The 72,089-nt window shown below is 37.8% G+C and overlaps 1 protein-coding gene, 1 long non-coding RNA gene and 1 pseudogene across 2 annotated transcripts; 2 read left to right on the top strand and 1 right to left on the bottom strand.

Annotated features, from left to right (window-relative positions):
* Positions 1-1,180: 1,180 nt before the first annotated feature.
* LOC127956962 (peroxisome proliferator-activated receptor alpha-like) lies at positions 1,181-24,238 on the top strand (annotated as a pseudogene).
* LOC127956967 (uncharacterized) lies at positions 7,116-8,671 on the bottom strand. Its single transcript, XR_008153677.1, has 2 exons — positions 7,638-8,671; positions 7,116-7,491 (listed from the first exon to the last, which is right to left on the bottom strand). It is a non-coding gene; the product is annotated as an uncharacterized LOC127956967 (long non-coding RNA).
* A 3,087-nt stretch (positions 24,239-27,325) lies between the features above and the next one.
* On the top strand, positions 27,326-30,268 carry cdkn1ba (cyclin-dependent kinase inhibitor 1Ba). Its single transcript, XM_052555298.1, has 3 exons — positions 27,326-28,047; positions 28,203-28,311; positions 28,830-30,268. Exons 1-2 carry the CDS (start codon positions 27,600-27,602, stop codon positions 28,304-28,306), a joined length of 552 nt encoding a protein of 183 aa, XP_052411258.1. The 5' UTR covers positions 27,326-27,599; the 3' UTR covers positions 28,307-28,311; positions 28,830-30,268.
* The last annotated feature ends 41,821 nt before the right edge of the window (positions 30,269-72,089 follow it).

Raw genomic sequence — 72,089 nt, forward strand, 5'->3', positions numbered from 1 at the left:
ATTTCTACACAGATGTGTTTGCTTTACATCTGTTGTCTGATGCAGTGAGTCCAAGGCTGGTTCTGAAGTAATGATGGGGAACACGTGATCAGTATGGCCTGTCTGTAAAACACTACTAAGTTTTTGGGATAGGATGAAGTGTGTTGACATTTATTGTCTTGTTGTGGGTCTAGACTACCCCCTGGGACTGCTGGATTGTTACTGCCCGGTCAAACCGGACAGTCAGGAAATATTAAACAGAAAGGAGGGGGTAAATCAGCCCGTATTAGTTTCCCAGTCCTGTCAGCTGTGACCCTCCACAACAGGCCTCCTCCTCTTCAGCACGTAGGCTATGAGCGTGTGTGTCCTTCTCTTGCCAGAATGAGAAACGCGCAAACCTCGCAAACCTTTGTTATTTTTAGAGCATATGCAGATTTATATTGTTTTAAGAATATTTTGATCTTTTTTCTTTACAGCTAAATTTTTGTACAGCTGTCTCATGACTCAGTCTTTTTCTGTTTATTTAATATTTCATTGAGGATTCCTCTTGTGCATTTGTTTTTGGGTTATTGTTCGGCTCTTGTTTTGTAATCTGCGCTCATCAGCGTGTATTACATCTGTTATGAACAAGGATGTGTTGAATCCTATGCGTCCGTCGAGATTTTATGGGTAGAACTGATTGTAGTTTGGAAGCGTCTGTGTGGTTAATGGCTCAGCCGGTCTCCATGGGGCACATTTCCATTTCAGCAGAAACTGGCATTTCTCCTACACTTCGCTTGGCTCTCGCTCACTGTCATGAGGCTCAAGTCATGCGTTTGTGTGCCCATGTGAGTGTCTGGGTTTACACTCAATAAATATAGTACTGTAGCTTCAGCTTATCGCTCTCCGTCTAGCTCCCTGATACACAGTTACTGTAGCCACACAAATGAAGTCCTACTTAAACGCATGGTACATGCGTAATCTCGTTTACTGTCAATGGCTGGCGTCTTACACTGCAAAAAGAAATAAATCAAGCAGTCAATAGCCTTGATTCTACTAAAAATAAGATAAAAATACATGAAAATTAAAAAAAATTAAATTTAAATATTTTAATAATTATGTATATATATTTAAAAAAGAATACAAATATCTTAAATGAAATTAAAAGTACTTTTAAGTAAATAAATTTACTTGAGACAGCTGCATATAAGATATGAAGATGTATCAGATCAGATTACGATGATTCTTTTGCTGTGTAGTAACTAATATGCAGTCATTATGGCAGTCTGTATGTTTCTCCAATAGGAACGTTTGTTGCTTCACTTGTCTGTGCACGCTGTGTCACAAGCCGAATCAAGCGTGAGTCAGAAATGATTGTCGTACAGTTCTGAGAGAGCGGACGGCTGTGTACATACACCAAAGGATCAAGCTCAGCTCAGGTTTCAGCTGCAACAGCTGGAGACAAACAGATGTGAACAGCCGGGTAAGTTTTTGCTGTTCTGCTTTGGCCAAATCAACAGAACAGAGAGATCAGGTATAACTTTAGAAAGCTGGACGGCTTCCCCTCGCAGACAGAGCTGGAAACTGAGATTCTCTGCCAGGAGCTGATTTATGACAGGATTCGGCAGAAACATCTTGTCTACCGTCAGTAGTCAATGTTAGTGTAGATTTTTCTCTGCCTTTTAGCACGGGCGATACTGCAACCGAGGGAAAGTGTTGTCTTTTCTTCTTTTAGATTGGCAGTATGTGTCCTTTTTGAAGGGAAAGTGTATTGTTGTTTCCTCCTAAAAACATTGATCTGTTGCAGAAGGGTCTGAATGCAGTCTGGCATTGGTTAGCCTTCTCCATGTGACTGCTGTAAGAAATTAAAGGGTTGAGTAGAATGGCATTTGAACCATTGTCCGCAAGACCCCTTGAGCTGCCATAAAAATTCCCTCAAGAGCGTCTGAATCCATTTGAGTGCTTAATTCTTTTGTAGAGGATTTTTATCTCCGGCTCGCACTCGGAGCGTCCGGCTGTAGTGTGTGAATGTGGATGTTACTGTGATATCAAGCAAATGAAGCACATCAAAATAACCCCCCTGCAACCCCTTGGAACTACGTAGCAGCCGCATAACAACACCACTCATGCTTTCTTTGAAACATGTATAAATAGAAACCAGTTTGATTTTACACTGACATATCTTTTACACCTTATCTTTATATCACCATAGAGCACTTGGGCTTTGGTCGGTCTCTGTAAGTTCACATGGCAGGACGAATGAGATCACATTCCTGTGATGAATCAGACCAAAGCCTTTGAAACGTTCACTTCATGTCTAAATAGAATGCTGCCATATCTGTGCCTAGGGTTTCCTTGGCAACCCCCCCCCCCCGGACATGTTACTTATGCCACTTGTTTAGCGTTGCTCTGAAGGGAACTTCATCTAGTCACTGTTTCACAGAGCACAGGCTGCAGTTTGCATACCAAGTAGATATTGAGTCTCCTTTTTTATCCTCACAATCAAACAGTGCTGTTTAAAAATGATACAATTAATAATAAAATAAAAGCTTTTATTTCTTTGTTTATGCATTGAATTTAGAGCATTAGTCTGAAATAAGAATTCTAAAGCTTTACTTATGCAAAAGGGTTTTGATGCCAATGGTATGTTTTGTGTTATTGTAGTAACTTCATTTTAGTGTGCAGTACATAAAAAGTCAATGCAAAACTATGAAAAATTATGAAATAATAATAATAATGTGAATAATGTTTTTTTTTCATGTTCACCTTTAAACCCAGTGTAATCTGTGTATTGTGTCTTGCAGCCTTTTAAAAGATAGGAAAAATTTCCTTCACTCGGTTTTCACTTTTCTTGCAATTGTTTGTCTTTGCAGACTGATGATTGATTCAAAGCTTGCCGTGGTCCAGCGCCATGGTAGACATGCCAAGCCTGTACAGTCCCTTGTCCCCGCTGGGGGATCCAATTCTGGACAGCCCTCTGTGTGGAGAGCTCATTGGTGACATGGAGGTGCTGGAGGACATATCACAGTCCCTCAGTGACGAAACCTTCAACTCCCTTCATGTGCTGGACTACCAGAGCAACAATACAGCAGCAGACAGCTCAACTGGCTTAGGTAGAGCATACAGACACACACACACACACACACACACAAACCATCCTAACCAATCAAAAAAAAAAAAAAAAGTCAATTTAAAGAATTAAACCTTTGCATTCATCTTATGGTTTAGTATATAAACAAGTTTGTACACACTTGTCAGCTTTAGCTTTAAATTAGTTCTTCAAATGATGTGTATTATTATATATTAAACAATTTGTAAAAAAAAAATTCGATTTTTTTACAAATATTTTTTTTTCATTTGTTAAAAATAAAAATTATGGTCACGCTTTATTTTAAGGTCCTATTCTCACCATTACAAACCATTAACTATGACTTTTGCCTCAATAAACTCCTAATTGGCTGCTTATTAATAGTTAGTAAGATAGCTGTTAAGTTTAGGTATTGGGTAGGATTAGGAATGTAGAGTATGTAGAATATGCTCATACAGAATATGTGCTTTATAATACTAATAAACAGCTAATATGTTAATAACAGGCATGCTAATAAACAACTAGTTTATAGCGAGAATTGGTCTCTATATTAAAGTGTTACCAAAATAATCATTAAAAAAATATGTTGGGTCAGTGTAAATGTATACATAGGCCCATGGGTGGGTTTGTCTTGCAGATGTCTTAACACCAGCATCTAGTCCATCCTCAGAAGTGTTTGCGTCCAGCACGGTTCAGGACGGGAACTCTTCTGGTTCTCTGGCCCTCGAGTGCCGCATCTGCACCGACCGGGCCTCTGGTTTCCACTATGGAGTGCACGCCTGCGAAGGGTGCAAGGTAAGCACACACGCAATGCACACAGCACAGTGGAAAATTCTCACACGAGTACCAAGAGTCCGTACCAGAACGCCCTCAACTTTTTCCTGCTTGGCATTAGTGCAGACGCTGTGTTATACTTTCGTAACCACAAACCTATCCGGGACTGAAAACACTTGAGCGCACACACCAGGGTCAACAGAAATCACATGAGTTTCTGCAGTATTTTCATAGCTGCTTTTGCAAAAACACTGAGAGTTCCCCCAAGGCTTGTTCTCTCTTCGTACATGTGAGGTGAAGCGTGTAGAAGAGCTGTTGCTGCATGCGGTGCATGTCAAATTCATCAGTAGGACTGCACACAACACACCCCAGCTGACATGAGCCCGGGTCACGACCGAAGTTAACTACTGCCAGCCCAGTTATTGGAATGTGACATGTGTTTTTCTCCGGCAAGAGCAGACTTTGACCGTTGGCACCCCTTAGGGTGCAATTAAGCCACAACAATTACAACGACGTTTATTGCTGATGCGGTTTACCACTCTTTCATGTTGTACTTTGGTGAGACCAATTAAAATATGCTTTATACATAATTTGTTTTAGTTAATGGTTATAGTTAAGCTTGTTTCAAAATTAAAGGCTAATTAAAAACGATTTATTTAATTATTTAGAATTTAAAGGAACACTGTCAGAATCGGTGTGGACTGACTTATTTCCTTATTCAGTTCAGGTCACTGGTTTTGAGCTTCATGCGCCTTAGTTAATTATATAGTATGACATTTACACAGTGTCCTGACTAGAAATTGTCACAAAGCAACAGGCACTAAAAGCCATACTTCCATGTAAATGTGGAATATGTGGTCAAACTGCGCATCCCCTCTGCTCAACACAGTATATGAAAGTGCTCAACCTGTTCGGCAGGTCCAACCATGTCAAGGATTATAGGGGGGTCAGTGAACAGCCCCTCCCCAAATGGCTTAACCTGTCGGCCTTTGATGTAAAAAGCCGCCAAACACCTCTTTTTTCCTAGCCACCTTTTGGAAGTCTAACGTCCGTGTGAGTGAGTTAAATGATGGAAAGAACGTGACCAGTAGCGGTGGCTTTCTTAATATATCTAAAATATCTATATGATGTTAGTAGTAGTATCTATTTTTTATTTATTTTTTAACACTGAGGGGCGGTGGTCTACGAAATTTTCTGGTAGATTTTTTGGTCCCACTCCGCCTCTGTCATAATTAATATAATTAATATTCGTAATAATAGTATTAATGCACTTAATTTCTTGTTTTAATAAAATAATACATTAATTAAATATAGTTAGTGTTAATACTATATTTTAATAAAAATATAGTAAATAAAAATTATTTTATAGTACACCTAAAAAAATACAAAGTGATATTTTCTTTTTATTTGTCTTTTAATTTTTTATATTAATTTTCATCATTTCAAACCTAAAATCAGAAAGGTTTTATTTTGGGGGGTTTCTGGCAAGTCAGTATGCGTGCTGCCACAGTTATAGTGCTGCCGAGTGAACCAAGTCAGTAAATGAAATGGCTCAGTTTAGCATTTTTTTCTGAAACCAGCAGTACATAGCTTAAGTTTTATGCTTTCAGCTCAACTGGAATTTTTTTTAAGTAATCAGTAATCCAAAGGTCTGTCATGGACACTAGATGGCACAGATGGTCTCAACTCAGTCTGACATAATGACATCATAATTCACATATTGCAGCTGATTGGTTTCTTTTCACATTAGCAGCCAATGAGCTCGCTGCTCAGCATTAAACTTCTGGACTAGTGCTTGCTGTAGTAGTTGCAGCACACTTAAAAATTCTCCACGTTCCCCAGCTCCACTTCAGCAGCATTTCTTACATGCTCACAGCAGCGTGTCTGTAGATGTACTGGCAGTAGCAAGTCTCCGTACTTACTATTTTGCCAAACACATAAACATTGCCATGTATATTACCATTCTAAACTCAAGTTGTCATGACAGAATTTCAGTTGATTATGAAGCTTTCAACCATTTAGGAACACAAATTAATGGTCAAAACTTATTAACCCAGCACATTTTGGTCACGTATGCACACCACTTATTAGCCTAACTTTAACTTGTTTCTTTTGGCAATTGTTTTTAAGTGTCAGATTTCATACAAGTAGTTTTTTTTTTTAAAAGATCTTTAAGAATCATAAACTTTTGTAAGTCACAGAGCCTTTTTTCTGCAATAATTCAAAAGCCAAGCTAACCAGAACAACCCTCTACATTGGGAGTAAATCACATGCATATGCGACTAAATCTTACCCTCTTGGTGAATGATGCCAAATATTAGCCAATGGCTAATAAATTCTCAGATTTAACTCACCAGTGCGTGAATTGGAGGCTAAGTACAAGTTTAGCACATATATATATTTTCACTCGCCGAACACTGACTGAGTTCTTAAGTGTTTCACACTCCATCAAACGATCTGTGCTGTTTTTCAGTTCATCTGAATCAATGTGCAGTGCGCCTGTATTTGACGTACCGTAAACTCTAGTGTAAAGGAGCATGACTCTCCTTCACCTTTTTCTCACACACACACACTGAGAGAGAGAATTCACACGCTACATGTAAACGATATTATTTTTCTTTTGGAATTCTTAAGCTTTTAAGAACTGCGGGGTTTTCCTGTAGTGGGCGGAGCTAACGCCCAAACTGCAATGTCATTGGCTGGCGCACACCTGTTAATGTCTCTGTTTTGATTTCAGCAAAGCAGTTTGAGCAAACTCACACAACCTGATTAATATTCAAGAATCCAGTAGCTCATTTAATCCTAAGTAGTCCTTAGTGACTTCATATAGTTCTTATTAGTAGAATTCGCATCATTATTGTTATTGTTTTTTTTTCCCCCTATTTTTTATTTTATTTTTTTACAGAAACTGAATAACCAAAAAAGCACCGCCACCAGTCCTGTTAGAATTTTCAATTAAAATTACTAATATGCATCCAAACATGGTTATCAAGTTTATTTCTAATTACTAAAGTTCTATTATTAAATAATACTTCATTATTATAATGCTTGACTGACTGATGTTAAGAGTGTACTTTCAGATATAAAAAAAAAAAACTGCCATTTTACATACGTTTATTATATATCTGTCTGGCGAGTAAAATAACTATTTTACTAGCCAACGCCAATTTAATTGCCAAGGTGTCTGTAGAGGGTTGTAGAATGATAGTAACTTATGGGTTGGGGAAGAATAAATGAGGCATTTTTAGCATGTAACAATTGTCATGGGGTGAAGAATCACTCGACAAGAGGTGCGTGAATTAAATGCCCCGGAGGGTGGGTTTATTGATAAGTGAAGGGTGCCTGGTGAAGTGTCCTGATCCGCTTTCTACTGGTTGGTGCTTCCCGTGTGCTCTCCGTGCTCTTCGGTGCCAAATCAAGGTGAAAGTGGGTGTCCTGATGTCCTCCAAAGTGTGTGGGCTGTCGGTCACTCGCTGCTTTCTGTGAAGACCAGCGTTGCATTCGGATCGAGACCGTCTTCTGAGTGCAGTGTGTGCTCCTTTTGAGTGTGCTGGCTGATGGGGAGCAGCTGTGACCGATCAGCCGGTGACGAGGACGTGCAGGTGTTCTGCTTTGGTTTCCAGGGCGACACTGATTCCTCTGGGAGTGCTCGTCACACAATGTAAAGTAACCTTCGTAGTTACGGGAAGAAGGCGGCGGGAATCAGTGAACATTTAAATAAAACTTTAATGATAAAAGAAACAAAAGACAGCGCAACAGCCCCTCACAGATGACTGCCGCGCACAAACAAAAGCAAAACACAAAATAAAATCCAGACCTGGTCCTCTCTCGTCCTTCACTGTCGTAACTCCTCTTTTGTGTCCTTCCGGAGACCGGTGAGTGGCGCAGGTGTCGCTCATTTCCACCAGCCTCCAATCATTCCCACGGCTCTTGGCCCCGCCCCACTCGTCACACAGCATACAAATATATTTTAAACTTCTTTCTAAAGCTTTTGAGAGCAGTAGGAAATAATGCATGGGCAGCATGGACGGTGTTTCTGTCCTTTTTGTTTTATCTCATGGTATGTTCGGAGCGTAGAGATGCGTCATTGCTTCTGTTTTTAGTGCTGGGAGCAATCCAAGACAGTCTGTCAAGAGACCAAGATTTTGTCTTATACCTGTTTTCATTGTCAGACACGTGTTCCGCTTTTCCCAGTTAAATAATTTGCCTGGAGGGACACTGAATGTCTGTGCTGTAACCGTGACCCTTACTACACATACCAGGACCCGTCCACAGTGTCTATTCTGATGGAGATGTGTGGGAAGACTCTTCAAAACTCTGAAAGCCCTTTATTCACTGCATCAACATTATTATTTTTGCATTTTTATTTGATTTTATCTCAATGGTAAACCGCAATAATCCCAGTACAATTTCCCCAAGCATCCCATGCAAGACCTCAGTAACTGATTTTTGACAAAGCATTTAGCATCAGGTTATGCATGATTCTCTTTTGCTTTGAAGACTGTAAGGACATTTCTCTGAAGAACATTTCTCAAAATGCATAATGTCTCTATTATTTATTGAAGCAAAGATAAGTTGTAACACATTTGTGCAAGCTACATTGAGTTTAGCTGTACATCTGTGTTTGTTCAAAGATATGCTGTGTTCTTGAAAAAATAAATGTTGTTATCTTGTGAATCAGCCTTCTTATCAAATGTGCAATAGCATTTGGTTTATCAAGGTCATTTTATTACGGTCTTGTGAGGTTCTGCGCTGTGTTGCAAAGTATGGGCTAAAGTTCTTATACAACCAATTCAGAATGTAAACATAAATATATTACAAAAATAGTGCAAGAACAAGTTGTCGTTCAATTTGGTATCATAAAATTCTGACCAAACAGTTTTAATTCACCCTTCCACAAATTAAAGTCTAAAAAGGTTTTAAAGTCTTAAATATAAAGTTATGGCATTAAATGTTGCATGCACTGCGAATAAAGAAATTAAACTAAATTAAGTTAGTTTTTACTTGAACAAATATTAGTCAGTGAGGTATGAAAACTAGTTTCCCCAGTGAATTAAGATATTTAATATTTGTTTTAATTATAAACTAACCTTCCTAAACTTTCGATTTCTCATAAAACTAGACTTCTAACTTTGAGTGGTTTTACTTCTTAAGAAAAAATTGATCTTGATTTAAGAATCTTTGGACAGTTGCACTGGAAAGCAAGAGTTATGTCCAAATGCCTGTGGGAGCAGAGCTATTCAAGTCTTAAGTTCTTATTTCAATTATTTATTTTTATTGGTATGTTTGGAAAATGAATTAAAAAGTAATAGAGATCTATTGGAAGATTTATTTTCAAACTACAGGGCATTGACATATTGCATTTCATTAAAAAAATGTCATTTATTTAGTCATGACAACTTGCATTACATGTGTTTTTTTTCATGAATTTTCCACAGGGGTTCTTCAGGAGAACCATTCGACTAAAACTGGAGTACGACAAGTGCGAACGCAACTGCAAAATCCAGAAAAAGAACCGCAACAAATGTCAATACTGCCGTTTCCGCAAGTGCCTTGCAGTGGGCATGTCCCACAATGGTAAAAGCTTCAGAAAGAACATATCTCTATGACTTAGATTATACAGAATCAGTTTATGGCTTGGTGATTTAAGATCTTTAATTGCTTTATCTGAAATCAAGATGGTGTTGCATTTTATGACAATAATAATTTGTAATACTTAGTTATTTAGTTCTCAAATTAAAGGTCAGGACAATTAGAGTAGAAACAAAACAGAGTACAACAACAACCTTTACAAACTCTTAGCTTCGACATTATGACTAAGCACAAATCCACACCTTCCAAGTCCTATAAGAAGCAGCATGACCGGAGATGAACCAGGCGACATGGAAGATACACCGTCCCGTTTTCTCACGAGACTTTGACCCAAACCGAGGATAGCTTCTTCTGTTAATGGGCTAATGTCATGAGCCGCTGTTAGCACAATCCCTTCAGAGGCAGATCTGTATCATATCACGCCACACACACACACACACACACACACACACACACACACACACATACACCCACCCCCAACCCTAATCGTCTGCCCTTTGTCCCGGTACTGATGAAGTGGCAAAAGTGTGTTGACCTAAAGTTCTACTACTGTTTGTGTCTAAACTGGGGCTGACGATTCAATACGTTAATGTACCATGATTAATTATTAAAAAAATTAACGCAACCAAATAAACGCAATCAGTGCCACCTGACCCAAATGTGAGTTTTGGGGATTTTCCTATAATCCAAGCAATTCGAGTGTCGGTCTGCACACAGGCCAGTAGTTAAAAAGTGTTTGTTTTTCACATTATTGTATTTTATCTGCAATATTCAGTTTTTCTCAGACAGATTGACGAATGCAATTGCAACACAGCAGACTGTAGACTTGTAAGTCAGTGATGTGGAAATAAAACAAAAATTGTATTAATTCAATTAAGTAACAAATCATTATTTATTTAATGTAACATTTCACATAACATTAATTAGATGCTTTTATCTAAAGCAACACAAAAAACAAACAAAAGCACTTTTTTTTTAAAAAGCCAACGATAATTATAATATACAATGTCAGCTTTATTAGAAAACTAGATTAGGAAAAAAACAGGAGAGGACAATGCAGAAAAAAAATGTTTGTTTATTTTTGATTCCTTTTTTTCTTTAATAAGCCCTATCATGAACAATTTAAGCATGTATGTGTACACTATGTGTTTTTGTTTTTATAAAATACTTTATCTGTGGCAGCATGCATGAACATGCATTTGGTTTCATTGGTGCTGTGTGTGTGTGTGTGTGTGCGTGCATGTCTTATAGCTATCCGTTTTGGGCGGATACCTCAATCTGAAAAGCAGAGGCTGAAAGCAGAGAAGGACGTCAGCGACAAAGAGCAGCACAAGTCCCAGCAGCTGGACACAAAGAGTTTGGCCAGACAGATGCATGAAGCCTACCTCAAACACTTCCACATGAACAAAGCCAAAGCACGCGTGTTTCTCACAGGCAAGACCAGCACTCCGGTGAGTAGTGCCTGTTTTAATTTTAGTTTTAGTCTAGTCTTTGTGTGAAACTGTCATTTTAGTTTTTATTAGTTTTAGTCATGTTCATACTCTTTTTAGTCTTGTTTCGTTTTAGTCGACGAAAACTGATAACATTTTGTCTAGTTTTATTCAATGAAAATTGTATTTTAGTTTTTTTTTAGTAATGCTATTCTATTTAACCCAGTAGTACAAGTACCTAGTAGTATAGACAAAACCAAAATTTTCTTTTAGCCAAACCCATTTCGAACAATGCTATTTTATTATATTATTGTTACCCTTTAGACTCAAGAATACATCCATTCCAGACACAGAGGACTCTCTGATTTTAATTTACTAAATTTATTTTTACCAACCAAACATGTTAGAAATACACATACATACATTTAAATAAAATAAATAAAAACTATAAATAAAATATAATAAATGTAAAAAAAAAAAAAATCTGCTAATTTTTCTCCCAAAGACAAACCCTGGCTGGCTAGCCGTCGGTCACTTTCTCTGTGTCAAGGCTGATATATACTCGACGTGTCGGCAAGTTCGGTGAGCGCGGAAAAAACATCATCGCGGTGTTGCCGGAAGTTCGCATTGAGTGCACAAATGAAATAGAATTAGAATTCATTTACATATTAATTATACACAATTTGCTTAAAAATGTCTTGTTTGATGTGAAATACAGCCAATAGTTTAAGATTGTTTTAAGTTTGTACATAAAGAAATTATTAATTCATCAACTCATTCATTACAAGACTTGTACTTGCCATACTGGCAAATGACTTCTCACAGGTGATTCCCTACGGTTTTAGAGGACAGTTACTCCTCGTCACTCCTCTGTCATTTAAAAAAATAGTGCAACGGCGAACTCGAAAAGTATAAAAGCCTCGTCCATTTGAGAAGGTGCGCTCGTGGATGCCAACCACCATTAAACATCAACGAAGAAGAAGGTGCGCTCACAGTCAGCAGAGGCTCGCAAAGCGGAGCCAGGTGAAAGTATAAATCCTGCTTCACTTTGTTTGTTGTCATCTTCTAAATAATGCTGCGAGTGGGACTTGAGGAAGTGATGTCGGTTCTGTCTTCACCTGATGCAGCCACTGAAGTGAGACACAGGAAACAGAAATACTGCAAAAAAAAAAAATAACACGACTAAATGAGACAAAATAATGTTATAACATTTTGTTTCGTCTCGGTCAATGAAAATTAGTAGTTTTTATTTTGTAAACCACATTTAGTCTTGTTTTTATTCATCAACAATATTGCATTATAAATTTAACTATAGTCATCGTCACATGACCAGCATTTACGTAAGGGCTGTGTATTGACAATAATCTAGCGATACGATACATATCAAGGTACCGGGTTACGATACGATATGTTGAGATACATTGTGATACTGTAAGCATTTCTTATTTTAGGAATAGTATACTATATATTGTAAGGAAAGCTGTCATTAAAGGGTCAGTTCATCGAAAAATCTAAATTATGTCATTAATAACTTACCCTCATGTTGTTCCAAACCCGTGAGATATCCGTTCATCTTTGGAACACAGTTTAAGATATTTTAGATTTAGTCCGAGAGCTCTCAGTCCCTCTACTGAAGCTGTGTGTACGGTATACGGTCCATGTCCAGATAGGTAAGAAAAACATCATCAAAGTAGTCCATGTGACATCAGAGGGTCCGTTAGAATTTAAACTGTGTTCCGAAGATAAACGGAGGTCTCACGGGTTTGGAACGACATGAGAGTGAGTTATTAATTACATAATTAAGATTTTTCGATGAACTAACCCTTTAAGAACACACCACCATATGCAAACCTTAGCAATTAATAAAAAATTTAACCAGAACACAGTGGGATTTGCATTTGCAGTAATCAGTCCCTGTAACATGCAACTTTATTGAACCACTTTTTGTGTAGTATGAGTAAAGGGGGGGAAATTTAAGTGCTTGCAGGATCCTTTAGTGAAATGTATAATAAATAAAGATTTTATATGCACCACGAACACCGGACCAACTGCACAAAACTTCCTCAAAATGAGAGAAAGCTGCAGCCGCTTTACATTTTTTAGAATATTTAGATTGTGGAAATTAAGTATACAAATATTACATACCTTAAAATCTTAATGAATTTCTTTTTTTTTTTTTTTTTTACAAAAAGTGCAAAGTAACATGCACAACAAACTTTTATGTAGATTTTTCCCGGACCTTCTTTTCTCTGTAAATTAAGGGTGCACACTAATGTTGAAAAACACTATCACTACTTAGCAATCAGATGTCTGTATGCACAAAGGCACAGATCCCTAGACAAGACCAAATCTGCAGATGAAACTTTTTTTTGTAGAAGCATGTTTTAAATTTGAACAAGCTCCTCACAACTACACCATGTTATGTACGAGAAGCTGCAAAAGATACAGGAACAAGTGTAATGTACAAAACATGGTGACTAAAATTCTTAAAATATATTTATATATTTAATATATTGTGTCACCAAAAATTATTGAGGTCATGTACATATATTGTGTGATAAGTCAGTATATTGATTATTACGACAGGCCTAAATGAAAGTATGTTTTGTTATTAGTTTAAGTATTTGCGGGTCGTGTGTGTGTGTGTGTGTGTGCACTTATGAATAATGAGCTTTAAAAATAATGATCACAAAATAATGATCATTAAAAAAGCATCATATGACCCCTTTAAAATATATTCATATAGAAATCAGTTCTAAAACATTAAAAATCTTAAAGTTCAGAATTTACTGGTTGTATACTAGTGTCAAAAATAATTAATTAATGACTGTATTTTAATGACTCAAAATGAAGTAACTTGGCAAGCTATGGTTTCAAAGTAGCTTCCCCAACACTGAGTTCCCCAACACTGTCAACTGCTAATTAAGAAAACATTGAGCACTAATTGCACAAACTATTCAGCACACTTTAAGTTGCACGGTCTGCACGCACACTTGTTCTCAGACTGTGCTCTCTCCATCCTTCATTGAAAGCCCTTCGTCATCCACGACATGGACACGCTCCATCACGCAGAGCGGAAACTACTCACCCAGCTGCTGGGCAACGTGGCATCCGGAGACTTCTGCACTCTGCGGGAGAGAGAAGTGGAGGCCCGGATCTTCCTGTTCTGCCAGTACGCCTCAGTGGCGACAGTCACGGAGCTGACGGAGTTCGCCAAGGCTGTGCCCGGCTTCGCCACCTTGGACCTCAACGACCAGGTGACTCTGCTGAAGTACGGCGTGTACGAGGCGCTCTTCGCCCTGCTGGCCTCCTGCATGAACAAAGATGGGCTGTTGGTGGCTCGCGGTGGGGGCTTCATCACCCGAGAATTTCTGAAGAGCCTGCGAAAGCCCTTCAGCGACATGATGGAGCCAAAATTTCAGTTTGCCACCAGGTTCAACGCCCTAGAGCTTGACGACAGCGACCTGGCACTGTTCGTGGCCGCCATCATCTGCTGCGGAGGTGAGATGCAGAGAAGTGAAATGTGGCTGTCTTGAAAACATTTGGAAAGCATTATCTAAATGAAACGCTACATTGACAGTGACTAGCAGCTTTTGAAAATTGGCTTTACTCAGGAATGAAATACTACACATGAAATTGATACAGTGGGGAAAATATTTATTTGGTCCCCTGCTAATTTGAAAGTTTATCCAATTACAAAGGAATGTAATTTTTATGGTAGGTACCATCCAAAAAATCCAGAAAAAGACACATTATTTAAGGTTAGAAATTGATTCACATTTCAGTGAGTGAAATAAGTATCTGATCGCAAAACAAAACATGAATTAGTGCTTGGTGCAGAAACCCTTGTTGGCAATTACAGAGGTCAGAAATTTTTTTTTGTAGTTGGTGACCAGGTTTGCACACATCTCAGGAGGGATTTTGATCCACTCCTCTTTACAGATCCTCTCTCCTTAAGGTTTCTTGGCTGTCCATTGACAACTCTGAAGTTTCAGCTCCCTCAACAGATTTTCTATAGGATTGAGGTCTGGAGAATGGCTAGGGCCCTCCATGACCTTAATGTGCTTCTTCTTGAGCCACTCTTTTGTTACCTTGGTGGTATGTTTTGGGTCATTGTCATGCTGAAAGTCTCATCCATGACCCATCTTCAGTGTTCTGGCTGAGTGAAGGAGGTTGCTATCCAAGATTTTACAGTACGTGGCCCTGTCCATTTCCTCCTCAAGTCGTCCTGTAACCTTAGCAGAAAAAAAGTCTCAAAGCATAATGTTTCCACCTCTGGCCTTGACTGTTGGGATGGTGCTCTTGGGATCACAGTCAGCATTTATCTCCCTCCAAACACGGCGAGTCGAGTTAATGCCAGAGAGCTTAATTTTGGTCTCATGTGACCACAGAACTTTCTTCCAAGCCTTCTCTGAATCATTCAGAAATTCTTTGGCAAACTTTAAACAGACCTGTCCATGTGACTTCTTGAGCAGGGGGACCATTGCGGTGTAGTGTGTTACCAATGTTTTGCTTGGTGACTGTGGTCCCAACTGCCTTAAGATCATTAACAAGCTCCTCCCGTGTAGTTCTGGGCTGATCCTTCACCTTTCTCATGATCATCCTTACCCCATGAGGCAAGATCTTGCACAGAGCTCAGTCGTGGTTTTGCTGTCCCAAGACTCAAACCCCCTAACCCTAAGGTTGTGGGTTCAAGTCTCGGGCCGACAATACCATGACTTAGGTGCCCTTAAGGCACCGAACCCCCAACTGCTCTCCGGGCGCCTCAACATAAAGAGCTGCCCACTGTGTTCACGTTATGTGTGTGCAATTTGAATGGATTTAAATGCAGAGCACGAATTCTGAGTATGGGTCACCATACTTGGCTGTATGTCACGTCAGTTTGACCTTTTTTTACTTTCATCAAGGCCAATTGATGGTTATTTTGTATTTCTTCCATTTCCGAATAATCGCACCAACAGTTGTCTCCTTCTCACCAGGCTTCTTGCTGATAGTCTTGTAGCCATTCAAGCCTCGTGCAGATCTACATTCTTGTCTCTGATATCCTTTGACAGCTCTTTGGTCTTGTCCATGGTGGTGTGAGAGGTTGGTACAGAAAATAAAGATTGTGTGGACAATTACCTTATAAGCCCAACCGTGCTGACATTAGAAGTAACTTCTTAAAGTGGAAGGACTAATCTGTATTCCACATGGGCACAAAACCAATACGTGGGAGTCAGAATTCCTGCTGGTTGGTTGGGGATCAAATACTTATTTCACTCACTAAAATGCTAATCAAAGTCTTAAAAAGTACAGTGAAAAAAATCTAATTCTATTTTTTGCAATTACTATTATTCTGACACAATATAAATGGGTATTTATACATGATAACTTATATATTTTTATTAGGGGTGTAACGGTTCACAAAATTCATGGTTCGGTTCGATACGATTCACTGGTGTCACGGTTCGGTACATTTTAGATACAGCAAAAAGAAAAAATTGGCAGATAAATTTCCTTGATTTTTTTAAAAATGTTTTATTTATTAAAACTAACAATGTATGTTGTTTTTTTTTACATTGAACAATGGAGCTATTCTTTACCCATCTTCTATGGTGTTTTCTTAGCAGCATACTGTATAAAACAAAAACAGCTCCTTATAAAAAAAAAAATGAAAATGTTATATTGTTGTAGTAGTTATGAACAAATACAAAGATGTAACTTTTTATATGGAACTCTGTAACTCTTTATATTGAGTGTGTTTTTACTCAATTGGTTCTCTACAGGGCTTATGTTTTTTGGAACAAAGCAGGAATTACGGTCTGGCTGAAATGGGCTCGTGAAGGAATATCGTAACGGGGCTCAATTATATTAAGCATGTTCTTAAAACCTGCGTTTTCCACTACAGAGTAATGCGCTCGCTCACTCAGTACGCGCTGAAGGCTCGTTGCAAAATGGCTAAAGGGTCTTTCACACAGGACGCGGTATGCCAGACCTGTTGGTTATTGGAGGATCTTCTATTTCTGGTCTGTTAAATGCATTGGCCATTTTGCAACGAGCCTTCAGCGCGTACTGAGTGAGCGAGCGCCTGACTGAGTAGCCTAACATAAACATATAAGTTGGTGTTTTTTTTTCTTCTTCGGGGGTGTCAGGGGCGTTGCCTGTTACGTCGTTTGGGTTATTGGGCTACCTTGTTGAATGCAAATCATTATATTCCACAATTTTTTATTTATTTTCCAAATATAATTAATTAGTCCAACGAACCGTTCGGTACATAATGCGTACCGCGTACCGAACCGAAAGCCTCGTACCGAACGGTTCAATACGAATACGCGTATCATTACACCCCTAATTTTTATATATATATTATTTATATTAAATGTATTTAGGGTTTCAAAAGTTTGGAGACCCCCTATTTTTTAATGCAAATGGACCATTAGACTACTACAGTAAATACATGCATACAAACATAAATATTTTATTTAACCTTAAATACTGTTGTGCTTTATGAACATCTTACTCAATACTGAAGGAATAGTTCACCCTAAAAATGTAAATTCTTTCTTAAATTACTCACCCACATGTCGTTGCAAACCTGCAAGAACGTTCATCTTCGGAACCCAAATTAAGATAATTTTGATGAAATTTGAAAGCTTTCTTGACCCTTCATAGACAGCAATGGAGTTAAATGTATTAAGAACATTGTTAAATGGGTGGTTGATTGTGATTTAAATTTTTTAACGTTAGTTAGTGTGTAATGTTGCTGTTTGCGCATAATATCTGCAAAGTTGCAGCACTGAAAGTTCAATGCAAACGGAGATATCGTCTTTTAAAAATCTGGCAGTTTAATGCCTACAAAAACAGCTGGTAAGAGACTACAACAATCTTCTTCCCGGGTCCGTTGCATCACAAACCCAGATAAACCCCACCCCCGGGAACAGGCAACAAAGAGGGCGAGGCCATGTTGTGCTGCTTGCTTTAGAGAAGAGGAAGAGAGAACTAGCGGTGCATGTAAAAATCTGTGCATATATGAATCATGATTCACAAGTTTCAAAACCAATGTTCTAAAGCAACGGTTCTCAATCCAGTTCCTCTCGTCGCCCTGCTCTGCATCTCTCCCTCTCATTCTCTCTCTCTCTCATTCAGATCATCAGATCAGCTCCAACAAACTCTTCCATTCATACACTTATTTTCACAAAGCAATGAGAAGCATTATACATGGACGTTATACACCCCTTTAAAATAGTCCATGTGATATCCATGTGACAACAAAGAAAGAAGAGAAATTGCTGAATAGTCATTATTCAATAGTCATTAAGTCGCACAAAAATTATTCACTTAGCTTCATAACATTAGGTTTAACCACCGATGTCACATGGACTATTTTAATGATGCCTTACTATCTTTTTGGGCCTTGAACGTCTCAGTTGTGTTGCTGTCTATGGAGAGTCAGAAAGCTCTCGGATTTCATCAAAAATATCTTAATTTGTGATCTGAAGGTGAACAAAGGTCTTACGGGTTTGGGACGACATGAGGGTGAGTAATTAATGACAGAATCTTCATTTTTGTGTGAACTATTACTTAAATATCATCTCCTTTGCTGAACTTTTAGTTGGTTAGTTGTGGTTCAGGCTGTTTTTATGTCACCTCTGGAGTCCCACAGCCAGTAACTTTTGAAAGGCATGACATAATAATGGTCAGAGTGAGATGGGGATTTTGTTCTCTTTGAGGGCTAGCGAAAATAACCACAGTTTCCTCTCCCGTCGGTTTCAGCAGCAGCCGAGGAACTGCTGTCGTGCAGCAGGGACACGAAAGCAGACGCTTCTGCAGGCCTCAGCTTCCTGGAGGCTGCTCTGTTTTCTTATAACCTATATACACTAAAGAGACACAGCGTTAGCAGAAACAAAAAATATGTAATTCATGGACACACTGTACAGTGACATCATGATGTTTAATACAAATTTTGACACCATAGCAATTGAACAGGAAAGGTTTTTATCTGAAAATCTGGTATTAATATCACAATGTGACCCTGGAACACAAAACCAGTCATAAATAACCAACAATACATCATATGGGTCAAAATTATTAATGTTTCTTTTATGCCAAAAATCATAAAGATCATGTTCCATGAAAATTTTTTGTAAATGTCCTACAGTAAATATATAAAAACTTTGCACTGTGCATCACTAAGGTCTTCATTTGGACAACTGTAATGGCGATTTTCTCTCTATTTCTTTTTTTTTTTTTTGCACCCTCAGATTCCAGTTTTTAAAATAGTTGTATCTCAGCCAAATATTTTTCTATCCTAACAAGATACATTTCCATACGTCAATGGAATGCTTATTTATTCAGCTTTCAGATGATGTATAAATCTCAATTTCCAAAAATCTACCCTTATGACTGGTTTTGTGGTCCAGGGTCACAAATGAATAATTGAAGTAAAAATAATGGCATAAATCAGTTGAGTAACTTTAAGTATTTATTAACTATTCTTACATGTCTCTCTCGTGTTTCTTCCTCTTTCTCTCTCTCTGGATCTCCTCTGACAGATCGTCCAGGACTGAGCGATGTGTCTCAGATCGAGCGCATCCAGGAGAGCATCATCCACGCCCTGCGGCTCCACCTGTTGTCCAACCACCCCGACGACACCTTACTTTTTCCCAAGCTGCTTCAGAAACTGGCCGACCTTCGGCAGCTGGTAACGGAGCACGCGGAGCTGGTCCAGGAGATCAACAAGACGGAGGACGCTTCACTCCACCCGCTCCTGCAGGAGATCTACAGGGACATGTACTGACTTTAAAGCATTGCCATTCTCAGCAAGCACCAAAACACAAGAGCTCCCTCTGCGTGTGGGACAGGAGGTAAAGGATGCTCAGCTCAGAGGGGGAAAGAAGCCCGGTGGAAACATCTCTATGGTGTGCACCTGCTTGGGAATCAAGCACTGCCGGGACTTGACAGGGTAAAGCCAGCTCGCTGAGAAATATAGCACTAACCTTAAATAGGGAACAGACCTTTATAAGGTTGATGCCTAATAGTGCAATAGATGCTTTTGTAAATTTGCCAAAAAGTGGATTACAGGCGCAGTAAATATATGCCTTGGCTCACTGTAAACTGGCAGTAGACCATTAAAGTGCCATATTTAGCTTCATAAGCATCTGTTTATAGTGCGAGAGCATAGTTGGCTTGTATTGTTTTAGACAAACGTGGCCACTCTGAGATGATGTGCTGCTGCTGATCTCCTGCTCCATCTGTGTAGTTTGAAGGGCGGGGCTTTGGAGATCACGGGGCGTGGCTAACAAAACTTAACTTCCAGAGCGGTTGATGTCACTCTGCACGTTTAAACTCAAGATTTAGGACCTGGAAAATATAGAGTTGACTAGCCTGAATAAGGGGTAATTTTTCATAAAATGGTTTGATGCTAGAATGAAATGTAGAGAGAGAGAGCCATATAAATCCAGTTGTTTGTTACATTTGAAACGCTTGTACATTGAACATAATTTGTTAAATCTTTTGTATAAAAATATTATTGTACACTTTATAGCACTCCAACTGTAATTTTATTGTACAAATGTGTTATGTGTTCTGACATGGTACCTGATTCAATTAGTAAATTGGTTGTAATTTTTATTTTTTAAGGAAAATTAATTTTCGCAGCATTTTAAGCTAAATCTACTAGAGTTGACAATCCATGAGACTTGATCAGAAAGTGCTTTGTAGACTGTTGCAGTTTTTAATAATTTCTTTAGTTGTAGTATTCGGGTGCGTAATTACTGACTGATCTCATCTGGTGTTTGTAATTTGAAATGAAATGTCATGTTAATGAAAAAACTGAAATCAGCGGCGTAGACGTGTTTATTTCTGGCGCCATCTTCTGTGTATTCTGATGTACTGCAAGCGAAAAGTGTAAAACGGAAACGCAGAGCCTGTCCTTCTTGACGCACCGTCGTGACGTCGCAGCAGTATCATGGGCGCGTGCTCACTCAAAACAAACAGTTAGGATGTTTTTGAATGGGACGCAGAGGTTGTGCAGCACGAGAATCGCACGGTAACCGTAACCTATTGAATGTGCACGAAGGGCCGCGCTCGTCGTCTTCACCTGCGAGCTGTGTGAACTGTCCAGTACCTTCAGCTCCAAGGACCAGAAGCCGCCAAACACCAGTGTAAGTAATAGTGTTTGTGACACTGCGAAATTGCACACGAGATGGTTAGTCTTCATAAGCAAGGAAGACCGCTTTTAGTATAGCTTTAGTGATGTACGTCGATGTAAACATATGGTATAAGGTTGCTCAAACGATCAGTTGATCTTTGCGCGCCGAGTGTGGTTTGCTGAGACGTCACGGTGACGTATGTTAACTTGACGATTTAATAGATGAAATAGATATATGAACATTACATTCCTAGCATTTATTTGAGTAAATGATAAACGAATAGTCCATTGTTTATTGTCTATTTTGATAAAAGCTTCCACAAAGTGGTTGCTAGTCTAGTCTAAATTTAACCATAGTGCTTAATATATATGTTTGGAGCAGGACAATGTATAGTCAAGTATCACACCCAGTAGCTTAACATCTGTTATTTGTTCCACTGGCACCCCATTCATAAATCAATTCAAATCAGCAGCCTTAGCCATATTACTTTTTATAACTAAAAACAATACATTTAGTTTTTTCTATATTTAAAATGTATTAATTCGAACCCACTTCGTAATCGTTAACGGCCCATCACTTACATTTTCCTGAAGCTCAGTTGATGTATCTGCAGCAGAAAACATTGTCGAATCATCACCATACATAACTATATTTGCTTCATCAGCAACATATAGTAGATCGTTTATAAAGATAGAGAACAATAATGGACCCAAACCAGTCCCTTGCTGAACACAACAAAGTGTTTTTAGCCTCAGAGCAAGAACTAATATAAAACAGAAACACTCTGTCCTCTATTAGAAAGATAGCTTCCAATCCAATCAAAAGATGCCAGTGAAAAACCAAAACATTTTAGTTTAGCAATAAGAATATCATGGTCAATAACATCAAAAGCTGCTCTATAGTCTATTAAAACAGCACCGGCCAATTTCTTATCATCTAAACCATTCATCTTTCATGTGTATAAGAGCGGTACTTGTAGAGTGTCTTGGTCTGTAAGAATGTTGTGCATTTGTAACCAATCCATTAATTCTAAAATATTGTAAAATTTGCTTTAAAATAATCTTCTCCAAGAGCTTGCTCAGAATATGAAGTGTATTAATTGGCCTACAGTAAGGACCTATAAAGTCCTTAAAGTTATAGTCCTATAAAGTTTTCCCTTTTTTAGTAATGGTATAATTTAAGATTCTTTCCAAAGATTTGGATATACACCACTAAGCAAACATTGATAAAATATGTGACGCATTAGTTAAGAGCACTGATTAGCTACTATTTACAGAAATTTACCATAAAAAAAAATCAACTCCAGAGGTTTTAGCATCTGGAATTGAAAGCAACATCTGTTATACTGTTTTGTTCAGTGGGACTAAAATAAAAACAACACATTTTATCTTTCATCATTTTAACAACAGGATTACACACTAATTGTAAATCATTGCTAAACATGCCAGATCATAAATCATCGAGTTTATGAATGAAAAAAAAAAATGTTAAAAATAATTAGCCATATCAGGGTTTAGTGATAAACTGTCCCTCGTTTTCGTCTTCCTACACATTATTTCATTTAGTGTTTTCCACATTTTCTTACTATCACCAGTTGCATATCTTATTTTGTGCTTATAATATTACCTCTTTTTGATATGATTTAATTTTGTACCCTTTTTACAACGTGAACAAAATGTGAATAATCTTTTGTAAAGTTAAAAATGGGAAATGGGTTACTGTCTGAGTAACTTGGGTGACTTTGGTAAAGGGCGGTACTATTCTAAACAATCCAGTTCATCAAATACATAATTAGTGTTAGCCGTTTGTTTTGGACCGTTCGATGTTTGTGTGCTCGTATAATGAAGTTATTTGATGTTCACCTTGGAATGACATCGTGCAGCAAAATATTGAACATTCACATCACAAAGCAATATAGCAATATATAATTCAAAAAGGAGGAAAAACTTACTGGAGGGCCTTGTCTTTTTATTAAGCAATAGAAATTCATATGCACTGCAGTATATAATCAGCCTCATGCTGTTATTTACATAGGACACCCACTTGAACATTCAGTGAAACTCTTTGAAAGATATTGTAAACACACTAAATATAAATAAAATAAAATACATATTTAGTACAATAATCATTAGACATTAAAGGGTCTATTTTTTTTTCAACCCCCTAGATTTTACACATTTGTCAGCAAGATTTTTTTTATAAAATTATCATGTTCACATTATCTTTGTATTTGAATAAGTACAAGCTAGAATAATTATGATGTTTAATTTGCAGCTAAATCTCTGTTTTGCAGAATGACAGTGGGACATTATTTCACACATTTTTGGATCCATTTCATTTCCCCAAATGGTATTTGAAACATTAAAGCAGACACTTGCATTTAATATGCTATGTATTTATATGAAATCCTCTTTGTAAAGGTGTTCTGTTTTGTGCCATGTGGGAGATGATATATCTGCAGTTTTCCATGAGCTGAACTTTAAATTGAGCTAAAATGTGTTTCTTGAAGTCAGTGCCTATCACACAGACACAGAAAGTACTGGTGGTTTCTGATATCTGAGCTAAAAGTTCATTAGTCTGTTTGTTGTAGGCCATTTAACACTCTGTATTTTGATTTAAATATGTGATCGATGGCATGTGGTTGAATAATTGCATGATGTGTGACCAGTGACTGAGACGTCCTCTTTCCTGCAGGCTCTTGGAGGAATGTTACGGCAAGAAGGATCCCTTCAGCTCAGAGAGAGAAAAAGATCCTCCATCTCTTCCATTATGTTCAAAATTCTGAAAATCCAGATCAAGCAATATTTTTACGCTTACATGCAGTGAAGAACAACAATGGCAGCATCAGGATCATTATGATATACATGTGAATCAATGTCAGCATATGAATAAGCTTGTGTTTTCGGTGTGTTCTACACCAAGCACTTTTGTTTGCCGTGTGCGGGATCACCTCCATCAGTTTCCAGAACAGGTTTGGATGAGGTGCTGACGAAAGAAAGTGTCCAGAAGACGTCCTCTTCATGATGCTAGAATGATTTAGTCGGGTCACTAGTGAGCTTTCTGACTATACACACAAAATTAAGGTTTATTATATGTATTATATTGGAATTTATGTCTTGCACAAATGGCAGCTGCAAACCATATGTTGATTAAAATAATTTGTGTGCTGTCATCTTCTGAGATAATTTTTACAAATGAGTTTTATGATAGTGATAAATGCTTTGAGTTGTATGTAGCAACTATAAAATAAATTATGTTTATGTGCATGTTTGTGTCATGGGTTGTGATTACTGAAAATATAAATAACTGATATATGCATGTGTGATGTAGGTGAGTCTCAATGCAAACCTGATGTGAGCATGAGCAAGCAAACACTACCGCTACACCACACCTCCAGACCTGCCTCCTTCCAGCCCTATGTTGGGGCTCATCCTGACTTGGTTGCAAAACCCACAGGTAAGTAGTCAAATATAAGTTCCAGCACACATATAGTTGGAGATCTGTGGCTCAGCGGTCTGAGCACTGGTAGACAATGCCAGAGATCCCTGGTTCAAATCCAGCCAGATCTCCAGAATTCATAATCAATTGCAGTAAGTGGTGTAGACAGAGGAGCGGAGCGGAGCGGAGCGGACCAGACCAAAGGTGGAACTTCCGGACTGGACCGGAGCAGTGGAACCAAAGTGGAGTGGCTGCCCAGAGGGACTTGGCTGAGCAGACCAACAGTGGTGCAGCTGACTGGATGGAGGAGCACAGAGTGGAATGGCAAAAAAAAAAACAAAGTGGTCAGACAACAATGATGAGGAGAGTGATGACCACACCCAAAGAGGGGGGGGCATGACTGTGGTCCCCCCCCCCCCCCGGCCTCCAAGACAATGACCAGCAGCAGTTATACATGTTCAAGGAGCCAATTGTTTATGCTTGTAGTAGAACGTTTTAATTACATCATCCACTAGATGGCATTAAATCCATTTGTATGCAACTTCTTCAAACAATAAATGAGATGGGCACATGAACATTCCACAAAAAATTGTTCACATGCCAAAGATTACATGATCACAAACATACAGTTTAACAAATATCCACGACTTACAGTATCAAGTTCCATATCAGCTACAAAATATTATCACTTACCTACAAGGCCCTTAATGGTTTAGCTCCTTCGTACCTAACTAGTCTTCTACGCTACAATCCATCACGCTCCCTAAGGTCACAAAACGCGGGACTTTTGGTAGTTCCTGGAATAGCAAAGTCCACTAAAGGAGGTAGAGCTTTTTCATATTTGGCTTCTGAATTCTGTAATAGCCTTCCTGATTATGTTCGGGGTTCAGACACACTCTCTGTTTAAATCTAGATTAAAAGATTATTATCTCTTTAGTCAAGCATTCAAATAATGCATCTCATAATCTTGGACTGCAGTTGTATCTTATCAGATGTGCATTATTATTCTTTAGCTTGGGTAAAACTAATTAATTTTACTTTGTTAGAACAGCAGCTACGCTAATTATGTCTCTATGTTTCTCTGTTTTTGCCACGGGACTTACACAAGCTTCAGTCCGGATCCAGAACAGCTGAGAAGACATGACACCAACCCTGAAACAACATACAGAACAACCAAATTTTACTATAAATGTGATTACATCATATAGTAATTGCTGTTGATAATGTTTATTGTCTGTTTGATTACATCTTTAATTGATTTTTCCGTACATTTCTGTTCATAAACTGACAGTCACTACTAGCCACTACTAAATATTGTAGAAACTTAATTTTCTGTAAAACTGCTTTGCAACGAAGTGTATCGTAAATAATAGCCTTGAATTTAATTGAACTACACAACACTGCTCTAGTTCAGTCACTTCAATCTCAGCATTTAGCTCAAGTCTGTTATCAATTTACTCATTTCTAAAGATCAGTGCATCATGTCACATTTTTTCAATGCATTTCTGAGGAGCTGGAGACTGGAGCAGTACAGAGGACACTGCAAAGCACATATATTAATGTGACTGTGATATCCACAGAGCTCAAACCAAGACAATTTAGCTGTGACACTAAAATACTGACACAGAGAGAGAGAGAGAGAGAGAGAGAGATGCTCTTGAAAAGAAAGTCTAAAGGAGGTGCTGGAATATTTTAGCTACTTATTACTGGTAATGCTGCAGATAAGCTGCCTGCCAACTATGACCTCAGACTTGGCAGTGAGATAACAAATCACACAGAGGTTCAGCGAGTGTCCCGTTTTCCCATCAGACTCATGTCACACCTATTGTGCATTACAGCTTTATGACATGGTCATGAAATGTTGATGATGAGTTGCAGCTGTGTTGCCAGATCATCATCAACATTTCTTACTTCGCAAAAGATTTACTAAAATATTTGCAACCTTTTTCGCTCCAAGGCCCTCGCTTTCCATAACTATATTTAAAAGCCACACAGCTCTTATTTATTTTCCACAACTTTTTCTAACTGTACTTTAATTTAAGGGCCAAAAATTAGCTGCATTTCTGTTATTTATTTACTTATTGTTTTACACAACTTACAAGAAAAAAAAACATTTGTTTCTTTCTTCATCCAGGCAATCTACCTCATGAACTTTTTTTTTTTTAATTTTATGCACAATAATTTTTACATTTATTTGTTACCACCTACATCCTCCTACATCTTATTCTATTCTTTTCCTGTTCTATTTTATTTATAGCACATCTGTACAAAATGTATTTAATTTTTATATTCATTCTTCAACATAAATTTGGTTTATATATATATACACACACACAAATGTGTATTTTATTCTCATCTTTTTATTATATCCATATTGTTGCTCTGTTTACTGGAAGCTTGTGACCCTAAAACAAATTCCTTGTGTGCAAATATACTTATCAATAAAGCTCTCTCTGACTTCTGAAATATTTTACAGCTTGATAAGAAACTAAACCTTTTTCCTCAAAGAAATGTCAACAACATTTTAAACATTTCCATGATTTTTGCTGGTTTACAAATCACGCTTTTAAAATCAAGCCACCTTCTTCAAAGAAGGGTTTCTTCAAAAGAAACGATAAAGTTCAAATAACAAAGAACTGTTGTTCTAAATTGTTTCCTCAATTTGTTCTCGCTTTGACACATATTTTTTGACTGTCTCACATTTTAGATCATCTCGAGGGCCCCAGGGTTCACGACATTTACACCCAATCGCACGTAAACCAGGGTCACCGGCTTAGAATAGGCGGACTTGGCAACACTGCGGGATGCGCTAGTCTCTAGTATTTCTTTCGTTTTCCACTGATGGGCGGGTCCCGCGCTCCGCTGGCCAATGAGAAGCGTCTTCTGTTTAAATAGCCTCTGCTGTCTTTTTTTTCCTGCCAGTTTACTCGCGATCGCCATATTGTATGCTCGCCTACTCGAATGATTCGTCTGTTTTTCTTCGGAATTACTACGAGAAGGCATCGGAGTCGCGCGCTGTTTTCATGACTTGTTTTCCACGCGCCTTCGCCTTTCCGCACGCATTCGCGCGTTTGTTATGCGTGCGCTCTGCGTCTCGCTCGGTTTTCTCGGCAAGAAGGATCGCTCTTAGTTAGACCGCGTCTGGCTCGATTGCGACTGCGATTCTCGGGACGAAATTCAACGTGCAAAATGTCAAAAGTGCGCGTCTCCAATGGAAGCCCGACGCTGGAGAGGGTGGACGCGAGGCAGGCGGATCACGCCAAACCGCCGGTCTGCAGGAACCTCTTCGGCTCCGTGGATCGCGAAGAGTTCGCGAGGGACGTCAAGGAGCAAATGCTGGAGATGGAGAAAGCGTCCAAAGAAAAATGGAATTACGACTTCGCCAAAAACGAGCCGCTCGCGCCTGGTCACTACGAGTGGCAGGAGGTGGACGCGAAAGAGGTGCCGGAGTTTTACACCAGACCGCCTCACGCAAAACGGGATACCTCGACCGGGACCGTGGACCATAACGGGAACCACGATTATTTGTTGACAACGAGCGAACAGGGGGACTCTGACAACGCGGAGCCCGGGAGTAGCTCGGATTGCCGCACGGCGCTGACCACGCCGAGAAAAAGACCGTCGACAGAGGATCAGGGTAAATGTTTTAGGAGTCTCGGTGTACTTGCGTGCAGATCTCGGGGGACAAACAGTTTGCCCTCCCGATCGTGCGTAATGCTGAAACTGCCTTCTTTCGCGGTCTAGCTCGCTAATGAAGTCTCTTTTCTAACACAGTCCTCATTCTTTCGATAGATCTTCCTTGCCAAAGCAAAAGAGCCAACGTCCAAGAGCCCGAAGCGAACTGCTGTCCAGAGACGAGTTCGCACGCGCCCAGCAAGTCGGATCCCAAAACGTAAACAAGGTGAGTATCGTGCGCGCTTTCTGATGCATGACTTATTTTATGCATTGATGTAAACACGTGTTACTTCGTGCTAAAACGATCACGTTCAACATAGCTGATGTTTTTATTATTATTGTATATACATATATTAGTGTTCTCTCGGTTTTATTGTCACACGCTTAAAGGCTAAGTATGTTCGTTTCTTGACGCGTGCTTGTCCGCGCGTTCAGAAAGCGTTTGGTTAGGTATTTTTTAAAACAAACGCGCGTTTAAGACGTAGTGTCACCGCGCAAGTGACAGTCGAGTCAAACGGGACTCAAATGCATAACATTGTAGTAACACGTCAGCAGGTCTCTTGTAGGGTGTGCGCGTGGGAGGAGGAGGGGGTCTGGGTTCTCAATGCAGCCATATGCTGGTGCGCAAAATTGCACGCTTTTCACTCGCACTCTCCTGCCTTGTGTGTCGTTGTGAAGTTTTTGCTAGCGCGTTCGACATGCTATTTCCTTTGCTAATCATTTTTTTTCTCTTTTTCCCTGCAGAGACAGATGAAGAAGACTATTTCTCCATCAGTACTTCAAGAGCTTTATGAAGTAAACAGGGACAGCGGTTGAAAAATACAAATCGAGCCTTAGAGGCTGTATAAGCACTGAATTTTTACACTAAAGTTTTGGCACTCGACAGAATATATTTGCCTCAAAAGCAGACAATGTAGCAGTGTGCAATTGGAGTTTCGTTTGTTCTTTTACTACCTATGTATATACTTTCATTTCATATGTAGCACATTTAAATGTAATATTAAGATAAAAAACAATCATTTATAAATGGAGTGCGTTTGACTTAATTGCTGTGCAGTTTTCAAAACGTCTCCCCAAAATGAACCCTTTTAAAGTAAATATATCTATGTCCAATACAGACACACACACACACACCATTTCCCTTTAATTAGGTTTAACAATCCCATTGTCTCAGTTTTGGCTGACTCAGGATGTTAACAGACAGAAGTACACCTTCATGTGTATCAGTGTTGTGCAGCAGCAGCAGCACAACCTTGGGGAAAAAAAAAAATTATTTGCACAAATGTCACTATTTTTAAACCATTACAGACCTTTTCACCTTCTGTGATCTGGCTAAATTAAAATATGTCATGCATTAATACTGTTCATGTTTATTGGTACTTATATATGATTTTACCAGACAAAAGTTACAGCACGTTGGGCATGTGGTGTTCTTCTCTGAAGGGACTGTGACTCCTAGTGTGGTATTAAGGTTTTCATGCTTTTTTACAGTATTATGATATCCCTGGGTTATTCCACTAATTTTATTTTTTCTCTTATTTTAAATTATTTCTTTTTTTCTTATTTTGGCATAAATATGCAAATTCACATGAACTACAAATCCTACTGAGTACACATAAAAGTAAAAACAAAAACTTTAGGGACCAATTAATTTCTTATTTTTGTAAATTTTCCCCCCATTCATTGCTGTGTAGCATAATGTATATATAAATATATATTTCTCATTTTTTTTCTTCTTCTTTAACACTGGGCCATACAATCAAAAACAATGTTAGGCCATGAAGCCAGTTCTTTGCCACAATATATTTGGCTTTCCTGATGAACATGACATGGCACTATGAGTAAAAATAAATAAAAACTGGCAAAAAATGTAATTAGACGTTACACTGCACACGTGTAAAACATTGAAGTGTACCTGTGTGTACAGCTTTGTACAGAAGAAAAACAAAGATTAAAAAAAAAAAACACTGAGGAAATTATACTAACTTATTTATGTCAAGCTTTTTGTTGTTTATGACTATCCAAAGTGGCATTTGTGCATTTTCTGTTTGTACTTCTTTTTATAGATTTTTTTTGCTCCACAAATTTGTGCAAGGTTGCAAACTGAGCCTATTAAAAAATTGATGTGGATTGTGTACTGCTTTATAAATGAGATGATTAAACCATAATTACATGAAAACTTTCTCCTGACTCCTTTTCGTTTTATTGTGCAGAAAAAAAAAATCTGAATGAAAACACACTCCTAGGGGAAACTTAAATACACTTCTCACACCCTGCATAAGCAAATGATTCAAACTGACCTTAAGCTGTGCTAAAAACCTAACTACCTTTAAAACAAATCAACAGACGTGATAAATAATTAAATAATTATTAAAAAAAATTGTATTTGGCAGAATGAAACCTATGGGAATTTTTTTATTTTTATTATTATTATTATTTTTGAACAACCCACACATGCACTTGCCCACAAATGCACATTTATTTAATTTAAATTGTACCCACTTTCTTTATTCTTATTTAGTGATATTCAACAAGGCAGGACAGTCATGCATTTAAAAAATAATTTTCTAATGTAGTGCAATACACATGATATGATTAACCTGCTATTAAACTGTTGCCACATTTCAGATCCCTTTTAGATTGTATTCAAATAAAGTGTTACATGCAATAGTTCATATGAAATGAAAATAGCAAAGACGTTTAAAAAATACAACAAAACATAAACAACACTGACACTGCAAAATACTACAACTGACGCCTGTATGTTTTGTTTTAACATATTAATAGACACAATAGTTCCAACTATATGACTCAAAACACGATGTGTCAAATCGAAACGCGGTTTTGGTCGCGCGTGTTGACTTGCAAAAGACACACACCCTCAAATATTTATCCCGTTTGGAGATAGCGTACGTGGTCACGTTGAACTTATTCTGCTCGTACATTAACCTTGTAATATACAGGGTATTTTTTGGTGATTTTTTACAGAGTTGTTGCAGCTTGCGTACCGTTTGGTTATTTAACTCAACGTGCAACAAGTTTGTGCGTAAAGCTGCTGCGTTTCTAACACACGACCTGCGGGGCTCCCTGTTTCAATTCAGAAAAAAAAAAAACAAGGACACGTCCCGAGCAGAGAGGGGAAAAAAAGCCAAGATACTGACATACGGTTTGTCCAATCAGACAACTATTGAGAAAAACACACCACTTACTGTAGCCACTGAGATTGGCTTTGCGCGCGCTAAGGCTGGAGTAAGAGTGTGTTTGTACAGAGTGTTCTGCTCGTAAAGCACAACCCAGAATAAGCCATTGGTCAGACTGATATTTCTGCTGATGTTTGCGAAAGGGAAGGGAGAGGTGAGTTTGGCCCGAGGGTTAAATCGCAAGGATCTTTCTAAAGCCCCGTCCTCCTACTACTCAAAAATCACGGCTGCAACACACATCTATGAATTACACGTAGCGAAAGGGAAATTATTTTCCAACAATTACTTGATCGCATGTTTAACATGACGACACGGCGGTGTTATGCGTGGAAATGTTACAGGGTCATTTACTTAATATAGTGAAGGGGCATGTCGTCAGACCGTGGGCTATATGTTATCTCAACGAGACAATTATACATTTAAACAGTGGAAGAGTTATAGAAACTGTAAGTTATATAAAAACGTTAGATAAAGTAACATAAAAACAATTAATGACAGCAGAAATGTAAGGGGCAGCAGTTAATAATAATCCAAACCATTACAATTAAATAATGTAAATAAAAAAATTATAACATGTTATACATTAACAGTAACTTGTACAATTAAAATGTTTATTGATGCTACAGTCATTTTATTGTGTTCACTTGTGTATCCGAAACCTTTAGCAATTTCTGGCATCTTTGTGTATCTTTGGAAAATCCGTTTTGAATTAGGTGCATGTTTAATTGGACTTTGGACTAAGAAAATAATAGTTACTATTTATAAAATATCACCATTGTGACTACTAGCCCTTATACACTGAGATGTACACTACCAATCACACTCTTTACACACACCTCTTATTTTTTTACACAAGAGCTGATAAACCTTTTATAGAAAAATTCCTCAAATATTTATTTCTTGTTAATTTTTATTTGTTCATTTATTACTATTTCTATTATGTTTTGGATCAGAGAGTAAAGGAAAACAGTGGAGTGTCCGGCATACAGAAGCACTCCTTTAATAAAGCATCTCAGGATGTGAATGAATGAAGACAGTGTGTCCAGCATTTTTTGGTCACTTAATTTTTCCCTGACTTCCCTGTTATTTCACAGTTTTCACGATTATTATAATACAAATAATAAATAATAATAAACACAATAACAAAGTCTGAAAATATAAAAATAACCCTTACGATTTAGAATAAAATGCTTCATACGGTGGAAATCACTGATACCCACACAGATTCTTACACCAAAGAAAACAAATCATTTTATAAGATTTTTTTTTTTTTTTTTACCCAAACATCTTTCCACTGAAAATCGAACAAGCTTGTGGTCAAATCAGTGAGAAAACCACTGTTACTGACACAACACACCCCTTCATCAGATGAATCAGTATGCTTAAAACCTCTTTCTGAGGAGATCGAAGTGGTCAGTAAGTGATTAAGCAACGCGCAGCTTCTTGAACTGGCAGCCTGCCATGACATGAGCCTTGGTAAACACTAATAGCAGGCTGATGAAATCAGTAATTATAATACAAAACAGCAGAGGGCTTCACATTTGTGCGGCTGTAAACCACCAGTGACAACGCCCTTGCTTGGCCTATGCAGTAACTAGAGATACAAGTTTGGTTTTTAATATAAAATTAGATTTGAAAAACCAAAGGATTAATTTCATCGACTTGCATTTCCACAAGAAAAGGTGATTTTTCCTTACCTTACTCACATTTCAGATGTCAGCCAGGGCAACACTCGTGTAATTCAGCCTGACTGGAAGTCTGGAAATTAATATATTATTAGAAGGCATTAACAATATACAACAACATATAACTTCATTTATTATTATTATTATTATTATTATTATATACAGGGACCCTAAAAAGTAATTGTACAATCACTGATGAAGCAATGTACATACAGTCACATTAAAATAATAATAACAATTAAAAAAGTAAATTACATACCAAAAAATAAAAACAAAAACAAACGTTAGCGTTATGTTATGTCTAACGTTATGTTAGAACCTCAGATATAGAGCCTCTCTCTCTCTCTCTCTCTCTCTCTCTATATATATATATATATATACACAAACACACACACACACACACACTTTTCTGAGCTACTACTCTAATTATTTTGAATAAATTTGTCTCAAGATAATTTTTCATGGATGTATGAAGTCAGTTTCCAAAGATGTCCTCATGGTGTAGTTCATCATGTTAACATATGAACACAAGTTTCCCAACATTTGACAACCAGAAAGTGTCCAAGACTTTCTGTCTTCATTTCAACAATCTATCAATTGCTTCATATTTTAAAACCTAGTAAACTTCATTTTGTGATGAAAAAGTGTGCTTGTGCTATATTTGATATATATATATTTTATATTTTTTTATATACAAGTGTCCGAATACTTTTTGGGTGTTATTTATGTTTATTACTACAATGATTCGACCAGTTTTAAGGTACAGATAGACTGTAGGCAGGCGTACAGCTGGCAGAGATGGTCAGCTGCACTCAACTTCTGACCTTGAGTTGTGCATCTCCCTGCACCTCATAAAAGGGGAGGATGATATCACGGCACTAAACAAACGAATGCCAGCGATGACCTCACGAACCGTAGGCCGCTGACGATTGAGTGGTGGTTTGCTTTTGTCTTCACCACCCTCTATTTACACTTGCTGTGTAATTACAGACTCCCGCTCTCTGAGATCAGTTCTAAGATATGTGCAGAGCCGCAATCTCAAATCTCAACGCCTGCAACAATAAGGTGTGGAGCGGCCAAACTTCCCTCCAGCCCTGTCAAACTAACACCACATTTCCAGGACAAAATTAGCTGAAGGCTAATTTAACAACCTTGCAGATAATGAGAGGAGAAGGATCGTAAAATCAGAAAATGTTTACAGCTGGCCCTATTAATAGATATTTTGCACAGCTCTGCACATGACCTCATATTTGGCCTTCCCATTGGGAATAAAACCTTTGTGAATCTCAATCTTATTTTGGAAATGCGATGTACCATCTGTTTCGCATTGTTATTAATTTGGGTGAATTTTATGAGCCTCAGTGTGCTTTTTTCGTTTCTCAGCCTCTCTTTGCCCAGCAGTCATGTGTTTTGGCTGTCCTCCGCTCAACTAGAAACCCGTGTCGGCCAGGCAGAGAAACAACCTCTGGCGGATATTCGGTCTTAGTTGGCCCAAAATGTGTCCAAAAGAAGGATGTAAACAGTCACCTTTGCCAGAGGGTTTTTTTTTTTCCGGCTCTCGAAGCTCGACGTCTTGCTGTGAACTTCACATGCACGTGTGTTTTTGGTTTGCTCTCAGTGTTGTACTTGTGGGGTCAACCAAATTTTCCCTTCACTCTCTTTATCTGTACTGATCAACTGCCTTTCATTTATCTAATCCTATCTTTTTACAGGCAAAAATGGATGTAACGGAGTAAAAATAGCTGACTCCCAAAGTGAACACATCACAATAGTGCTTTGCTTGTGTACTGTAGTATGTATGTGTGTGTGTGTGTGTGTGTGTATACTCAGGCCAAAATTATTAGAACACCTGTCTGGAATGACTTGAAGAAAACAGAACAAACTGAGACCTGTGGCAACGTCTCTAAGATGCTTAAAAGAAACCTAACTGCAAAGCTATCTATGCGCAAGTGCACCTATAGCACCAAATGTTGATTTCATTTAGTTAATAGGAGTTAACTGATAAGAAAATCTATTTATGACATTATTTTTGACAGCATCCTCATTTTACAGCATTTTTGTGCCAAACACCTTTAAAAGTATTGTAGTGACTGAATTTATTTTCACATGGAGGACATGGACAACATATTGTACTATGATCTTGAACTGTAGAAAGTCGCAAGGCAAGAAACCTTTTTTTTTTTTTTTAAGGAACAGCCTTTTTTGAGTTGGGCCAGTAAGTAACACCCTAGCAACAAAATAGGGGTGTTTTGACATATAGTTCAGTTTAGAAGAACCAAACCCAGTTCACTTAAAGTGAACCAGAAAGAGAACCAGCTGAAAGTGACTTCAGTCTATGTATAGTGGACTCAAAAGAGAACCCAGTTCTTTTTTTGGTCCTCTTCAGCACTGAAGTGAACACAGACACGTTCTTGTTTACACCACAACTTCATAAGAACTCAGGCCGCAGTTTCTGTGCATCAGTGGAATGCTGGAGTCTGGAAAATCTGGACGATGAAATGCAGAGGGAAAGGGGGTGAGGAAGGCTGGCAATCCCTGATCATGTCACCAGTCAAGACACTGGCACAGAATTAACAACACATTTCAGTCAAATTTCTAATTTAGAGAGAACATTACTTAAAGTTCATGCAACTTCCTTTTTACTTAAATAAGATAGTGACAGTTGAATTTTTTTTCTTTGTTCCTTCTTTTTAATTCACAATAAGCTGCATTTCATTGTTCAGTTTTAGTAATTACTGTTTTTCTAAGGAACTCTAAAATATCATACGACGGGGTCTGACTCAATACTCAATTCTGATTGGCAGCAGTTGCGTTTGTATGAAACAAGAGGGAGTGAGTCTGAGATATCGGGATGACAATAAAATATTTGTACAGAGAATGTTGTTTTAGTTTTAATATTTTATTAACCACCAAATGCAAAGCTTCCACAATGTTCCCAGCAAGCAAATACCCCTGACAGCAGTTAAGCGGATGAGTCTGTATCTGTTTAAAGGGGGGGTGAAATGCTCGTTTTCACTCAATATCCTGTTAATCTTGAGTACCTATAGAGTAGTACTGCATCCTTCATAACTCCTAAAAGTCTTTAGTTTTATTATATTCATAAGAGAAAGATAGTCTGTACCGATTTTTCCCGGAAAAACACGACTGGCTGGAGGTGTGACGTGTGGGCGGAGCTAAAGAATCACGAGCGCCAGTAGGCTTTTGAGTTGAGCCCGTCTGGAAGCTGTGACACCATGAGGACAAAACCAACCAAAACAAACCATGGCTAACAGTCAGATTCAGTGTATATTTATGATCCAGAATCAGATCCAGAGGCTGAAATTGAACAAGGGCAGCATCAGCAATCAGTCTCTATGTGGTATGTACTGAAACTGTATATATTTGCTTAGCGGTTTTGGAAAATGACTAAGTTCCACTTTGTCGTCTTTTTTTATTTAAGCTGTACATGTGGAAAGTGCAGTTTGATGACAACATCGCATGTTGTTTACTTGACGTGCTTACGCACCGATAGCTAAGTTAACAACACAGAGATATTTGAAGCAGTTTTACTCACCGCCTGCGGTTCCAACACACGATCGTGACCCTTTTTCGTTGAGACTGCATTATCCTTAAGAAATAAATGATGTGCAAATCCGGCGTCAAACTGGGCCTTGTTTGTAAAACAAGCATCTTCAAAATGCAGGGAACAAACACAAACACTTGCACAACTCCGTTGATGCTCTGTAAAAATAAACTCCATCCACTGGTCCCTTAATGCTGTTTCTCTTTTGGTAATCTGTGCAGGGTTGTCTTGCCCTGGCAACCAAAAACACACTCCTTTTGTGACATTTCGCGACGCTCTCGCTCTGATCAGTGAAGTCTGTTGTGCTCTCAGTGCTGTGCTATTGAGAATGAGAAGTTGTCGTCATAGCACAAAGCCCCTCCCTCGATATCACGGTCTCCGCCATGTTGGAATCAGAATCAGAATGAGCTTTATTGACAGATATGTTTACACATACGAGGAATTTGTTTTCGTGACAGAAGCTCCGCAGTACAACAGAATGAAAGCGACAGCGAATGATACCGGCGGCGAAACAGGATTGTTTAAATGTGTTGTTAAGAGGAGGTTCTCGCAATTCTGCACTGTTTTACCATGCCTGGAAGTTACTGCTGCGTTAAAAATTGATGCAGTACCTCACACGATACATATGGAAAACATAGGAACAATGAAATACAGTTTTTTTTAGGTTACACCAAGCGCAAAACAGTGGTATTTGGAGAAGCTCTCAAGTGGCACAGAGACCTGGACCATTTACCTCCATGCACACATATGGACATTGGGAATTATATTGTTTTTGGTTTAAGTTACTACACAATGCAGGAGTTTAAAAGCCACAAGTCTTTGGAAAGTTACGAGGCTTTCTGCTGTGGCTGGGTCCATTTACAGCAGGTGATGAAAACAGTGTTGTACTGGCCAAAGTAAGTTTATTCACATGCGTTTTAGCGTATTGTAATTACATTGCATTTAGAATTAACTGCGACTGAACACTAGATTGTAACGAGATGTTCAATGTATACGAACGTTTCCAACATGTTTTGATGTATGCTAAAGCTGTGTATGTTTAGTTATAATTTGATTTTAATCCAATGACACATACTGTACCAGGTTTTTTTTTTGTTGGGGGCTGCAAAGTGGACAAACCAGTTCTGGGTTGGCTAGGGTAGTTAAATGTGTGATTGCGAGATGTAAATGTCCGGGTTAGATTAAAGCCATTAACAGCATGAATGCAAAGTGACTTACATCGTAAACAATATAATTCCCAATGTCCATACGTGTGCACTGAGGTAAATTGTTCAGGTCTTTGTGCCGCTGCAGGGAGCTGCCTGAGAGCTTCTCCAAACACCACTGTTTTGCGCGTGGTGTGAGCTTGTTGCTGTAAGGTCCACTGTCTTTCGCCTTATGTTTTTGCATTGCTTTTCTTTTGCGTATTTGTAGATCCGTCTCGATCTGTTCCGCCGACAAAATAAATGCGCAAAAAAGAAAGCGCTCCGAAATGTTTAGTCGCACCTCTGTGAAGTTCTGAAGGCATTGCCCCTGGCAACAGATAGGCGTATCCTTCCATCAGGGCCGACCGGCTCAGACCCCTCCCAAATCAACCCAAATCGGCACGTGACTCCTCATTCTCAATACGGGAGTGCGCGCTCTTCCAGGAGACATGCCCTCAGGACCCATATAAGGAAATTCCGCTCCATCTAACGTCACACAGAGCCATACTCGAAAAAAACTTTCCGAAACTTGTGACAAACCGGAAGGAGTATTTTTGGAACAGAAATACTCCTTCAAACGTACAACTTAATTTTTGAAACTTTGTCCATGTTTAGCATGGGAATCCAACTCTTTAACAGTGTAAAAAACTCAGTATGCATGAAATAGCATTTCACCCCCCCTTTAATGCACAGGTTCAAGTTAATCAACCTTCTATAGGCCAATTTGTGCAATGTTTTTCTGCACGTGCACACACACACACACACAGAAACATTCAGAAGCACAGAAACTTTATCAACACTGCTGTGCGACATATATTAATAAAATAGCTTCGATACTGAATTGCCACATTATATTTCTTAGAAAAGAGGGGGAAAATTGTTGTTTTAGAAGTAACCAAATTCAATCAGGTAATTCACACACTACTTTCATCTCTCTCTCTCTCTCTCTCTCTCTCTCTCGCTCTCTCTCGATAGTTTGATAATTAATTAAAATCAATGCTATAATTCATGCATTTAAATAAACATGATCTTACTGCATCATTTAATCTCTGTGATTTAAAACGGCCTGAATGCTAGACCTCCGCTGCATGTTGGGCCGTTCTTTGCCTCCATGTCATGCAATAAAGCAATGCACGACATTGCTTAGATCACTTGATTTGTTCACATATAAGAGCTGAAATGCTTTGAGAGCATTTGGAGGGCTCAAACGAACTAGGTGTGAATGTACTGTGGCAACCACCCACAACAATGACGTGTTAAAAACTAGTTTGGATGTGACTACATAGGCCTCAAGTCATTTCAAGCTCCAATTTCCTATTTTCACTGCTGAATGTCACAGTGCTGTCTTGGGTAAGGATCAGTTTCTCCACAGTGCAGCCAATTAGAGCTGTGCAAAGTTTTGTTCCCCCAGTGTAAAATAACACAAGAACACCCTAAATAAATGAATGACAATCCTGAAACTGAATGAGGTATGATTACTCATAATATTCTGGTCAGATGACAATGATGCAGATAACAGGCTCATCAAGTCAAACATCATAATTTAAATCTGGTTTCCAACAGTTTGACTTCACTTTCCAGTTATTGCAGCGTGTTAGATACGGTTCCAGCGGTGCAGCTGGAGAAAATCTCAGAGGTCAAAAACCTTTCAAGGGTCAAGCTTCCTCTATCTTGTAGGAATTAACAAGCAGTCTCTGAGGTGACAAACCGCTACTGCTTAGAGAGGGACAAGTGCCTGAAGGTCAAAGTGTATCTGACCGGTGTGAATCACCACAGGGTAAATGTTTTCTTATACGTTTTACTCAAAACCCTCAGAGGAAAGCCCTCAAGGGAAGTTTAGAGGAAGCTCATGATGCAATCTTGGATGGTTTGCACTTTTTACAGTATTTTACTAAATTTTAAATCATCTAAAAGAACAAAAAAAAAAGATTTTGCTCTCATGCAGGTTTACAACAATCATTAATTTAAAAAAGAAAATATATTACATACGTTGCTAAATGCTAATATAGTTATGCTTTAATGTTGCCATGCTGTATTGATTTTTTTCAAATGAATAAATACACTTTTTTTTATTATTATATATTTCATAACACTGGGTTAGAGGACAAGGGAGGTCAAAACAGAATTATGCTCAAGGTGACATTATGGACAAGCTCAAATAATAATAACAATAAAAAAAATAAAATAATAATAATCACCTAGGTGTTTTAGTTTTAAAGCAAGGGTGATAGGGAAAGTATATTTGCAAGTGCGAACATTGTCCTTAGCTATGACAAGTAAAAGAGAGAGAGGGAAAAAAAAAAACAGAAATATTCAAATATTCAAATGTGGTGTTTAAGAAATACACAAACACACGCACATTAACACTGACACAGAAATTAAACAAAATTACAAAGTTGAAAGTGGTGTCATGGCTATTGGAAATTTTTAACAGGTAACTGAAGAGAGGCCTCCAAGAAGCTTCTACATTTCCAGACATACTATATCTAAGCCTTTCTACATGAACGGTGGAAGAAAGTTCAGACAAACAGATCTTGAATAGTGAACCCATGAGTAATGCAATCTATGCAACACGTTGTACTAAATAGGTTGATGCCTGGCTTTAATAGAACAGGTGTAGACATTTTGCCCAGTCTTCCTCAGAAACATGAATATCCAGTTCCTTTTCCCAATCATTTTTCAGATGATTAGTAGAGCTGTCTGACTGACTAGTGAAAAAATCTACACATTTTGGGAACGCAAGTAAGTAGTTGACGTAATTCATTATCCGCTAACAGTGTTTCAAAGTTTGGCATAGTGGAACGAACATAATTTCTAGTTTGTAGGTATCCAAAGAAGTGTGGAGCGCTGCCAAAAAGTTAAGGCTCCTCAATTGGCAGCCCTATAGCAGTGTTGAAAATTTGTCAAACCTAACCCCCCAATAACCTAGGCTTACAAACATACACCTTAGATATTAAGTGAAAAGTGAAAAAGTGAAAGTGACGTGACATTCAGCCAAGTATGGTGACCCATACTCAGAGCAGTGGGCAGCCATTTATGCTGCGGCACCCGGGGAGCAGTTGGGGGTTCGATGCCTTGCTCAAGGGCACCTAAGTCGTGGTATTGAGGGTGGAGAGAGCACTGTACAATAGATTCTAATGTTTTGAAGAACGTTTTGGGCAAATAAATTAGTAAATTCTGAAAAAGATACAAGAATCTGGGTAATATCACCATCTTATTGGCAAGCCACGCCCCATCATTGAAAGTGGTAGGGTCCTCCAGTATTTTAAATTGCTTTTCAGATTTTCTAACATAGGTAAAAAGTTAAGGCATCACATAATCTGTAGATGTCTTTTTTTTCTTCCTATGAGAATACTCACAACCTCCTATAGAGGCCATTAAACAGAAATTTTAAGTCCTTCAACCATGGTCATAACTAGCGATGCACCAATGTATCGGCTGCATTTATCGGCAGATTTTTTTCCCCTCAATTTACAACCATCTGAATTTTAGCCATACAAGGAAAAAGGACCATATAACAAACCGATGGTTTATTAATTAACTGCGTGAAGGCACTGTATAATGCCTGTTATTTATCATAGCGCTGCTCTCTGCACTTTAACCCTCTGGAGTCGATTCACGCGTATACGCGTAATGAGGCATTTTCTCCTGATAACCCCGAAAGAACTTAAATTACACTTTCAGTTTTGATCGTACAGATAAGAGCAATACATCAATCTAATCAATAAAGGGTCTACTTTTATTTGTATACAGACATAATAACAACAAAACTTTAAGCATTTATAAAATAAAGATAACAAACAAGGTGAGACATGAGAGATAAATCTATAGAAAGCCTGACATGTCTACTTTTAAAGGAAACAAGTGCTACCGAAAACAAATATTCTGTGATCAAGTAATCCATATGAAAACAATGCTATGTCCGTTTTTCACGTCACCCTTCATTATCTTCTAATGCGACCACGCCCCCGCGCTGAACGCTCTATTCAGATTATAATGTTTCACTGAAGCACGCAGCTTGAATACACCCATACAACAGAAAACAAAGCAGCGAGACTGACAATGACAATTTATATAGCACAATTAATTACAACTTCCATCGACCAATGTGCTTTCCATTAGGTCATTAAAAACAGAAGAAAACACATAAACAAACATAAAAATTATAAAATCGTACAAATATCTCATCAGCCAAACACTTTTGAAAATAAAAATGCCTTTAGCCTGGACTTAAAAATATTAAGAGAAGAGGCTTGTCAAATGGACAGTGGCAAGGCGTTCCAAAGCCTGGGGGCAGCAATACAAAAAGCACGATCTCCCCTGCACTTAAGCCTCGGCTTAGGGGTAAACAATAGATCCTGGTTGGAACACCGAAGGGATCTAGTGGGTTGATACTTGGTCAGTAACTCGCTCAGATAAGGGGGAACCAAACCATTCAGAGATTTAAAAACGAGGAGCAACATTTTAAAATCCACTCTAAAACAAACAGGCAGCCAATGTATTCAGCATAAAATAGGAGTGATATGCTCCCTCTTTCTGACCCCACACCAAGAGTCGAGCCGCAGCATTTTGAACAAGCTGCAAGTGGGATAAAGCTGTCTGGCTAATCCCAAAATTAAGTGAGTTATAGTAGTCCGGCCTATATGAATTAAAAACGTGAATTACTTTTTAAAATCTTTAAAAGAAAGAAACTGTTCAAGTTTTTTTTTTTTTTTTTTATTGTACTGTTTGCTTCGCGATGAGAGGAAGAAGACATAATTCACCCCAAGAAGATGTGATGAGGATTACCTCAGGATTTGCGTTTAGGACTTCCTCAGAAAAAAGAATGAAGCTCTTTATTCAGCAGAGATCATAAACATGAGTAAGTCTCTTTTTATATATTTATATACTTGTACTAGTTTTCACATAACATGTTAACATTTTACTAGTTAGAGTTTTTCCCAACTATAATTCCTGACTAAATGTATAATCAAGTCAAACATTATGAAGTTTCAATAACAATATACACTATACCATTCAAAAGCTTGATCTAAATAATAACAATGTAACAAATAAATGTAACAAATTTAACAAACAATGATGTTCTTTCAATTTATCATAAAAAAACCTGAAAAAAATATTCCCAGCTCTTTTCAGCATTAATAATAATAATAATGATAATAATAACAATACTTTTTGTATGTGTGTGTGTGTGTGTGTGTAGAAAATCAGATTGTTAAAATTCACTCGCAAGTGAATATTAAATTATTTTGTGGGATAATTAAATATATTCTAAATAAACTACAAACATAAAATTATATACATTTATTTTGTCCTCACATTCTTTCTTGTAACTCTTCCCCTCTCAGTCACACACCTGACTGAACGGCTCATTATGCAGCACATTATGCGGGCCTTTTTCTTCTCAGGTGTAAATCACAATGATATTCATGATAGTTGATGCCTACTCGCATATGACTTATCAACAAAAAGTGTCTTAGAAAATTTAAATCAATAATTTAAATTTTAAATTAATTAATTTAATTAAAATTCTAGGCTACAAGCTCCAGTTCTCAAAAGTCCCGGGAACCAGTGTTCTTTATGTGTTTTATGGCCTTATTCAAGTGATTTAAAATGTTTAGTTTTTCACTAACCTTTTTAACATTTTTTCCCCTCAAAAACACAATCATGTACATACATGCTGCTCACATATTATTATAGCCCAGTTTGGGCTGATTACAGTGTGATTAGACTTTAGCCATTTAGATGCTCATAAGCAACTAAAAAAAAACTAATGTCAGGGCATGACAAAACTTCTTCTGGCCCCAAAAATACCCTTAGACCCTTAGAGGGTTAATGCTAAATAAATAACAAACGACAAAGGATCTCTCACACTTTTATTGGCTAAATAACTTTCGTAACTTTGATAAGTGTAGTGGACCTCATGAATGATAATCAAATCTTTATTGATGTTTTAAGTTTTATTCCTTCCTTTTTCACTCCAAAAAAAATCACCACAAGAGCTAAACAAAACACAGCATGAGAAGTGCACATTAAACTCTCTCTCTCAGTTGCATTAACATCAACATATAATGAATTACACAAAGCACTTATAACATCTAACAGTAAAGAAATACATACATATTTCATGCCTTTTCTGGCGGGTGATTAATAAACTGACAAACTTGAAATCCAAAGAACTGTGTGCTTTCATTCCTGTAGAAAATCCATAGACTAGAAAGCCTGTCAAATTAAGAGACCCGCCTTAGTAAATGAGATCTCATACATATATAAACGTACAAAAAATACAAAAAATGTATACAAAAACAAATTAGAAGATGAATCATGATAAAGTCTGTAACAATGAAGGATTAATATGTATTTAATTTATACAGTGAAGCGTTATTTTACATTTGTTTAACTTTGTTTCTGTCCCTGAAGACTGTTAAACCTACCTAAAAAGCCCTGTTTATTCAATATGTATCTTTGTTAAGTTGTATTTATGTAGGCCTGCTGAATGTTAAATGGATCCAATCCATGTTCATTAGAAATGATTTGATGATGCAGCAATAAAACTGCAATTATAATTTAATGCAGGTGTTTTTGAACTTTGCTGATTTAAAACATGATCAAAATACTATCTAAATAAAAGAGAGAAAGTGACAAATATTGGTACTGGGATCAGCCAATAAGTGTTTGTTAAAATCGGTATCGTCCCAAAAAATTCCATCTGTGCATCGATGAACTACAAATCAAGAAGGATCTTGCTCTACGGCAGACTTCACAAATTCTTCAGCCTCTGACACCGAACCAAAGATTTAGTTTTTTATTTTATTTTTTATTGCCCTGGGTGACGACAAGAAGTGTGGGGAAGAGCAATCTGAATTGGATAACAGCCTCCTTCAATTTATTTTGCACACCAGATTTTTGTTCCACAAACTCAGTTGGGCGGCCGGCCTCCACATTCTCAGCTAACCTGAGGATCTTGATATTCTCTCATCGAGAACGACCCTCGAGATCATCCAATTTAGCATGCAGGGCCTTATTAACTGCAAGAATTTCCTGATGAGAGGCCTCGAGATCTGAAATGTGAATTTCATGCTCTGCTTTAACACCCTCAAGATCCGGTAGTTTCAGAAAATGTTTCTTGCAGCTGGGATGTTGCTTCCAACAAATTAAATCTGTTATTTATACTGTTACTTATTGTTTGAATCACCGATAAAATAACAGTTGAGTCTGAGGCAGCCTCACTTTCATTAGATGACGGCTTCCCAGTCAGCTGTTCACCTGCTCAAGGTGAACCACCTTTCTTGGATTGGACTACTAGATAATGGCAAGCAAACCTTCATAACAAAAATAGTACAAAAAAAAAACCTCAAATGTAACGAGGCTTTGAGGGAGCTCTATAAATTTACGTCCACACCATGTGGTGCTCTCTAGCACCCCCCCCCCCCCCCAATAAATAAATACTCTTAACACCATTCATAAACAAGCAAACAAATTACTATTTACTCTATACCCTTAATAATACCATTTATAAACAATAAATACATATATACATACATAAACTTAATAATTTTTAAGAAATACAAATATATATATATTTTTTTATACAGCTACAGCACAAAAAAAAAAAAAAAACACAACCAGCAGCTAGACTTTTATTTTTATGTTCTACAGAGGTCCTCAAGCTTATGGAAGCATATGGGTAGCATTATTCAATTTGGGATGTAATATACAAAATGACAATGCAATATGTAAAATGGCAATGCATTTCTGTATTTACATTTACATTTTCCAATACATTTGTGCAACCTTTGGTGCAAAATGAAAATGAAAATTAAATTACATAATTTTCATTTGCCATTTCCTACACCAGTTTTAATATGTAAAATGAATATTAATTTTAACGCTTTATAAGTTGCAAAATTAAAATGAAAATGTATTACAGAAATTATTAGATATGTCTAACATGTTCAAGCAAAAACTGTGGCAAAATGATCATTTAAATGCTATTTTTGTTAAATGCATTAACATTCACAGTCAAGACACTTACGATTGCATTTTCATTCAATGACCCGCAATGAATGTAGCAAAATTCAAAGTGCACATTGAAAATGCATTCCGAGCCGATCAAATCTCCGCCCCCTCCCGCCCTGTCAATCACTGTGTGAACAAGGCGGGGCTTACAGAAGGTCAAGAGACTCAAGTGAGAAAAAATGGACAAGACAGTTGGCCGGTGTACGTTTTGATCATTTCGGTTTATGGCTTCAGTATTTCATTCGCACTTGTGGGCGGAGCTGAAACGTTGCTTTCATCTGATTGGTCGAATCGCTCCGCCTTCAGCTCGGTCTTTTTATTCTTTCAGGCAGAATAAGAGTCAGTGCGAGTGAAGCACTGTAATGTCTGAAACCACCACTCACTGTTAATTAGCATAATATTTGAATCAGATGTAGCTGGGCACATAATTCGTGCTGTCGATACCTGCAAATTATTTCTAGGTTGTAGTATTGTATTAATATTGCCCCACTGATAAATACAGTGCAAATAGTTATCTCTCTTTGGATAAAAGTGAAGTGGAAATAAAAATCAATAATAGACTGAACAGTTCCATGTCTGTAACATTTACCACTCTCATCTTTTAAGTCATAAGGCACTAGGTATGTGTGTGTGTGACATTAATAAATAATTGTAAAAAATAATATAGTTACATTTCTAAATAAAAATAGTAAAATTAGCTCTATGCTGCTCAGTGCTCATGCTGCTAAGTGCTCCTGTAGCCTACCCCAGAGCGCCCTTGGTCCTGAATAAATGCGACTTATAGTCCAGTGCGACTTATATATGTTTTTTTCCTCGTCATGACGTATTTTTGGACTGATGCAGCTTATACCGAAAAATACAGTTAACATTATTATTATTATTTATTATGAGAGTAATGGATACAGGCTAGAACTTAAATGTTTCACCCAATTCAGCTCAGATCTTCAGACTCGTCCGACCCGTGTTGCTTGTATAACTGGCCAGACTTACCTTCCCAAAAAATCCTATTTAATTTTATTTCATAAATTTAACTATATTTATTTCCACTTCACTGTTATCCAAGGAGACAGAACTATTTGCACTGTATTTATTAGTGGGACAATATTCATACAATAATTTAACGGGGTCTCTTGCAGGTCTCAGCAGCACAAATTATGTGCCCAGCTACATCTGATTCAAATATTACGCTAATTAACAGTGAGTGGTGGTTTCAGACATTACACTGCTTCACTCGCACTGACTCTTATTCTGCCCTGAAACAATAAAAAGACCAAGCTGAAAGCGGAGCGATTCGACCAATCAGATGAAAGCAGAGTTTCAGCTCCGCCCACAAGTGCGAATGAAAGATTGAAGCCATAAACCGAAATGATCAAAACGTTCATGGGCCAACTGTCTTGTCTATTTTCTCTCACTTGAGTCTCTTGACCTTCTGTAAGCCCCGCCTTGTTCACGCAGTGATTGACAGGGCGGGAGGGGGCGGAGATTTGATCGGCTCGGAATGCATTTTCAATGTGCACTTTGAATTTTGCTACATTCATTGCGGGTCATTGAATGAAAATGCAATCGTAAGTGTCTTTACTTCGAGTGTTAATGCATTTAAGAAAAATAGCATTTAAATGATCATTTTGCCACAGTTTTTGCTTGAACGTGTTAGACATATCTAATCATTTCTGTAATACATTTTCATTTTAATTTTGCAACTTATAAAGCGTTAAAATTAACATTCATTTTACATGTTAAAACTGGTGTATGAAATGGCAAATTAAACCTATGTAATTTAATTTTCATTTTCATTTTGCACCAAACGTTGCACAAATGTATTGGAAAATGTAAATGTAAATACAGAAATGCATTGCCATTTTACATATTGCATTGTCATTTTGCATATTACATCCCAAATTGAATAATGCTACCCATATGCTTCCATACAAGCTGACCTAGTCAGATTTTTCATTGAATCTCACCTATCCAGTTAATGTTGGTGAAACCAGGAGAAAGCTCTCAGATGAGAAGTCAGGTCAGCTGACTTGTAATTACACTAGTATCTACCAAATATAGGGTTTCAGAATGAGTTTATCTGTTGGAGTATTTTAATCTACTAAACGGAAGTTGATTAATATCAAAAGAAAAAGTGTAGGGGTTAAATAAAGTAGTATTTTTTTTACACCCACTATTGCTGGCTCACATCTCTACACCCACATCAGAGGTCACTAAACAAACACAAGCGCCTGATGACACTCTATTCAGTGCTTCATACACTTGCGTGAAATCTAGTTTAGCCATCCGACGTCTCACACTGTCTCTCAAATTAAGTGCTGTGCTCAAATTAGAAGACATTAGCGAAACTTTGGGTCTTTTGCTCCTTCATGCAATTTCAAATAACTCAAGTTTAGCAGCTTAAGACTCACATTCTAGTCTGAACAGCACATGTGCTAATTAACTTAACACTTTACTGCAACCTCCTACGCAGGGTGAACTGAAACGCTGAATGCAAGCTCTGTAAAATGCCACAAGTAGGAGTAAAGAGAGATGTAGAATAAAAATACTTAGATGAATAGTTCAACCAAAAAAAGAAAGTTATTTACTTACACCAAAATCATTCCAAACCCATGAGGGTTTTCATTTCTACACTTTGGTGATGTTTAGCAAAATGTCCATGCTACTATTTTACATTACAATTTAAGTGAATGGCAAATGTCAAGCTCTAAAAAAATTTACAAAAGTGAACTGAAAACGCAATTCATTATTCACTAAAAATTTTCTATACTTCTACAGCTATCATATCGGCATATATTCAAATATATTCATACTTCAAATGTGTTGCATTGAGTCTAGTATTAAAAATGTAAAATTTATTTGGTTCTCTTTTAAAATCACATAAATAACATTTCAAAGCAAAAACAAAGGAGCTTTTTACTAAATAATTCCACTGTTTTTATGGTGCATTTTTTAAGCTTTACAGTCTCTAGTCACCACTTATTTATTATTTGCGTATTGATGGATTTGGAATGGTATGAGTAATGTAAAACTTTTTAACTCTTTATTTTTGCTGTTTCAACTACTAGTTTAGAATTGACCCACATCCCAGAAGCCACTCAGTCTTCTGCCTGTACCTTGTACCTTCAAATCTTGTCTGAAGATAACTGCTCCCTTTAAAGCACAACGTCAGATTGAGAAAAGAGTAGGAACATTCGGCTCCAGATTGGTATAAAAAGAACAACTTTGCCTTGGGTTATCTGATTACTCTGCTTGCTGCACAAACACATAGGGATTCTTTTAAAATGCAGACACATCTGCCACCACAGAAGGTCTTCGCCTACGGCAGCCACAGACAGAGTCTACAAAGCCTGGTGAACACCTACATCTATCTGAAACCACTGATGTCTGTCTCACTGCTTAACCACAGCTCAAATGTCACACCCAGCACTGTGCAACGGCCCATGGGAGCCAGTTGTTGCTGAATGAAAAAAAATTAGAAGGATAATCACGGTCTATGCATGTGCAAAACTACACATTTTCAAAGTCAGTTTCAAAAGATGGTTTTCTGAACAACTAGCCGACTATAAGGTCTCAATTAAGTTTTATATCATAAGGCAAGTTACAGGTTCACTTGACACCAATAGGACATGTCTTAGATGCATTTGCATGCTCTTTTGCTCAACAACAAATGCAATAGTCTCAAGACGTTTTTAAAAGTGGCACTATTTTAAACTCAACATACACAGTTATAAAGCAACGTTTTGTATACAACTGAAACAATTTACATCATTTGCTGCATTATGTCAATTATGTGGAACTCTTGGCGTGAAATGCTTGAAAAAAGTGATCAAACATTCATTTTCAAACATACAGTAGCTGCTTTAAAAGGATAAGACACAACTTCTCTGAGAGGGTTTTGTCTAAAAGTTAAAGCACATCAATGCATCAAAGCATAGACACTAAAAATAAGCCTTAGTAATCAATTTTCAAATTTTTGGATAACCTCATTTCATTACTCTTGATATATACAAACCCGATTCCAAAAAAGTTGGGACACTGTACAAATTGTGAGTAAAAAAAGGAATGGAATAATTTAAAAATCTCATAAACTTATATTTTATTCACAATAGAATATAGATAACATATCAAATGTTAAAAGTGAGAGATTTTGAAATGTCATGTCAAATATTGGCTCATTTTAGATTTCGTAAGAGCTACACATTCCGAAAAATTTGGGACAGGTAGCAATAAGAGGCCAGAAAAGATAAATGTACATATAAGGAACAGCTGGAGGACCAATTTGCAACTCATTAGATAAACTGGCAACATGACTGGGAATAAAAACAGCCTTTGAGAAAGGCAGTGTATCTCAGAAGTCAAGATGGGCAGAGGATCACCAATTGGGGGAATGCTGCTGCGAAAAATAGTGGAGCAATATCAGAAAGGAGTTTCTCAAAGAAAAATTGCAAAGATTTTAAAGTTATCATCATCTACAGTTTATAATATCATCCAAAGATTCAGAGAATCTGAAACAATCTCTGTGCGTAAGGGTCAAGGTCGGAAAACCATACTGGATGCCCGTGATCTTCGGGTCCTACAGGAACGCTACTGTAATGGAAATCACAACATGGGCTTAGTAATACTTCCAGAAAATGTTGTCGATGAACACATGAGTGGCATGGGCAGCTTACACATCTGGAAAGGCACCATCAATGCTCAAAGGTATCAGTGTCTTCAGGATCATTAGAAAATCACAGGCAGGTGTGTTTAATTGGAGTCGGAGCTAAACTCTGCAGGAAACTGGATCTCGCGAACCAGATTTGAGGATCACTGTTCTAGAACAACAAATGCTCCCATCCAGACATCGTCTCTTTCAGGGAAGACCTTGCATTTTCCGACATGATAATGCCAGACCACATACTGCATTAATTACAACATCTTGGCTGCGTAGGAGGAGGATCCGGGTACTGAAATGGCCAGCCTGCAGTCCAGATCTTTCACCCATAGAAAACATTTGGCTCATCATAAAGAGGAAGATGCGACAAAGAAGACCTAAGACAGTTGAGCAACTAGAAGCCTGTATTAGACAGGAATGGGACAACATTCCTATTCCTAAACTTGAGCAACTTGCTCCATAGTCCCCAGATGTTTGCAGACTGTTATAAAAAGAAGAGGGGCTGCCACACAGTGGTAAACATGGCCTTGTCCCATCTTTTTTGAGATGTGTTGATGCCATGAAATTTAAAATCAACTTATTTTTCCCTTAAAATTATACATTTTCTCAGTTTAAACATTTTATATGTCATCTATGTTGTTTTCTGAATTAAATATTGAAATTTGAAACTTCCACATCATCGCATTCTGTTTTTTATTCACTCTTTGTGCAGTCTCCCAACTTTTTGGGAATCGGGTTTGTATTTTAAAAGTAAATTTAGTTACATTGTTTTATGTGGGTACAAATTTTGCTAAATTTTTTTGTTATTTTAATAAAATACACGGCACAAAAAATAAAACTAAAACAAATCAAGAACATAGCATTCATTCAAAATTAATAAAAGCACAATGTACTCGTAACATTTCTCTCAGTCTAAAAATTGCTAAAATACCGGTGTAATTTTGACTGTCATTTCACCTTTGATGTAGAGAATGTTTAGAGGGCACTAATAACAGTGTTGGGAAAGACGTGCTTGTGTACGGCACACACCCGGCATATTCGTGGGAAGACATCATATCAGACTGACTAGACCTGCTCTACCAAATTTACTTCTAAATTTATTTGAAGAAGAGAGAGAGAATGTGTGTTCAGGCATAGTGGATCCTACACAAATACAGGCCAAACAAATTGACCTTTGACAGTTTATAGACTATATCATGATAATGATATATAACAACAGGCCTGCAGGGTGTGGTGTGTTTAACTTCAAATGTCTTCAATGCTTTCTAAATACATATTCACTTTGTAAATATTTGCATTTCCAGAAACCAAAATTGAAACTTACCAGGACAATTGCACTTTGCCACTCTACTAAAAATCCAACAAGAAAAAGTCATGTAATGTCAAAAATGTACTTCATAAAGCGATTTTACAAATAAATGGGGGAACAATTTTAAAAATAAACATTCCAAAGGCAACAGAAATGCCATAGCATATCCATTTTAGGTTCCCCAAGGAACCTTTAACAGAAACGTTCTTAGAAGGACCAATATTTAATAGCCTTAAATTAGCAGCAATGATTTTTGCCTGATTCATAGACACAATGACTTTGAGATTGCTTCATGAAAACACTTACAGTATATTTCTGCACAATACTCAATCCACTTTTAGGTTGTTTTAGGGTACTTTCACACCTGTAGATCGACTACTTTGTTCTGAAACAGGGATAAAAATTATTACAATGTTTCTTTTTATTCTTGGTGTGGTTTGCTTTCACATGGCAAAGTTTCTAAAAGGACCAAAATTGTTAATACAAATGTATTGAATGTGTGCAAGTAAACTGTTCTTTCATTGTTCAAAGTTCCATGGTTTATTTTCCGGAATTCCGCTCACAGCTGTCATCCGTGGATTGGGATTTTTTCTCACTACAAATGAACTAGAGTCTGTTTTCAATCGAGCCGAGAGCACCTCATTTAGGCGATCTCGGATAGAGCCCGACCGATATGGGTTTTATGGGGTGTTGCCGATACCGATATTAGGAAGAAAAAAAAGGGACTGATACCGATATATCAGCCAATCTTATTTGTGTGTAGGCTATACTGTAGTACAGTATAGTCAGTTTGGACACTTTCCCCATTCATGTGTCCAAACATTTGACTGGTACTGTATATAGAATTCAGTATATAGCCTACATAAACAGAATATATATAAATAACATTATTTTTTGCAATGATAACTCAAACGTGGTGATCAAACACTTATAATAATGTGATAAACATAGGCCTACGTAATGGAGGCAGGGTATTTAAAAATTTAACAATAAACTTTATTATTCAAAATGAGTCTTTTTGCCATTTAGTATTCACAGACACAGTCTGCTGACACCGTGTCTTCATTGCAACAGGACACGACAAAACGGCCGTTGAAAATCATTGGAACCTTATGTCAGCATGTCATAAATAGAACGAGGTACAGTTTACTGCATCCAGTGTAGACATCATCACGGATTAACAATGGGTTCTATTCTACGAGCAGCGTGGCATGATAAAATAAAATAGACCAATAAGAATGAGTTCTGGGCCACTACAAACACCAGCACTGACTGAGTGGACGCGATCAGCTCTGGTGGATGTACACATGTTCAAAGATATCAAGACAGGCTCATATCGGGCGATAATATTGGCTAAACGATATATCGGTTGGGCTCTATTTTCGGATCGATTGTTTTTGAGCGGATCAGAGGGAGATTGACGTGTTCACATATGCCCAAAAGAACTGAGCAGAGGGGGGAAACGTGGCAAGTTCTGAAACAACGGGCCAGGTGTGAAAGCACCCTTACACAGCGTGCAAGAATTTACCCTACTGATTTTATGCATCAAAGCGCTCAAGTTAGAAGTGTTTTCTCACATTTCTTGGCCCAGGCAGATTCTGTTGTGAATCTCCAGTGCAAAGTGCTGCCATCTTTTGGAAATGCAGGGCAAAATCCTTGGAATATCAGAATGTAGACGAGGAGATCTGCAGCTGTATTGTCTGTCAGAATGACGAAGGCATTCCACTCTGAAATCTACCTTATCTGCGGGCTAGGGTGATAAGTCGTAATTACGATTCTGCTCAGGGTGGTGCAGCTAATGGCATTCATGGTTGAGCGCAGGATTCACATAGCAAATAGAGGTGGTGTTTTTTTTTCTCTGCGGCCTGGCTGAGTAAATAGATGAATGTCCCTGAATAGAGACCAGATATATGAAACCACAGTCTCCCTTTTCATTGCGTGGAAGAACATGGGGTTAGCTGCCAAAGGAACAAAAATACTACCAGCTTGTGGAATGTCTTGGCATTGGCGAACAGAGAAGCAAACTCATTATGAAAAAGAGAGGGAGAAAGAGAGAGGAAGAGGAAAAAATCCCCTCAGGCTAAATGCCAGCAGCTTCAAATCAAACTCCGGCTCTAGAAAAACCTTGAATATACTGAGTGAAAGAGTGAAGTTCACCTCGCCCTCCAATTCTCTCAATATGAATCGTTCCTTCTTCTGAACTCTTTAGTTCTTGTTTCTCTCTGACTTAACTGAATTTCAACCTCAGGAAACACACGGAGGCTTAATCCGATACGTCTAATCTCCACTATTATGGTTACGAATGAAATATCATTATCATTTGTAACCACAAAATCGCGACACAGGATCCGACAAGCGGTGATACTAATAATTACAAACGCCACATGAAAATTCCTCTGCCTTACACAAACAACACAACAACAGGAAGGCGATCAATCAACTCTCCAGAGTCTCTACGGTGGACAAGTCTGGGCTTTGTTGCCTTTGTTTACAGACATGTTTGCACTTGTTCAGAGAGACTGTGGCGGAAAGGCTGGGTGATGGACGGCCAATTACCTTAGCCTCTCATCCTGTCGCAGTCTGAGGTGAACCACATGACCTTTGAAGAGGCTTTGTCGCCCAGGGAGGCCATTGTTTCCTTTGGATGTTTCACAAAAGAAAAAAAAAACTGCAAATGTTTTTCTCTACTTCTAAAAACCAAAGGGAAAAGAGCCGTCATATTTTCAAATGCTGTCCTAAATCAGACTTTCACCAAATCATTATATTTCATCCTACATTTTCATGATGATGCAAATTTCTTTGCTACTCGTTTCTGAGCTGAAATAGAGTGAAAGTGCAACTAAAGTGCAACAGTCCATGCACTCTATACACTTCTGATAAATATGGTTGTCATTCTTCTTCTAAGTGCTTGACTCCATCCTGTAAACACAAAGTTGGTCATTTACAGGAGCAACAACCGCATTCTGCAACCAAATTCACTTCTCAATCATTGAAGCGTGTACAGAGTCAGCAGAATTACTTGTTGAGGCAGTGACTATTTCTCATTCTTGTGTAAAGCCATGAATCACAGAAGGGTTGATATGGATGGCTACAACCAGGCCAGATGGCTTCTATAGCCAGCAGCCATATTACCCTGCAGCCCAAGACCGTTTTCCCACTGAAGCTAAGCAGGTTTGAGCCTGGTCCGTACCTGGATGGGAGACCTCCTAGGAAAACTAGGTTGCTGCTGGAAGAGGTGTTAGTGAGGCCAGCAGGGGGTGCTCACCCAGTAGTCTGAGTGGGCCCTAACACCTCAGTGTAGTCAGGGGGACACTATACTGTAAAAAGCACTATCCTTCGGAAGAGATGTTAAACCGAGGTCCTAAGACTCTGTGGTCATTAAAAAACCCAGGATGTCCTTTGAAAAGAGTAAGGGTGGAACCCCGGAATCCTGGCCAAATTTCCCCATTGGCCTCTGACCATCATGGCCCCTCTAATCATCCCCATACACTGATTGGCTTCATCAGTAAGCTGGTGTGTGGTGGGCGTTCTGGCGCAATATGGCTGCCGTCGCATCACCCAGGTTGATGCTGCACACTGGTGGAGGCTGAGGCTATAAAAGCTCTTTGAGTAACCAGAAAAGCACTATATAAATGTAACTAATTATTATTATTATTAATTAATTATACATTTTTAATATTTTTGTGATTTTGAGCGAAATTTGGAGGGATGCATTTTAACATTTAAAATTTGGTACACAAAAGTAAGGGCCCTTTAACCTTATGGGCTGTTGAAGGAAAGAACAAATGAGTCAAGACGTAAGATATATACATTTTAAAAGTTTGATTTCAGTCAGCCTAAAGTAATAACTCCGTTATTTTTAAATGTCATGACACTTTAGTCCAACTGAAGTTGTAACGATTCTATTTTTTGAGAAGTCTAAATAACAGACTATATATATAACAGATTATAGGTGCATCCAAAATTGCACACAGCAACAAGGAACAAACAATCATCAATCATCAACACACGTCCTAAATAGTATAAATAAGTCTAGTGTAAATTAAACCTAAATGAAATTAAACAATCTGCTGTGTTGTCTTGCTGTATGCTGTCATTTGAGTCATTTAATTGCCATTCACAACGCCTCTCCCATGGCCTCAAGGGGTAGTAAAGAATCTCAACCAAAGTAGTAGGCTAGTTCATTCGGGTGCTTTTCGCCTACGGTTTTATGAATACAAGGATTTTTAATATACTAATGTACAGTTTTTCATCTACTATACCGTAGGCAAGTTGACATATTTGGACTCAGGGAAGGCTACCGTAGCTCAGCTTTGTTATGTGACCAGTGGCAAATAAAGTAATGTCCATTACAGCTGGTACTATTTGTCAAAACCAATATTTTTATCTTACATACAGTATTAAGTGCAACAGTGGAGGAAAAAAGGGATTTGATCAAATATGTATCTCTCCTCCAGATTTACTAGGTGCAGTTTTATGTCAGCAGATGCAATATGACAACACGTTTCCCTTTCACACTCGCGGGGTTCACTTGAGGATCTAGAGTGGAAAAATACAGAATGCGTCCAAGAACTAAGAACCTCCTTTTTTTTAAAAACAATGGTGAAAAATTTAGCTGCAAGCTTGTGGTTGATTACTATACTAAAGGGTGCTGCCTCAACAAAGAGTAGCTGGGTGAGATAAAGGCTGATGATAGCTACAGGGCAAATCTAATTAAATGTCTTACTACATAGAGCGACAGCGCATCAAGATCATACCTGAGCAGTTGGATCTACAATCCTTGAATGGATACTATTTTACGCTGGACCTCTTGTCAGGTCTAAGCTGTGTTTAAATATGCACTGTGAGTGGGAGGAGCTAAAAATGTCCCATTTACCCTCTGAAAATAAAATCCAACAGAGCTTGAGAACCAAAAATACACCAGCTGAAAAGTCTTCACAGGGAGGGCGCTAAGCAAACAAACATAATTGGAGCAATGTAGACGGGGTGAAAGACAAGCGGGGAGTAAAGAGGCCTTGCTTACAAAGAAAAATAAATCACACAAAATTTCAAAACACAACAGAAGAGGGACTGTTTGGCTGCTTTGATTTTATGGCCATGGTTTTCTCTGTGTCAGCAGGGATGCGGCCCTTTGGTGCCAAACATACCGCAGAGCTCTCTGAACCAAACCGTCAAAACCATAGCCTTGTCTCCTTTCAATATCTGGATTGTGTTGAGTTCAACAGATGAATTTGCGTTCCCCGTACAACTGACTCTTGCCTGCTCTCTTGGCTTTATCCCTGTTTTTTGGAGATCTAAATTAGAGACAGGCAGCAGCAGACTCTGTGCTGAGGGTCTGGCCAAAGCCCGGGGCGATATTGGGGACAAGAATATTCCAAAAGAGCATCAGATGAAAGGGCAGCATTCCTGTTTATTGAGGGTCTCTTTCAGAGGGCTCAAGAGCAGCTTATAAACTCCCACTAATTCAATTAAGCGGAGTTACAGCAGGCTGACTGGAGCCTCACGTGAAGAGTGATACAAGCAGAGAGAGAAAAACAAAGAAGAGAGGGAAAAACAATGAGTAAAATGGTAGGGAAGGTGGCGTTTTATGTTGCTGTTTTTCTCCCTTTATCTAAAGAAGATTTTCTAGTATCTGAACTTTGGATGCTGATACCAGAATGAGTCTAGAATGGTTCAGGATCTCTCTTTAAGGATTTATTCACCCAAAAATAATGATGTTAAGCAGGATGTTCATGCTGCTCTTTTTTCGTATAAATTCTGTATATATCATAAAAAGTGTGCATTAATTTGAACCTATTCCAAATCTGAAGCAACCAGACTGTACAAGACAGTAAATCGGCATTCAATGAACTCAGAAGCCTTGGAACATGATGCATATGTCGTATGAACTCCTCCTACTGTGTAATTTTTTTTCTTTATTGACAGCCCTTGATTGGCATTCACTTTAATTTTATAGAAAAAAGAGGCTTGAACATTCTGATAAATTTGCCCTTTTGTATTCTACGAAAGTCACTTCGTAATTCGGTTCAGAACAACCTTTAACCTTGAAAGCCAGGAGGTTAAAACCTACAGTTTATGTATAGTTGAAATATAAATGCTGTGAATTGTATGATCTGTTGTGTGTAAAAACTAGTTTTTTATTATTTGCTCAATGAATGACATTTACAATACTAGAATAATAATAGGTATAAAATCGTTGTTCGAATTAAAAATAAGGCTCTACTTGTATTACTTGGTGCTGTTGGTCTTACTGTTTTTTTTTGCTAGCATTTTAAAAGCAACATTATGGTGAGTTCATTAAAAACTTCTAAACTTTTTTTTCTAGTTTTCTAGTTCATGTTTTCTAGCCATCTCATTGCCAAACATATTTTTTTGTTACCCTTGTTACCTTTTTTGGGTGCAACAGGTAAACCTCATGTGATTGTGCATTTCACATGAAAGGTGCATTTCTTACCAAAAAATCCCACACAAAGCTGCACTGTTGCTGCGTGAGAAAAGTGTGTAGGTGTTCACAGAGAGAAGTCTGATACAAAGCGTCACTGTCACTGAGCCAGTAAAGTGATTTACTGTAGGTACACAGCCTGAGGTAGTACTTTTTGATTCCACTGTTCCTTCCTCAAGCTTCCACCACGCTTCAGAACAAACCCTTTGACTTCATCAAATCTGTTTTTCCCGTGGGACTACCCCCTAAAACTATCATATGCTGTACTTACAGTGTAATAGTATACCTCACTTAACAGGAAAACACAAAATAAAACAAAAATTTGTGATGCACACAGACCTGAATTTACACAAGATGTCTATTACATTGATTGTCTATTACAGACAATGGCTATGCTCTGGGGGAAGTCGTGGCCTATTGGCTAGAGAGTTTAACTCCTAACCCAAAAGTTGTGGGTTTGAGTCTTGGGCTGGCAATACCATGACTGATGTGCCCTTAAGCAAGGCACCGAACCCCCAACTGCTCCCCGGGTGCCGCAGCATAAATGGCTGCCCACTGCTATGGTGTGTGTGTGTTCACTGCTGTATGTGTGCACTTTGGATGGACACACATACTTGGGTCACCATACTTGGATGTATATTACATCACGTGTAACACCTTAAATTAAAAACCCTATGTAATATATTTACTGTAAAATACTGTAAATTGTAAAATAAACTGTTAGCCAATCACATCTGATGTGCTTGTACTGAGATATACTGGGATCTTTTTGACTCACATCATACTGATAATTTCATTCTTTCATCATACCCATATTCATAAGAGATCCTTTGCAAACATGAGTGCTTGCTGAGATCCATTATATGTGACAGAGATTAGATCTCATAATATCTAGAAGCAAATAATACTTATATTGCTGACATGTGGTAACTGGAACATTAACTGGGCAAAGGACCAGGATGTTTCCTGTAGTGGGTACATTCTGCACAGGGTAGCCATAAAATCCTTATCACTTGAACAGCACATTAATGTCATAGAGATGTATAAAACACTGGCCTCATGCCAGTCCACTGACAGTATTTGCAAGTGATAAAACCTAAATAAACCAATACTCACGCACATGACAGAAAGGGGTTAGGTAGAAAAAGCCAAGCATGCGAGGGAATGATCAACTTTTGAGTCTGTATTACATTGTGATCCCTGTGTAAATACCCTTTGATTCCCTTTAAATATACTTGATGCAGAACGTGGGTTGGATGTTGTCTTTATGTTGTATAATAAAACTTATTGAGCCCTTCTGTCCTTGCCTGGTAAACACATCTGAAGGCTTCTGAGTTTGTTTGTTTGCACAGTGTAAGCACATCTTTTTATGATACATATTCCTCTGCAGATTACACATGCTGCAATGTACATAGCACTAATCTACAGCTAAAGTTACAGGACTCTATTTGTCCTGCACATGAAATCATTCAACAGAATTATTAATCATATATTTTTTTGAGATGAAACCAGAATGTTTCCCCCCACCCCTACAAAATAAAAAAAGAAATGGGTATAGCACCCATTAACAGGAAAGCTGCATATCATCCTAATGATTCCAGTTTACAACTGACATAAAATATTTGCTGGCTGTTATTATCATGACACTCTTCCGTCTGGGCCAAGGTTGCAGACAGAGAGGAGACTCTAAATGATTTTATGATTATACTTGGAGCACACACCTGCATTAAACCAGGCAAATAACAGACAGTAAACCTTAGGAGTCATGCGATGCTGACAGGAGGAGACTGACTTTTCCCCCAAACTAGGGGAAGTGCATTTAGCAGATACAGGCTTGCTCTGCGTGCAAACAGACCGCAGGAGACCAGAGGCCCAGATAAGATTACTGCTTTTGTGAGCAGTGCGGGGCAAATGGGGGCAAGTCTCTGCACACAGCCAAAGTTTGTGAGGTAAACCATACATTAAGTACTAGGTTTTTATCTGCTGCTTCACCACTGAAAAATATAAGCTCTGTTCCAAAGTCTTGTGAGCTGCCTCGCTGTCTACATAGGCAACAACTTCACACACCACACGAATAGCTTTCCAATTCGAAAGTGCTTTCAATAGAGTGCAACTTTTTAACAGCCTTGGTTTCCGAAATATTTTTACCATTCATTTCTCCCAAAGGAATTAAAAAAAGGCTTTGTTTAAGAGTTATAAAACCATGAAAAAAAATTTCTAACAGCTTGGAGGTGAATCACAACATTGCAAATTTTGATCCGAAGCAAAAAGTATTAAAAAAGCTGGACATAAAGACTGTGTACTTAACAGTTTTAACGAGGGAAAGTAATACAATCCCATGGAGCATTGCAAAAAACAATGGAGAAATATAAAACTGCTGATTTAAAGATTTAAAGTTAATTGCAAAATATGCATATTTCCCTAAAGTGTTCTTTTGGGATGATCCTTTAACTGGGGGTTTCTTGTCAGAATCATGGGTTATGTTGTCTTTCACAAGCAATTCAGCTGTTGAACATGACAATTAAAAATTATTAGCTGCAATAACACAGGCTGATTATAGAAAATCACAGCTGAAAACATCACGGCTCAAAATCAGTCAATCAATGGAATTTCAAAAACTTCAAGAAACTGACTGCTTCACCAGTAGAGTTGGTTATTTGCATGTTGCTAAAGTAATGGCATGACAATAAAATGCATAAATACTAGTTTATTCCATGGCCAAAAACTACAATTTGCTGTTTCCCATTTATAATCAGAAGAAGTTGGTATGAGGAAAGCAGAGACTTATTCTAGATTAAGAAATAGACTCTTATTCATTTAAATGTGTTGAGCCTGTACATTTTAATTGTGCAGATAGCTAAAATATATTTTCAAAGCTTAAAGACTAAAATGTACAGAATTCAAGATCCGATTCAGTACTAATGGTAGAACACCAGATCATAGTTGACTTTCATGTCTGACCTACAGCCATACTGTCTAAACACAGAGTCAGTCCTACATGATTTTTCTAACGATGAGTCATTAATGTTCCAGCCCTCAAACCAAAAAGTGTCTTATGAAGTGGGTGGTGAACATTAGAAGTTCACGTATGACTTCAATGTGACAGCAAGGACATCCCATAATGACCTGAGATCTCTCATTTCACGGTGCCTTGATTCTGAAGATAATTGACCGCATGGAAGACCTTTATGGGTGTCCATCTTCTCAAGGGTGCCATTAGAGGAGGGTGGAGAAAAGTGTGGTTGGAACTTTCCACAACAACAACAAAAAAAGAAAAAAAAAAGAAAAATGAGTAAAGGGGAATGGCTAAATTGGCTACTATGTTTGTTGACTGGTCATGGCAACCACTCCAGATTTGAAATTCAAAGAAGAGGACTCGTTAATCCTGTTACTCAAAGCACAAAAGACGGATAAACGCCCAAAGATGTCACAAATGCTACTTTTCTAGTCATCATGAACGCAAGTAGTACCAAACCCATATGACTGAGTGACATTTGTGGGAACACAAACGGAGAAGCTTTCAAACATCAAAAAGGACACAAAAATGAAGAGTAGCTATACAAGTGGCTGATTTATTGTTGAAAACTGAAGCACTAGAGATTGACACCATCCTGTTTGTTGCAGTATCTAATACAATTTTGCACACTCATGGTCTATTATGACCTGCAGCTATTAAGTTATATTACTGTACTGAAGATCTGAATGCTTTGTTCATGAATCATACTGATCTGACTCAAGTTTAACTCTCAAGCTTCAGAAGCTCATTCGTCATTTGAAGCTATATGATAGGTATGTTTGGAACAGACACAGATTTTGGTCTTTATTTAGTAAAAATGTATCTTAAGTTTATGATTCCTGAATGAATTGATGATCTTTTCCAGGAAATGGTTGCTGTAGTTCGCAAAACCTCTCTAAATGATTTGTTTGTGAGTCAGATCAATTCCCGAGTTCACTTAGAAACATGGTTTACTGAAGGGTTTATTTTACCTGCAATCTTAAACATCATGTAAAAATGAACAATGTTTTCTTTGCGCAGTTTCAAGGATTAAGAGAACGCATGTCTGGGTTTCTGCCAGAGAATGAGTCTTATGTGGTCATGTAAACACACAAGTGGCTTTCCTACAGGTTTTTGACGAATATCTGAAGTAACAAATGAATAAAAGATATGCTGCAAACACTGTTTTTAAGTCTTGAACAACTTGAACCACTCGAAAAATGTGGTTTTCTGGTGTGCTTTGAAAACTAATCAGTTCACAAAACTGTCTGAATGACTTGTTCATGAATCAGACTGATCTGACTCAAGTTTAACTTACAAGCTCCAGAAGCTTGTTTGCAAGCAGTATGGAAGTTTTTATAATACTTTTTGGTGCTTTTGAGTCATGTAAAGCTAGAAAACCCCATTCAGTGCAACCTTCCTTTAGTGTAAAAATTTCTGCTTCTAAATAATGGTTTGTTACAATACAATTTCTTTTGAATTAAGGTTCCTGTACTGGTATAAAAGATATATATATATATATATATATAATACCAAGATAGTATAAGCATGTGTAATAAAATCAGAAAATAAAACACTGAAAAAAACATCAGCTAAAAGTAGAACCAGAGAGCTCTTAAAAGTAACACACGGCATAAGAGCCGAAAATAGCTGACTGCTCATTCAGAAGCACTGCTCACGCAGCAATTACACCACAGCAAGTCACTGGAACCCTTAAAACACTGGCCGTTTTCAGATGTTATCGGATGACAGATTTATTCTTTATTAATGATAATGATACCCCAGTCACTCTATTTTCAGCCAGTCTTGGTTATTTCCAGACATATTTAGCACTGGCAAATCCGGGTGTTTTATTTCCACAGAATAGTTGAGGCTTAAAATCTGAGCTGAAACCACAGACCACACTATGGCACTACGTAATGCCTGATTAAAGAGGGGGAAAAGTGTAGGCCGAGCGAACAGCAGGCAATCCCTTCATTCGGTAACGAAGATGAAGCAAGTGGCCCATCAGCATTGCTTTGCCCCAAATGATCTTAGCACACAGTGAAGCAGGGCTGGACGCCAAGTTTTCATAGTACAAGTATGCGCAAAAGAGAAATCAAAAGTCACCCAGTTCTGTCAGGGAGCTTGAGGGGCTTTTCTGCTTTTCTCAAAGTGACTGACAGATGTTCAATCTAAGGCCCTGCCAGTATTTGGAGCACGTGGCCATTTTAAGACAAATGTCACATCATGTGATATCAAAAGCGAAACTCCACTTTAGTGGCGTGCTTTGCTGTTGTGCTATCATAACTATAGCTGATAAAACCGATGCTTAAAACTTAATTACATACATAAATGCAGAAACTGTGATTAGATAAAGGACTATAAACTAACTATATTCACTTGCCACAAATGAGGTTCACCTCTTTGGAATTTTAAGTTTCAGTTCCGTTCTAATGCTCTCAGCACAAGAAAATGAAACTAAATGAATTACAGACAGACAGGAGACACTTGAAGCACCTGATAGATTCAGGTTTTCTTTGTGTGCAAAAAAAAAAAGCATTGATTTCCTCATAAACAAATCTTTCCTGTCCTATAATGGTACAAAATGAATGAGCGATTGGGCTGTGCCCTTGGCACGGTGCGCTCTCTAGGCGTTGTCTTCGCTGTTTTGGCTTAGTTAATTGAATGACTTGCTCTACTGGACTTTCCAGCCCGGTGACGTGCTAAAATGAGGTTCTACCTTCAGCTTCAGATGCCTTTTTCTCTCATCAGAGACAACAGGGACACATAATGAAGGTGCTCTGGTATTTCCCACACCCTCCTTTATCTCTTTAATTCCTCATTCTTTCAAATGTAACGTTAGAGGTGAGGCTCACCTTTCCAGATGATGAGTGTCTATTTTCTAAATGCTCAATAACTGCCGTGGTACAAAGGTCAATTTTTTTTTTTTAGTATTTCTAATACTATAATAGTAGAAATTATACTTCTATATTAAGCCTATTTTTACTCACAGGTTATTTTATTTACATTTTAGGGAAAATCCTCAGTTTAAAATTGTGTACAAAGAGCATTGTAAGTCGTTGCTTTTATAATGCTCACAAAGCAACCACAAATCAGGGTATCTCTGGTATCAGTCAACAACAAAAATAAATAATATAAATAAATACCACAGTGAAAATAAGACAAAAAGATAAAACATTTATATCTTAAAATTTTTTTTCTTGCAGAAAAATCTTAATATCCTTAAAACAAGACAACGTATTAGATAAACTGATTTTGAAGTTTAAAGTACTACCCAAAATGTGTCAAATACACTATGCTTCAATTAGGAACAAAACATATTAGCCACGGAGGTAATAAATACCCCATTTAATACATTTTATCAAAAGGGAAAGCGATAACATCTAAGAAATCAAATTAATTCTGTTCTTTTAAACTTTCTATTTATCAACTTCCTATTATATAAAAGTTTTTGCCAAAGTATAAAGCAGCACAATGATTTTCAGAAATGTTTATTGAGCACTAAATCAATATATCAGAATGACTTCTTAAGGATCATGTGACACTCAAGACTGGAGTAATGGCTACTGAAAAGTCAGCTTACATTTTAAAATATATTAAAATATAAAGCTATTTTAAATTGTAATAATATTTCACAATATTACTTTTAGCATTTTCACTATGATTGATTAAATAAATTACGCTTTGGTGAGCGTAATGCTTTCTTCAAAAACACTGAAAACATTTTTATTGGCCATAAAACTTTAAAGTGCAATGTACAGTTAGGTCCATATACGTTTAGACACAGGCACAATTTTATTGTCTTAGCTGCTGACCAAACATATTCAAGTTACAGTTATATAATGAATATGGGCTTAAAGTGCACACTCTGATCTTTAATTTGAATCTCATCAAAATTGGAGGAAAGGTTAATGAATTAAAGCTGTTTAATATGTACCTCTCCCCTTTTTCAAGGGACCATAATAATTAGACAATTGACTCAAAAGCTGTTTCAGGCGTTGGCTACTCTTTCATTATTTCTACATTAATTAAGCAAGTAAAAGATCTGAAGTGGATTTTCCATGTGCCATTTGCATTTGGAAACTGTTGCTGTGAACCCTTATCATGCGGTCAAAGAAGGTGAAACAGTGAAACAAGGTGAAACAGCCAATTGTTAGCCTTCAAAAACAAAACAAAACCATCAGAGATAGCAGGAACATTAGGAGTGGCCAAATCAACAGTTTGGTACATTCTGTGAAAAAAGAATGCACTGGTGAGCTTAACAACATGAAATGGCCTGGACGTCCACGGAGGACAACACTGATGGATGATCAGAGAATCCTCTCCATGGTAAAGAAAAACCCTTTCACAACATCCAGCCAAGTGAAGAACACTCTTCAGGAGGTAGACGTGTCACTGTCAAAGTCTACCATCATGAGAGCAAATACAAAGGGTTACTCACAAGGTGCAAACAAGGCATCTAAAAACATTTTAAAAGCCAGACAACTTCTGAAAAAGCATTCTTTGGATGACTGAAATTAAGATCAACCTGTACCAGAAAGGCGGGAAGAAAAAAGTACGTAGAAGGCTTGGAACAGCTCATGATCCAAAGCATACACCATCTGTGAAACACGGTGGAGCAGTGTGATGGCATGAGCATGCATGGCTTCAGTGGCTTTGGGTTACTGGTGTTGAGTGATAATGTGACAGAAGACAGAAGCAGCCAGATTAATTCTGGAGTGTATATGGATATACTCTCTGCCCAGATTCAGTCAAATGCAGTAAGCTGATTGAGTGGTGCTTCATAGTACAAATGGACCATAATATACAGCAAAAGTAACCCAGGAGTTTTTGATGATAAAAAAGTGGAATTTTCTGCAATGGCCAAGTCAATCTCCTGATTTCAACCCAATTGAACATGTATTTCACTTGCTGCAGACAAATCTGTGTTCCCGTAGAGCATTGCGCTATCAAGTGCGAGGTTGGGGGTTTGATTCCCCGGGAACATATGATAGGTAAAAATTGATAGCCTGAATGCACTGTAAGTCGCTTTGGATAAAAGCATCTGCTAAATGCATACATTTTATTTTTAAATTTAAATTTAAATCCAAAGGCAGAAAGACCCACAAACAAACATAAACTAAAGTCAGCAGCATTAAAGACCTGGCAAGGCATAACGAAGAAGCCAAAGGAGTCATCACAAACCCAGTCTCTGGTGATGTCCATGAGTTCCAGACTTAAGGCAGTCACAGCCTGCAAAGGATTCTCAACAAAATATTAAAGGGGTCATTTGATGAGATTTAAAATTTTCCTTTCTCTTGTGAGTGTTACAAGCTCTTGGTGCATAAAGATCTTTAAAGTTGCAAATACTAAAGTCTCAAATCCAAAGAGATATTCTTTATAAAAGTTAAGAGTCAACCACGAACCCCCTAAAACGGCTTGTTTTAAAATGCCCCTACATGTCTACGTAACTATGTGGGAAGATTTGCATAGCGCCACCCAAATGTTTACTTAAAGAAAGAAGGCATACATTTTATTCTTGCTGTTGCTGTTGTGGAAGAGCCAGGGTGTTTCATTGTGAAAGCAAGATATAAGTGATTAAGTTGTATTTACAACACTGTTCCAGAATTTTACAGAGGATAGCCTACAATGTCGGTGTCTGTTTCTATAAAGTTGGGCAATTCCAACTTTGCAAGGGCAGTCTGGCGCTTCTTACTCACAGTCTTTAAGTAGGTTTTTATATGTAAAGGATTTGCCACTGATTAATCGAATGTGAGTTTTGAGGCAGTGTAGAGTGAAAATGGAGGGACTGTTGTAATAAAATTGTTGTAATTTCTAATCATTTTATGTTACATTTTTGTTCAACACCTTTAAATGAAAGCTTGAAGTCTTCACAGCAATTTCATCTTGAATGTTTCATTGGAATACAGAGCCAAAATTATGAGAATTGTGTCAGTGTCCAAATATATATAAACTAGGGATGCAACAAATATTCGACAACTGAAATTATTCAGCCAAAAATAGCAACTAATGATTAAGGTGATCAAATAGAGACACGCACTAATACAGCAAACATGTCTGCAGTGTGAAAGTATTTTAACTATCAGAGAAAGACAAAGAAATCATTACAAGCATGAAGCACTGACAGCGAGAGACTGTTTAGTGCTGTATCACGTCTCCGATTAGAAGAATAAGTGGCTGATGCTGGAGGTTAGGCTTCTGTATGATGATTGAAATCACGAAATGACCTCAAACAATTAGTAAACAGCAGAATGTTATATTTTCTAATTCATCCATGGATTGCATTTATTTTGAGAGTGCTGCACAAGCTCACGGCGCCAGGGTTCAAAGTCCAAAACGCGAGGACAATTTGTGCTGAACTCGTCAGTTGCTCAGTTACAATTTTGTGATTTTTTTTTACAAAGGCATGTCACAATTTGATACGTGTGACAAACATCTGTCCAAATTCATAATGAGATTCATTTAGAAGAGAAGCACTAAGATCTTCTTGTGGGTTTCTGTCAAAATAAAAGCAGATAAAAAGCAACAACTCCATCGACATTCATACATGACAGTATTGTAATTTTACCGTCGTTCTGTAAAATAAAATAAAAAAGACAATAATAATGACACTTATAATTACCCTACAACAGCACTGTTAATACATTTATTATAACATTCAGTGTTCAAATTGTGATCTGTAATATATTGTAATGTTTTAAAAGAAGTCTCTTCTGCTCAACAACTTATAAATTTTAAGTTAAATTGTGAAAAAAACGTGTTCGGTGTTCGGCCTTTGGCCTTCGGCCCAGTGTTTCATTTTGTTCGGCTTCGGCCAAGGTTTTTCCATTTCAGCGCATCCCTAATATGGACCTTACTGCATATTCTTAAATCTTATTATCATTCATAATTTTATTTAAGGATGTTAAGATATTTTTTAAATTCATCAAATTCATTTGTCAGTACACGTTTTATGTTTGTACACATACTTAACCAGTGGATTGCTTGACAAGAATCACATATGAAGCAATTATAATGACACAAATGAAATCTTTTGCCACAGTGAGTTAATGATTCGCAGCTATGCAAAATAAAATAAACACAAGCATGCCTCGGATGCAGTTAAGCCATAAATTCATGGGTAATTTTCTACTGGCAGCTGACAGCTTGCATCTATTAGAAGTTGGAACAGTGCCTATATGCTAACTAGGTTCAACAGAGGTGCAAAGTGAACAATGTAGTGCAGAGATGAGCGTGACTTTGCCCTGTGTCGTTGAGAACACTGCTGTTTCTTTTTGATGTTGGTCATTTGGACAGTTACATATGGCAGGGGTGTGAGTGGGAAAGTGTGGTGGATTTTCAAATAAGAGAGTTTAGTCACCGGCTAATGGTCAGAATGGCACAGCCCATGCACGTGAGTCGACTGGTGGAGTTGTTTGTAGCTGATGACAGCGTTTGCTCTCGCCCATTCATCACGTAAAGCACATATACACAACACATTTTCAAATCTCACACACCCTTTCGAATGCTGACTACACACACACACACACACCTAAACACAAACAGAACTGTGCAAATTCTTCACAAAGGCCCTCCCTGAAATGTAACCAAAGCCACAAACTGGACAGCAGGGCTACTCCGGTTTCCAAACAATTCCAGGGAAAGCGATGAACTCATCTCCCTGTAAATATACTGTGGTAAACTCCTCCGTTCTTTGAGTGTTCAGGATGTCAGAATATGTGTTTGGTAGGTGATGTCATTCGATGCAGAGTCCCAGAAAAGGTAAACAGTGAAGTCGTGTAAAACAGGTCTGAAAGTTGGTGGCCTGTGACTAAAGCAGTCCATATATCAAAGATGGAGGAGGAACCAGGAAGTGAATCAGCTGATTCCACACCCATCAAGGGAAAATACAGAATAACAATGGATTCTTTCTAAGACCACATTTAAATCCAACGAGAGCTGTTTGGATATAATTCCATGTCTGTCTGCTGCCTAATATAGTACCAATCACAAACTAAACTAAAAAATAATAAGTAAAATTAGCAGCACAACAGTTAAACATTGAAAATAAAAAATGTTTCTACAGCACCAAATGGGCATATTAGAGTGATTTCCAAAAGATCATGTGAAAATTCAGCTTAGCCATTACAGGAATACATTTTCAAATGTATTAATATTTTAAGTTAAATTGTAATGTTTTTTACTGTATTTTTGATCAAATAAATTAACATAAAAACATGAAAAATCTTACCCTAAACTAATGGTAGTATATAAATATACATGCATATACAGTAGGAAACAAGTCAAGAGCAAAATCTTAACAAGTGTTGCACATTAAAACGTGAGCATTTTCTTAAATTTCATCTCGGCATGACTGGATTTGTTGTTACTTGCTACTTCACACATCCGCAAAATTATGACTACAAATGGTTGTAAAAGATATTCACAGAAGTTAAATTACCCATAATTTGAGATGAATGCATAATAAATGTTCACACAACCTACAGACCATTTGAGGTTTTCTCTACAGAAGAAGCCATTGTGACTTTTCCATCAACCTTTGCAACTGTTTTGTAACACAATCTGTGAAAATAAAGCCCATTTTGCTCGTTGTGTTCTTTTTTGTTCCTTTTCATGCACTGCTTAGTGGAGTTAATTGTTGTTGGAGCATGAGGCAGCGTCATCCTGCACGGGCAGTGGTTAGGCTTTGTGGTCAAGTCAGAGACAGCAGGCTCCAGTTCGCAGTCCTATACAGACACAGCTACTGGTTTCAGGCGGGCTCCGTTTATTTAAAGATGGACAACCCTGTGAAAGGCCTCACTACTGTCTCATGGCAACAAGTCTCAGTTCCTAGATGTCAAAGCCATGCATTTTTTTTTTTTTTAAATCTTGGGTCATCCTACAGGCTTCTTTGTTGTAACTTTTGATAACTTTTATGCCTTTTTAACAACTGTCTCCCATGACTTTCATGCATCCACAAAAGATCTAAATGCCTGAATTAGTCAATTTGCATTTTTCAACACTAGTCATATCGAGATGAAGCTCAAGAGAACAGTGAAAGTCCACTGATGCAAAGAAAAGCAGCAAGCCCTCACATACACTTCACACAGGAAGTTCAAAGTGAGACCAAACAGGAAATGAATAACATGATAACTTACTACCTGATGACTAGAGACTGCTAACAGCAGGTCGATCCAAACACACCCACCACACATCCTTTTTTTTTTTTTTTTTCCTCTCTACTGCAGTTGTAGAATTTTGAAGACAAAAAAGATGGAAAGCCGAATGGTTCAGAAGAATTAAACTGTGCACATGTGCTACTTTACTTTTTAAAGCCAGCATATTTTGGTTAAAGTCATGCTGGTTAAAAGTTTATTTAGATTTCAATCACAATCACTTAGATAAGTGGTCTAAATGTATTTATATTGTCTGTGGAAGGCATAGGACAATAAAATGTTCGTCCAATAATATCCCTCAGTTGGAGGGCTATGATAGGCTCTTCTACCTGGCTGTCAATGTTTGTATTTGCAAGCCTCCATGTCCCCTGTTTGTGCAGACATAAAATGTGACCCTGGACCACAAAAGCAGTAATAAGTAGCATGGGTATATTTGTAGCAACAGCCAACAGTAGACTGTATGTGTCAAAATTATCTATGTTTCTTTTATGGCAAAAATCTTTAGGGGATTCATCTAAGTAGGATATTATTAAAATAATAGGATATTATTTATCATTGCATCCTCAGATTCCAGATTTTCAAATAGTTGTATCTCAGCCAAATATTATCCTATCCTAACAAACCATACTAATCAATGGAAAGCTTATTAATTCAGCTTTGGATTGGATTGGAAAAAACAGTGGTTTTGTGGTCCAGGGTCACAAATGTCATCAGCGTGGTCCATTACGGTATTGCAGACTGAGCGAGAATGGAAGGTGTTATTAATGTAATATTATGTACTGTAATATTTTTCCACCGGTGAATGAGACATGAGGTAATCTAAACCCTCCACCAACACTGTCTCTCAATGTGTCGCTGGTTGGCCTCTGGTCTGCCTGAGTGTGTTCATGTGTTTTGGAGGAGGCGTGGCTGTGGAGAGTGATTTGCAGGGAGAGTGGGATCTTATGGTTTCACAGCTAGCTTGCTATCGTTAACATCTAAAAAAAAAAAAAATCACCTATCCTTCCCTTTAACTTCTCTAGCACAATGAATTTTCCCATGTGGTACACAAAACTTCAGCTTGTCTATTAATGCCTTCAGATTAATAATGGCTGATTCATACGATTCCCTGCTTAAATTACCTTTCTTGAACTAGCAATTCACTGCAGCCATAATCATTGCCAATATCAAGACAAAAGTGCAAATCCTGCAGAATAAAACAGTGCAAATTGATGTTTTAGTTCTCAAGTGGACAATGAAACAATACATTAATATTTGGCTTATTATGAGACCAGTTAAAAGGGGGCTTTTCTTTGATGTTTTCAATTATGGAACATAAAAATGTGTAATGGAGAACACTGGCTTTAGGAGAGGACCCAAGAGATACCGGCTGTGCTTATGTATTGGTTTGTTTTCTAAAAATGTGTTATTTCTGTCTGGTGTGTCCACCATCAGTTTATTCTAAAACATATACCAAGTGCAAGATTTCACATTAACATAGTTCAAAATTTAGCTTTGTTTTGTTTAAGTGAAAAATAAAAAAATAAGCCACAGTGAAAACAACAATTCAAGATCACATCTGCACTGTGACTCATTGACCACCATGTCTGTCACCTATGCCATATCCTATTCATGATTGATTCTTCAAGTTCTCTAACTCATTTTGGAGTTCCCCTTTTCCCAGCGCATTAACGTCATTCATGCTTTCCACAGGACTCAGGGTTTGCAACAGTGGCTAATAAAAAATACAAGGCAAGGTGCAGCACACGCAAAGTTTTGCTGACTACCACGTCATAAACCATAATAGCTCATGTGTT

This window comes from Carassius gibelio, chromosome B4, assembly GCF_023724105.1.
Source record: "Carassius gibelio isolate Cgi1373 ecotype wild population from Czech Republic chromosome B4, carGib1.2-hapl.c, whole genome shotgun sequence".
Classification (NCBI taxonomy): domain Eukaryota; kingdom Metazoa; phylum Chordata; class Actinopteri; order Cypriniformes; family Cyprinidae; genus Carassius; species Carassius gibelio.

Coding starts and splice junctions, on each gene's coding strand:
- cdkn1ba (XM_052555298.1), top strand. CDS start 27,600: ATGTCAAAAGTGCGCGTCTCCAATGGAAGCCCGACGCTGGAGAGGGTG. Junction 28,048..28,202: donor ACCGTCGACAGAGGATCAGG/GTAAATGTTTTA, acceptor TTCTTTCGATAG/ATCTTCCTTGCCAAAGCAAA.